A 72,089-nucleotide genomic window follows, 5' to 3' on the forward strand; every position below is an offset into this window, starting at 1 on the left:
TGTTTCCGCTGCCAAGAGATGGGACATATTGCTGCGAACTGTCCGGTCACTACTGAACCCATGCAGTGCGACGTCACAGACTCTAAAAAACGCATGTCTATGGTGGCACGGGTAGTGAGTGTGAATGCCGGTCAAAAGGATGTGGAAAAACATTTGTGTGATTTAACTGTTGATGGCAAAAATGTGGTGGCATTGTTAGACTCGGGAAGTGTGGTGACTCTGGTGAAGGCCAGTCTGGTGTCAGCCCCGCCTGGACCATCAGACAAATTTTCTGTAACGTGTGTGCATGGAGACACCTGTTCGTACCTCACCGCTGTCGTATGCATTACTACTTCCTATGGGTCTGTGCAACATAAAGTGGGACTCGTCCCGGCGTTATTGCATGATGTTATCCTGGGCCGGGATTTTCCCCACTTCTGGCAATTGTGGGAGAATCAGTTGATGCCCTCGGGTAATAGTGCACATGATTCTTCTCCCAGGGCGCGTGTGAGTCCCGAACCCCTGGAAGAGGTCTCCCCGGAAGACTCTGGAAAAGAGTCTGCGGGAAATGACCTGCCGTTCCCGCTTTCAGTCATGGCGGGTGATACGGAGGAGACCGGGGAAGAGGAGGAGGCTGACAGCCGTCCACCTCCCCGTTTGCCGGATTTAGAAGTTCAGAAAGATGACTTCCAAAGCGAGCAAATAAAGGATCCTACCCTTTCTCAGGCTAGGACAAATGTAAAAGTGATAAATGGGGTACCTGTAGAACCTGGCTCTAGGCTGGCATATCCTTACATGGTTCTGGAGAATGATTTACTCTATCAGATAGAGAAAAAGGGGGAAGATACGGTGCAACTATTAGTCGTGCCAAAACCCTACCGGCGGCAGGTGCTGGACCTGGCTCACGGACATGTGATGGGAGGTCACCTGGGAGTCCAGAAAACCACCGAAAGGATATTACACTGTTTTGTTTGGCCAGGCATGCATCACGATATTCGAGTATATTGTGAGTCTTGTCCTGACTGCCAAGCCTCTGCACCTAAGCCCCGGTTCTGTAGCCCTTTGGTACCCCTACCTATTATTGAAGTCCCGTTTGAGAGGATTGGGATGGATTTAGTTGGGCCCCTTCCACGGTCTGCACGTGGACACCAACATATCCTGGTCATCTTGGATTATGCCACTCGTTACCCGGAGGCCATCCCTTTGCGTAACACGGCCACCAAGACGATTGCCAAGGAACTGGTGCATGTGTTTAGTCGGGTCGGTATCCCAAAACAGATACTCACCGACCAGGGGACCCCCTTTGTGTCCAGGGTAATGAAGGAGCTCTGCCGATTGTTACAAATCGAACCGTTACGCACATCCGTGTATCACCCTCAAACAGACGGGTTGGTCGAACGGTTCAATAAAACTCTGAAGCAGATGCTGAGAAAGGTGATAGACAAGGATGGGAAGAACTGGGACTATTTACTTCCGTATTTGCTTTTTGCCATCAGGGAAGTACCCCAGTCTTCCACGGGATTCTCGCCTTTCGAGTTATTGTACGCCCGACGTCCTCGCGGACTGTTAGACGTTGCAAAAGAAACCTGGGAGGGTCAGGTCACTCCGTTTAAAACAGTGATAGATCACGTCACACAAATGCAGGACCGTATTGCGGCTGTTATGCCTATCGTCAAAGAACACATGATACAGGCTCAAGGAGCCCAAAAAAGAATCTATGATAGGGGCGCCAAGATCCGTACGTTTGCACCCGGAGATAGGGTGTTGATCCTGGTCCCCACGGTGGACAGTAAGTTCCTGGCAAAGTGGCAGGGCCCCTTTGAGATCAAGGAAAGAGTTGGTGAAGTAAACTACAAAGTATACCAGGCAGGTAAACGGAAACCTGAACAGATTTATCATGTAAATCTGATAAAGCCCTGGAAGGATCGGTCTGCCTTGTCAGCGGAGCTGGCCCGTCCTGTCTGCTCGCATACCGTACCGGAGGTACGGGTTGCAGAGACTCTCTCGGAGCGGCAAAAGACGGAAGTCAGGCAGTTTCTACTTCACAACCAAAAGTTTTTCTCAGAAAAACCCGGGCAGACTATGCTAATGAAACATGACATCGTAACGGAACCTGGTGTCACAGTTCACGTAAAGCCCTACCGAATCCCGGAAGCGCGCCGTGAAGCCGTTTCCAATGAGGTGAAGGCAATGTTAGAGTTAGGAGTCATTGAGGAATCGCACAGTGCGTGGTCCAGCCCGATTGCACCATCCGGTTCTGCAATGACTTCAGGAAACTGAATGCGGTCTCAAAATTTGATGCCTACCCTATGCCCCGGGTCGACGAGTTAATAGATCGGTTAGGAAAAGCCCGGTATATTACGACCCTAGACCTAACAAAGGGGTAATGGCAGATCCCTCTGGCGGAGGCTGCCAGAGAAAAGACGGCATTTGCTACGCCGGAAGGTTTATTTCAGTATGTGTATATGCCGTTTGGACTGCACGGGGCACCGGCGACCTTCCAGAGACTGATGGATCGAGTCTTGAGGCCACATAGGCGGTATGCTTCGGCCTATTTGGATGACATTGTCATTTACAGCTTGGACTGGGAGACTCATCTCCAGAAAGTACAAGCTGTGATTGACGACCTGTGGGAGGCAGGTCTAACCGCGAACCCCAAGAAATGTCACATCGGGCTAGAAGAAGCCCGGTATTTGGGGTATGTAATTGGGAGGGGTGTTGTTAAACCCCAGGTTGATAAGATTCAGGCGGTTCAGGACTGGCCACAACCTGTCAACAAGAAGCAGGTGCAAGCCTTCCTGGGGATCGCCGGTTATTATCGCCGGTTCATACCCAATTTTGCAGCCATCGCTACCCCCCTGACGGATCTTACAAAAGGGAAAGACTCCGTCATGATTAAATGGAGTTTAGCGGCTGAAGAAGCCTTCCATAGCCTAAAACGGGCACTTTGCTCTCAGCCCGTACTGGTGACTCCGGACTTCCGCAGCGAGTTTGTGGTACAAACGGATGCCTCTGATACCGGTATCGGGGCCGTACTCTCACAAGTGAGGGACGGAGTGGAACACCCAGTCCTCTATCTCAGCAGGAAGCTGAATAAACACGAGCAAAGGTATGCAGTCGTGGAAAAAGAGTGCCTCGCCATTAAGTGGGCTCTAGAGGCCCTCAAATATTACCTGGTGGGCTGAAAGTTCAGGCTGATCACTGACCATGCCCCTCTCAAGTGGATGCACTTGAACAAGGAACGGAATAGCCGGGTGACCCGGTGGTTCCTTGCTCTGCAGGCCTACACTTTTACGGTGGAGCACCGCCCAGGGGTACAGATGGGAAATGCAGATGCCCTGTCCCGAGTGCACTGTTTGGCGGGTGTCATTGCTCGACCGGAGTGGTCTGAGCAGAGGGGGGGGATATGTGAGAATCATGTGGGAATAGTGGATGAGGGCAGGTATATCTCGCCCAGATTCCTTTCCTATGTGGCCTAGTCTGGTCAGTATCGCACCTGCTTACTAATGGATAATGGGAGGTGGATATAAAAGGATGCCAGGTGGTTGTGTGAGGGTCTCAGCCTGGGAACACAGAGAGCCTGTCTGTGTGAGAGACACACACGTGAGTGGAAGCAGGGCCCACTGCAACTGTGGTTTTGGCTGGACGGGAGAAGCCCGCCAGTTGGTAGTTAGGTTGTACTTTGTTTAGTTAGTGCCGGACAGGCAAGGATTTGTTTTATGTTTTATTTCCTTTTGCATTGCTTTCACCTTGAATAAACCTGATCCAGTGTCAGTTATACCCGAATCCCAGCTCTGCGCCTTAGTTTCATACTGAATGCACGTGACCTTTGACCCCAGCAAAGGAGATCCCGGAGTGTTTTATCACACACCACTGTGGAAGTGATGTGGAGACATGTGATGCTCTATCACCACTGTGGATGTGATGTGAAGACATGTGAAGGTCTATCACCACTGTGGATGTGATGTGGAGACATGTGAAGCTCTGTCACCACTGTGGATGTGATGTGGAGACATGTGATGCTCTATCACCACTGTGGATGTGATGTGAAGACATGTGAAGGTCTATCACCACTGTGGATGTGATGTGGAGACATGTGAAGCTCTGTCACCACTGTGGATGTGATGTGGAGACATGTGAAGCTCTATCACCTGTTATGAATGAGTCACCATAGGAGGCAAAAACAGAAATGCTAGCTAAGTCCTGAAAACCAGAGAAGTTGGCAGCTATTGGATTGCAGACCCCTGAACCTATCAACAACAACTAGCAGTAGCCGTGGGGGGTTCCTACGATGCCATAGACCCCTCGATCACAGCCGGAGAGCTGCCTAGCCTAAAGACAGAAAGGGAAATCTAAACTGCCCCAGAGCAGACCCCAAAGCAATAGGCAGCCCCCAACATATAATGACGGTGAAGCAAGAAGAAAAAACACTAACACAGATAGAAAGATAGGCTGAGCAAATGATGGGGCCCAAGCTAACTAGATAGGACAGGATAGGAAAGCTGCTGTCTGCAATCCACAAAAAACCCTATAAAAATAATAGCCAACAGACTGACAGGAAAAAAGGCCCCGAAGACGCTAGGCTTCAAAAAGACTATGTCAGTACTCAGGTATTTTCTGAAGACAGAGCAAACCGACAAAAAAGGAATTCAGCTCACCCCAGCAGGGAATGGCAGAATCCAGAAAAGCAACGCAAACTAAAACAAAAACACAAATGCAAAAAGGCAAAGCAGAAAACTTAGCTTTTGAGGAGCAGGAATCAGACTGGTCTCCTAGAATTCCACAGAGAAATCACCAGCGAGGCAGAAGGGCGTCGGCTGCCTTATATCCAGTCAGAGATCCCCGTCGCCCAGTCATCCTCTCCCAGCTCAGGTGCTTGGTAATCAGGCTCACTACCTTCCTTCACCATAAGAGGGAGTTCATCAGACCTCAATGGTGAAGGGGAAAATGAACTCATAACAATCACCACTGTGGATGTGATGTGGAGACATGTGAGGCTCTATCACCACTGTGGATGTGATGTGGACCCATGTGACGCTCTATCACCACTGTGGATGTGATGTGGAGACATGTGACGCTCTATCACCACTGAGGATATGATGTGGAGACATGTGACGCTCTATCACCACTGTGGAAGTGATGTGGAGACATATGAAGCTCTATCACCACTGTGGATGTGATGTGGAGACGTGAGGCTCTATCACCACTGTGGAAGTGATGTGGAGACATGTGAGGCTCTATCACCACTGTGGATGTGATGTGGAGACATGTGAGGCTCTATCACCACTGTGGAAGTGATGTGGAGACATGTGAGGCTCTATCACCACTGTGGATGTGATGTGGACCCATGTGACGCTCTATCACCACTGTGGATGTGATGTGGAGACGTGAGGCTCTATCACCACTGTGGAAGTGATGTGGAGACATGTGACGCTCTATCACCACTGTGGAAGTGATGTGGAGACATGTGATGCTCTATCACCACTGTGGAAGTGATGTGGAGACATGTGAGGCTCTATCACCACTGTGGATGTGATGTGGAGACATGTGATGCTCTATCACCACTGTGGATGTGATGTGGAGACATGTGAGGCTCTATCACCACTGTGGATGTGATGTGGACCCATGTGAGGCTCTATCACCACTGTGGATGTGATGTGGACCCATGTGACGCTCTATCACCACTGTGGATGTGATGTGGAGACGTGAGGCTCTATCACCACTGTGGAAGTGATGTGGAGACATGTGACGCTCTATCACCACTGTGGAAGTGATGTGGAGACGTGAGGCTCTATCACCACTGTGGATGTGATGTGGAGTTAACTTATTTAAATGATATTCCTGCTGTCTCGTCATACATGTGGTTTTTCCTGAAGAAGATGTTATATACTTTGAAATGCGTTGAAATAAACCACCACCTTACTGCACCATACTGGGATATAAATCTCAATTCTGTCAGCAGCGCGGAATTTGTCTACTGTTTACAGTCTGATGGTCACTTGCTGACCCGTGGACCCGCTGCTGCTGATTTTCTACATTATATGAGTTTTTAACAGATTGAATAGGTGAGTTTAATCTGAGTGCAAAACTTACTGTTTTTCTTGGATAAGATCATATTTGCGCAGTTCTCTCTTACAGTTTCTTGGTTAGATCATAATACAGCACAGCACAATTTGGATTTCGGGGTTCGACAACTTCATTAAGGATGATTCGACTGTTGGATTTCAAGTATTGTAGTTATTCTTGTACATAGGGGCAGTATTATAGTAGTTATATTCTTGTACATAGGACCAGTATTATAGTAGTTATATTCTTGTACATAGGGGGCAGTATTATAGTAGTTATATTCTTGTACATAGGGAGCAGTATTATAGTAGTTATATTCTTGTACATAGGGGCAGTATTATAGTAGTTATATTCTTGTACATAGGACCAGTATTATAGTAGTTATATTCTTGTACATAGGGGTAGTATTATAGTAGTTATATTCTTGTACATAGGACCAGTATTATAGTAGTTATATTCTTGTACATAGGAGCAGTATTATAGTAGTTATATTCCTGTACATAGGGAGCAGTATTATAGTAGTTATATTCTTGTATATAGGAGCAGTATTATAGTAGTTATATTCCTGTACATAGGGAGCAGTATTATAGTAGTTATATTCTTGTATATAGGAGCAGTATTATAGTAGTTATATTCCTGTACATAGGGAGCAGTATTATAGTAGTTATATTCTTGTACATAGGAGCAGTATTATAGTAGTTATATTCCTGTACATAGGGAGCAGTATTATAGTAGTTATATTCTTGTATATAGGAGCAGTATTATAGTAGTTATATTCTTGTACATAGGACCAGTATTATAGTAGTTATATTCTTGTACATAGGACCAGTATTATAGTAGTTATATTCCTGTACATAGGGAGCAGTATTATAGTAGTTATATTCTTGTATATAGGAGCAGTATTATAGTAGTTATATTCCTGTACATAGGGAGCAGTATTATAGTAGTTATATTCTTGTACATAGGGGGCAGTATTATAGTAGTTATAATCTTGTATATAGGGGCAGTATTATAGTAGTTATATGCCTGTACATAGGAGCAGTATTATAGTAGTTATATTCTTGTACATAGGAACAGTATTATAGTAGTTATATTCTTGTACATAGGGGCAGTATTATAGTAGTTATATTCTTGTACATAGGAGCAGTATTATAGTAGTTATATTCTTGTACATAGGGGGCAGTATTATAGTAGTTATATTCTTGTACATAGGAGGGTATCCACATTAACATTGGATGAAGGGTTTAGGAGTTTCAGCTCCTTAACATGTGCCACCCTGTTTTTAAAGGGACCAAAAGTAATTGGACAATTGACTCCAAGGCTATTTCATGGACAGGTGTGGGCAATCCCTTCGTTATGTCATTTTCAATTAAGCAGATAAAAGGCCTGGAGTTGATTTGAGGTGCGGTGCTTGCATTTGGCAGGTTTTGCTGTGAAGGAAACAGCGGTCAAAGGAGCTCTCCATGCAGGTGACACAAGCCATCCTTAAGCTGCAAAAACAGAGAAAACCCATCAGAGAAATTGCTACAACATTAGGAGTGGCAAAATCTACAGTTTGGTAGATCCTGAGAAAGAAAGAAAGCACTGGTGAACTCATCAATGCAAAAAGACCTGGGCGCCCACGGAAGACAACAGTGGTGGATGATCGCAGAATAGTCTCCATGGTGAAGAGAAACCGCTTCACAACAGCCAACCAAGTGACCAACACTCTCCAGGAGGTAGGCGTATCAATATCCAAATCTACCATAAAGAGAAGACTGCATGACAGTAACTACAGAGGGGTCACTGCACGGTGCAAGCCACTCATAAGCATCAAGAGTCAAAAGGCTAGACTGGACTTTGCTAAAAAACATCTAAAAAAGCCAGCACAGTTCTGGAAGAACATTCTTTGGACAGATGAAACCAAGATCAACCTCTACCAGAATGATGGAAAGAGAAAGGTATGGCGAAGGCGTGGTACAGCTCATGATCCAAAGCATACCACATCACCTGTAAGACACGGTGGAGGCAGTGTGATGGCTTGGGCATGCATGGCTGCCAGTGGCACTGGGTCACTAGTGTTTATTGATGATGTGACACAGGACAGAAGCAGCCGAATGAATTCTGAGGTGTTCAGAGCCATACTGTGTGCTCAGATCCAGCCAAATGCAGCCAAACTGATTGGTCGTCGTTTCATACTACAGATGGACAATGACCCAAAACATAAAGCCAAAGCAACCCAGGAGTTTATTAAAGCAAAGAAGTGGAATATTCTTGAATGGCCAAGTCAGTCACCTGATCTCAACCCAATGGAGCATGCATTTCACTTGTTAAAGACTAAACTTCAGACAGAAAGGCCCACAAACAAACAGCAACTGAAAACCACCGCAGTGAAGGCCTGGCAGAGCATCAAAAAGGAGGAGACACATCGTCTGGTGATGTCCATGAGTTCAAGACTTCAGGCAGTCATTACCAACAAAGGGTTTTCAACCAAGTACTAGAAATGAACATTTTATTTACAATTATTTAATCTGTCCAATTACTTTTGGTCTCTTTAAAAACAGGGTGGCAAATGTTAAGGAGCTGAAACTCCTAAACCCTTCATCCAATGTTAATGTGGATACCCTCAAATGAAAGCTGAAAGTCTGAACTTCAACTGCATCTGAATTGTTTTGCTTAAAATTCATTGTGGTAATGTCTAGAACCAAAATTAGAAAAATGTTGTCTCTGTCCAAATATATATGGACCTAACTGTATTCTTGCACATAGGGGCAGTATTATAGTAGTTATATTCTTGCACATAGGAGCAGTATTATAGTAGTTATATTCTTGTACATAGGGGGCAGTATTATAGTAGTTATATTCTTGTACATAGGAGCAGTATTATAGTAGTTATATTCTTGTACATAGGGGGCAGTATTATAGTAGTTATATTCTTGTACATAGGAGCAGTATTATAGCAGCTATATTCTTGTACATAGGGGGCAGTATTGTAGTAGTTATATTCTTGTACATAGAAGAAGTATTATAGTAGTTATATTCTTGTACATAGGAGCAGTATTCTTGTACATAGGGGCAGTATTATAGTAGTTATATTTTTGTACATAGGGAGCAGTATTGTAGTAGTTATATTTTTGTACATAGGAGCAGCATTATAATAGTTATATTCTTGTACATAGGGGCAGTATTATAACAGTTATATTCTTGTACATAGGGGCAGTATTATAGTAGTTATATTCTTGTACATAGGGGCAGTATTATAGTAGTTATATTCTTGTACATAGAGGAAGTATTATAGTAGTTATATTCTTGTACATAGGAGCAGTATTATAGTAGTTATATTCTTGTACATAGGGAGCAGTATTATAGTAGTTATATTCTTGTACATAGGGGCAGTATTATAGTAGTTATATTCTTGTACATAGAGGAAGTATTATAGTAGTTATATTCTTGTACATAGGAGCAGTATTATAGTAGTTATATTCTTGTACATAGGGGCAGTATTATAGTAGTTATATTCTTGTACATAGGAGCAGTATTATAGTAGTTATATTCTTGTACATAGGGGCAGTATTATAATAGTTATATTCTTGTACATAGGGGCAGTATTATAGTAGTTACATTCTTGTACATAGAGGCAGTATTATAGTAGTTATATTCTTGTACATAGGGGCAGTATTATAGTAGTTATATTCTTGTACATAGGAGCAGTATTATAGTAGTTATATTCTTGTACATGGGGCAGTATTATAGTAATATTCTTGTACATAGGAGCAGTATTATAGTAGTTATATACTTGTACATAGGGGGCAGTATTATAGTAGTTATATTCTTGTACATAGGGGCATTATTATAGTAGTTATATTCTTGTACATAGGAGCAGTATTATAGTAGTTATATTCTTGTACATGGGGCAGTATTATTGTAGTTATATTCTTGTACATAGGAGCAGTATTATAGTAGTTATATTCTTGTACATAGATGCAGTATTATAGTAGTTATATTATTGTACATAGGAGCAGTATTATAGTAGCTATATTCTTGTACATAGGGGCAGTATTATAGTAGTTATATTCTTGTACATAGGAGCAGTATTATAGTAGTTATATTCTTGTACATAGGGGCAGTATTATAGTAGTTATATTCTTGTACATAGGGGCAGTATTATAGTAGTTATATTCTTGTACATAGGGACAGTATTATAGTAGTTATATTCTTGTACATAGATGCAGTATTATAGTAGTTATATTCTTGTACATAGGGGCAGTATTATAGTAGTTATATTCTTGTACATAGGGGCAGTATTATAGTAGTTATATTCTTGTACATAGGGGCAGTATTATAGTAGTTATATTCTTGTACATAGGGGCAGTATTATAGTAGTTATATTCTTGTACATAGGGGCAGTATTATAGTAGTTATATTCTTGTACATAGGGGCAGTATTATAGTAGTTATATTCTTGTACATAGGGGCAGTATTATAGTAGTTATATTCTTGTACATAGGGGCAGTATTATAGTAGTTATATTCTTGTACATAGGAGCAGTATTATAGTAGTTATATTCTTGTACATAGGGGAAGTATAGTAGTTATATTCTTGTACATAGGAGCAGTATTATAGTAGTTATATTCTTGTACATAGGGGCAGTATTATAGTAGTTATATTCTTGTACATAGGGGCAGTATTATAGTAGTTATATTCTTGTACATAGGGGCAGTATTATAGTAGTTATATTCTTGTACATAGGAGCAGTATTATAGTAGCTATATTCTTGTACATAGGGGCAGTATTATAGTAGTTATATTCTTGTACATAGGAGCAGTATTATAGTAGTTATATTCTTGTACATAGGGTCAGTATTATAGTAGTTATATTCTTGTACATAGGGGCAGTATTATAGTAGTTATATTCTTGTACATAGGAGCAGTATTATAGTAGTTATATTCTTGTACATAGATGCAGTATTATAGTAGTTATATTCTTGTACATAGGAGCAGTATTATAGTAGTTATATTCTTGTACATAGGGGCAGTATTATAGTAGTTATATTCTTGTACATGGGGAGCAGTATTATAGTAGTTATATTCTTGTACATAGGAGCAGTATTATAGTAGTTATATTCTTGTACATAGATGCAGTATTATAGTAGTTATATTCTTGTACATAGGAGCAGTATTATAGTAGTTATATTCTTGTACACAGGAGCAGTATTATAGTAGTTATATTCTTGTACATAGGAGCAGTATTATAGTAGTTATATTCTTGTACATAGGGGCAGTATTATAGTAGTTATATTCCTGTACATAGGGGGCAGTATTATAGTAGTTATATTCTTGTACATAGGGGCAGTATTATAGTAGTTATATTCTTGTACATAGGAGCAGTATTATAGTAGTTATATTCTTGTACACAGGAGCAGTATTATAGTAGTTATATTCTTGTACATAGGGACAGTATTATAGTAGTTATATTCTTGTGCATAGGGGGCAGTATTATAGTAGTTATATTCTTGTGCATAGGGGCAGTATTATAGTAGTTATATTCTTGTACATAGGGGCAGTATTATAGTAGTTATATTCTTGTACATAGGGGCAGTATTATAGTAGTTATATTCCTGTACATAGGGGGCAGTATTATAGTAGTTATATTCTTGTACATAGGGGCAGTATTATAGTAGTTATATTCTTGTGCATAGGGGGCAGTATTATAGTAGTTATATTCTTGTACATAGGAGCAGTATTATAGTAGTTATATTCTTGTGCATAGGGGGCAGTATTATAGTAGTTATATTCTTGTACATAGGGGCAGTATTATAGTAGTTATATTCTTGTGCATAGGGGCAGTATTATAGTAGTTATATTCTTGTACATAGGGGCAGTATTATAGTAGTTACATTCTTGTACATAGGGGCAGTATTATAGTAGTTATATTCCTGTACATAGGGGGCAGTATTATAGTAGTTATATTCTTGTACATAGGGGCAGTATTATAGTAGTTATATTCCTGTACATAGGGGGCAGTATTATAGTAGTTATATTCTTGTACATAGGAGCAGTATTATAGTAGTTATATTCTTGTACATAGGGGCAGTATTATAGTAGTTATATTCTTGTACGTAGGGGCAGTATTATAGTAGTTATATTCTTGTACATAGGGGCAGTACTATAGTAGTTATATTCTTGTACATAGGAGCAGTATTATAGTAGCTATATTCTTGTACATAGGGGCAGTATTATAGTAGTTATATTCTTGTACATAGGAGCAGTATTATAGTAGTTATATTCTTGTACATAGGGGCAGTATTATAGTAGTTATATTCTTGTACATAGGGGCAGTATTGTAGTAGTTATATTCTTGTGCATAGGAGCAGTATTATAGTAGTTATATTCTTGTACATAGATGCAGTATTATAGTAGTTATATTCTTGTACATAGGAGCAGTATTATAGTAGTTATATTCTTGTACATAGGGGCAGTATTATAGTAGTTATATTCTTGTACATAGGAGCAGTATTATAGTAGTTATATTCTTGTACATAGATGCAGTATTATAGTAGTTATATTCTTGTACATAGGAGCAGTATTATAGTAGTTATATTCTTGTACACAGGAGCAGTATTATAGTAGTTATATTCTTGTACATAGGAGCAGTATTATAGTAGTTATATTCTTGTACATAGGGGCAGTATTATAGTAGTTATATTCTTGTACATAGGGGGCAGTATTATAGTAGTTATATTCTTGTACATAGGGGCAGTATTATAGTAGTTATATTCTTGTACATAGGAGCAGTATTATAGTAGTTATATTCTTGTACACAGGAGCAGTATTATAGTAGTTATATTCTTGTACATAGGGACAGTATTATAGTAGTTATATTCTTGTGCATAGGGGGCAGTATTATAGTAGTTATATTCTTGTACATAGGGGCAGTATTATAGTAGTTATATTCTTGTACATAGGGGCAGTATTATAGTAGTTATATTCCTGTACATAGGGGGCAGTATTATAGTAGTTATATTCTTGTACATAGGGGCAGTATTATAGTAGTTATATTCTTGTGCATAGGGGGCAGTATTATAGTAGTTATATTCTTGTACATAGGAGCAGTATTATAGTAGTTATATTCTTGTGCATAGGGGGCAGTATTATAGTAGTTATATTCTTGTACATAGGGGCAGTATTATAGTAGTTATATTCTTGTGCATAGGGGGCAGTATTATAGTAGTTATATTCTTGTACATAGGGGCAGTATTATAGTAGTTATATTCTTGTACATAGGGGCAGTATTATAGCAGTTATATTCCTGTACATAGGGGGCAGTATTATAGTAGTTATATTCTTGTACATAGGGGCAGTATTATAGTAGTTATATTCCTGTACATAGGGGGCAGTATTATAGTAGTTATATTCTTGTACATAGGAGCAGTATTATAGTAGTTATATTCTTGTACATAGGAGCAGTATTATAGTAGTTATATTCTTGTACATAGGGGCAGTATTATAGTAGTTATATTCTTGTACGTAGGGGCAGTATTATAGTAGTTATATTCTTGTACATAGGGGCAGTACTATAGTAGTTATATTCTTGTACATAGGAGCAGTATTATAGTAGCTATATTCTTGTACATAGGGGCAGTATTATAGTAGTTATATTCTTGTACATAGGAGCAGTATTATAGTAGTTATATTCTTGTACATAGGGGCAGTATTATAGTAGTTATATTCTTGTACATAGGGGCAGTATTATAGTAGTTATATTCTTGTGCATAGGAGCAGTATTATAGTAGTTATATTCTTGTACATAGATGCAGTATTATAGTAGTTATATTCTTGTACATAGGAGCAGTATTATAGTAGTTATATTCTTGTACATAGGGGCAGTATTATAGTAGTTATATTCTTGTACATAGGAGCAGTATTATAGTAGTTATATTCTTGTACATAGATGCAGTATTATAGTAGTTATATTCTTGTACATAGGAGCAGTATTATAGTAGTTATATTCTTGTACACAGGAGCAGTATTATAGTAGTTATATTCTTGTACATAGGAGCAGTATTATAGTAGTTATATTCTTGTACATAGGGGCAGTATTATAGTAGTTATATTCTTGTACATAGGGGGCAGTATTATAGTAGTTATATTCTTGTACATAGGGGCAGTATTATAGTAGGTATATTCTTGTACATAGGAGCAGTATTATAGTAGTTATATTCTTGTACACAGGAGCAGTATTATAGTAGTTATATTCTTGTACATAGGGACAGTATTATAGTAGTTATATTCTTGTGCATAGGGGGCAGTATTATAGTAGTTATATTCTTGTACATAGGGGCAGTATTATAGTAGTTATATTCTTGTACATAGGGGCAGTATTATAGTAGTTATATTCCTGTACATAGGGGGCAGTATTATAGTAGTTATATTCTTGTACATAGGGGCAGTATTATAGTAGTTATATTCTTGTGCATAGGGGGCAGTATTATAGTAGTTATATTCTTGTACATAGGAGCAGTATTATAGTAGTTATATTCTTGTGCATAGGGGGCAGTATTATAGTAGTTATATTCTTGTACATAGGGGCAGTATTATAGTAGTTATATTCTTGTGCATAGGGGCAGTATTATAGTAGTTATATTCTTGTACATAGGGGCAGTATTATAGTAGTTATATTCTTGTACATAGGGGCAGTATTATAGCAGTTATATTCCTGTACATAGGGGGCAGTATTATAGTAGTTATATTCTTGTACATAGGGGCAGTATTATAGTAGTTATATTCCTGTACATAGGGGGCAGTATTATAGTAGTTATATTCTTGTACATAGGAGCAGTATTATAGTAGTTATATTCTTGTACATAGGAGCAGTATTATAGTAGTTATATTCTTGTACATAGGGGCAGTATTATAGTAGTTATATTCTTGTACATAGGGGCAGTATTATAGTAGTTATATTCTTGTACATAGGGGGCAGTATTATAGTAGTTATATTCTTGTACATAGGGGCAATATTATAGTAGTTATATTCTTGTACATAGGAGCAGTATTATAGTAGTTATATTCTTGTACACAGGAGCAGTATTATAGTAGTTATATTCTTGTACATAGGGACAGTATTATAGTAGTTATATTCTTGTGCATAGGGGGCAGTATTATAGTAGTTATATTCTTGTACATAGGGGCAGTATTATAGTAGTTATATTCTTGTACATAGGTGCAGTATTATAGTAGTTATATTCTTGTACATAGGGGCAGTATTATAGTAGTTATATTCTTGTACATAGGAGCAGTATTATAGTAGTTATATTCTTGTACATAGTGGCAGTATTATAGTAGTTATATTCTTGTACATAGGGGCAGTATTATAGTAGTTATATTCTTGTACATAGGAGCAGTTTTCTATTTTCATATTGGCTCAGTATTATAGTAGAGTTATGTGCTAACGCCATATATGTTTTCAGTTTGCTCGTCTTCTCTTGTATTTCACTGTCTGTTATTTCTATTACATTCCATGAATTCTCTGGGAGAGAAGATAATTCTCGGCAGGAAACATTGGGGATGTGAAGTGCGGATGCGATGTTAGGGCTTAATGGGGCAGTTTTCAAATTATAATAAAATTTGGTTGGTTAATAAAGTGTAAAGAGAGATCCCCATGATAAAAATCAGGACCAAGGGAGAGAGTCGTTAATACTTGGCCGGACCCTCCCTCATCCGGGCTCCTATCGCCCTTTTTACTGATTGGGGTAATCCGCCATTCCATTACCCCTCTGTAGAGCAGAGGCCTCACATCTTCTCTCTTTCCATTACTCCTATAGGTTTCAATGACCAGTTATCATGGCACATAGGATTCCTAATATTCCGGACATTTATCGATCCTACAACTATTAAGAATTTATAGATTATTGTGAGGATAGAACAAATCACACAAGTAATGTGCAGGACCGGCATGTGTGGTCGATATGATGTTATATATCTATGTAATAGAGGAAATATGTCCCCCCCATATTCTCTGCTCCACTTTGTTCTCCACTCGTCTCCTGAATTCTCTCTGCTCCTCTCTATTATCTCCTGTGCTCTGTTCTCTGCTTCTTCTGCTTTGCTCCCTGTTTCTAGCTCATCTTCCCACTCTCTGTTAATATCTATTCTTCTTTGTTTGTCCTTTTTCCTCTCTCCTCCTCTGTGTTCTCCTCTCCTTTTTCTGCTCTCTTCCTCTGTGCTTTCCTCTCCTTTTTTCTCTCGCCTCATCTCCTTTCTCCTCTCCTCTTTGCTCTCCTCTCCTTTTTCCTTTCCGCTCATCTGCGCTATCCTCTCTCCTTCTCTCTGCTCTCTTTTTCTCTCCTTTCTCTTTGCTCTCTTCTCCTCTTTGTTCTCCTCCTCTGTGCTCTCCTTTTTCCTGTCTTCTCCTCTCTGCTTTCCTCTCCCTTTTCCTCTCTCCTCCTCTCTGCTCTCTTCTTCTCTCCTTTCTCCTCCTTTTTCCTCTCTTCTCCTCTTTGCTCTCCTCTCCTCTTTCCTCTTTTCTCTGCTCTCCTCTCCTTTTCCCTCTCTCCTCCTCTGTGCTCTCCTCTCCTTTTCCCTCTCTCCTCCTCTGTGCTCTCCTCTCCTTTTTCCTCTCTCCTCTCTTCTTCTCTCCCCTTTGCTCTCCTCTCCTCTTTGATCTCCTCCTCTGTGCTCTCCTCTCCTTTTTCCTCTCTTTTCTCTGCTTTCCTCTCCTTTTTCCTCTCTTCCCCTCTCTGCTCTCCTCTCCTTTTTCCTGTCTCCTCCTCTCCTCTTGATCTCCTTTTTCCTCTTCTCTGACTGTGTTGACCTAAGGAAGGGGAGGAACCCCTTGGCGCATTTCCTCAGCCCCTCTTAACCACTACTAATCAGACACGGAGACCAAATGATGGGTGAAGGTCGGTCACAGCTTTATTTAAAAAATTTTTTTTAATTTTTCTTAACAACCATTTGAAAACAGGCACTTAGCTTTCTTAAACACGCGCTAGCCGCTAAATGCCCTGCTCCATAGTCGCAGGCAAGTCAGCCAGCAAGCCGTAGCTTGTGCCATAACTTCTCCACCACCACGGAGGATCCTGTCCTCAAACAGGACTCCGACCCCCACCCATCAAAAGCAATGCCTGCTCAATGCCATCTTGGAGACCAGAGAGGAAGATATCGAGCCCGATATCATTCAAGTGTACCCTGTCGGGTCTCTACAACGCAGCATTGTCCCCTTCCAGCTGCCTATGTCTAACAACCACCCCAAATCGCTCCCGAACGAACTTAGAAATACGAGCATTTATGTTCCTCCTGGTGCGCTCAACTGCAATACCATCCCTCGCTCCTTGCCACACCGCCCTTGGAACAATCTCTGACCAGACGAACACCAATTCCTGAAAAAATCCATGGAATCGTTCCATGTCAGCTCGCATCATCGTAAGAAGCTCTGCTATCTTGTATGAACATAAATCATTCCTCCCCGCGTGCAGCACCAAAATTGTCGGACCCCTGGCTCCTCTTGCAATCGACACCACTTCCGGGAGAACTTGCGGCCATTGCAAACCCCTGATGCCTCTCCACATGAAGGACACGTCACGGAAACCTAAATGCCTCCCACCAGGGCGGCACTCAGCTCGCTGCGCTGCCCAAAATATGTATGAGTGTCCTAGTAACCAGACCGTCGGTCTAACTGCGTCTGTAGGAAAAAAAAAATTGAAACGTTAGTACAATAAATCCGGACGAATATACCTAGCAAAACACGCTGAACGCCACCTCCCAATCGGCTGCACTTCAGCATCAGGTAAACCTTCCTTAGCAGCCTCCGTAGCAGCCCCAATGCGAAAAGAATGCGTGCCATAATCACACACCGACACTCCCACCCCCGTCAGACATTTATTGAACACAGCCTGAAACTGATACCTAGTCAAAGGTGAAGAATCTACGTGCGTGAAGAAAAATTCACCACCACATCTAACAGCCGCGTACGCAGTAAGCAAAGCGACCGGGCACGTTGGGGAGTCAGAAGCAGTCAGCAAAACCCAAGAACCACATCCCAATGGATCAGTTTTCGACTTCCGTATATGGACCCGAACAGCTGTTTCTAAGAAAACCACATCCCCCAAAAGCAAACCACACCCCGAACTGTGTTTCGCCCGTGGAACCAATTCCCCAACCCTTAAAGCACCAAAAAAATGCTAAACCAAACGCTGCGGATATGAGAGCCGATTCAAACGGAGAACTACAGACCTTTCCAGAAATTTCTATAAGTTGGCCCAGTAAAACTAGGGAAATAGGGCACCGGCACTCGCTAGTAGGGTGAATCCTCCTCCACCCTTTTATGGCCTGCCGTATAATAAAGGATTTTGTAACGTCCAACCAACCTAACAACTGAAAATGAAAAGCAACACCAGCCAACCGCTGCTGTGCTGATGTACCCGACAAACCCTTATCCCTCAATTGACATAGGTACTCTATCATAACTTGTAATCTCGCATCCCCGCAAACTTGAACCGGCCTGGAACCTGCCAGTAAGCACCATTCCGTCCACGCCTTACCATAGGCTTGCCACATAGACGAAGTCACCGACGAGCGAACCAGCGACATCAGCTGTTCGCGAGCACCTCCCACAGATGCAGCGGACATCGGAAAACCTCCGGGAGAGCATTGGGGCAAGTATCTGTGAGCACCTGTAAATCAGGATGAATAGAAAAATTAGACATGCAATGATCAATTTCTTGTACCATTTGAGCCCGAAGCCAGATATTAAATTTCAGACACGCCAATGCCAACCTGCGCAGCAGGCTCAACACCGGCTGTGACTTTGATGACATATGGTTGATACATCTAGCCACACGCAACTCAGCAGTCTGGAAATGAATTTCCTGGTTACAGAGCAAATCACCCCAAAGCTCAATTGAAACGACAATCGGAAAAATCTCACACAAGGTCCCATCCTGACCCAACTCTGAACTCAACCAAAAATCCGGCCACGGCTCCCTACACCTTCTGTTCTCGAAAACCGCCAAAAAACCATTAGCTGCATCTCCTGTGAAAAATAACCGCAAATCCCGTGCCGTGCGGCGAGGCAACATGAAACAAGTGTGACCATTAAAATTTTCCAAGAACAACCGCCACACTTCCAAATCTGACTTCATGGTCCTTGTGACCCGCACCCGGTGATGGGAGCTAGACGCACCTTTAGTAGCCAATGACAGCCGTCGTGAAAAGACCCTGCCCATAGGCATGACTCTACTGGCAAAAACCAAGAGACCTAACAGCGATTGCATCTGTAAGAGGGTAACCTTTTTGACTGACATGAAGCCCTCAATCAGCGACACCAATTTTTGAACCTTCTCACTGGGAAGACGATACACCATTGCGACCGTATCAATCTCAATACCTAGAAACGACAAAACTTGAACTGGGCCGACGGTCTTTTCTGGGGACAATGGCACACCAAATATCTCTGCAACCTTTGACATAAATCCGAGTCCTTCGGGCCGACAAAAAGGAAATTATCCAGATAGTGGTTAACGGACCTGCTCCCCGATTCCCATCTCACCACCCACTCCAAAAATGAAATAAAAAGCTCAAAATAATAACAAGAAATAGAACATCCCATGGGGAGACACATGTCATAGTAAAACTCTCCATCCACCTGACAACAATACAGATGAAAACAATCCAGGTGCACTGGCAGCAAACGAAAAGCCGAATCAATATCCGACTTTGCCAACCAAGCACCTTCGCCCACAGCTCTGATCAACGTTACAGCCCGATCGAACGAGGCATAAGACACCGATGCATTTTCAGGCGAAATCCGGTCGTTCACAGAAATCCCCTTCGGATGCGATAAATGGTGTATCAATCGAAAAGAACCCGGATCTTTTTTTGGAATAACCCCTAGAGGCGACACTCTAAACTCCTGAAATGGCGGTAACGAAAAGGAGCCAGCCATCCTACCAAGCCGAACCTCCTTCTGTATTTTCTCAACAAGAACCTCCGGATGCTCACGAGCCGATTTCAAATTTGCCGGGAAACCATGGTCGCTATGCAATTTGAACGGGATGAAAAAACCTTCAGAAAACCCGAAACGCAGCTGACCTGCTGCTTCCTTGCTAGGATACCGGTCTAACCACGGTCCCATCTCGACTACGCTCACCGGCGTCCTTCCTATCAGTTTGCTGCGGCTTAACTGGCAGCTTTCCTGCCGGTCGGGAACATTTACATGCTGGATGGGAACCGCCACATGCCGAACATTCATGCTTAAATTTACAGAGGCCGTAAAATCTGCAGTGTCCTTCATTGAATAACCAACAGGCATCGGGTCGGATGGAGAGCCAACCTCCTCCTGAATTCTTCATCATATCGCCATCATGGTGACCCATCATGAGCCTTATAAGAATTGTAAATCATATCTTGGTAGATAAAAAGCTCCGAGCAACGTCCCGGATGTCTCTGCCCCATAATGCATCCCAGCACTGCAAAAGCCTGTAACCAATTGTTCATGGTTTTCGCCACCTTCTGGCGCCCCCTGTCCGAAAATCTCTCAACCATTCTCCTTTCCTTATCCACCGTATGCTGATCCACTGAGATCAGTGACCAAATATCTATATAACCATTGTTCCAGATTTTTTGTTTTAGTTTCCTCGTCTATATGCGACCCAAGCGCACTAACCCCGCAAAACATGGTATCTTTATACACTCCCTCTGGTGCTAAGTCGATTTTAGCTTTTTCCTTTTCAACACCAGATGTTAAGGGCAATTGCCCAACCAACGCCTTCAGAGCCGAAATAATAGCGGCATTATCCACACTTTGCAGTCCCAACAGGGAACACTCACCCGGGTCCACTGATGGAGGAGGGACTCCCAGCGATGGAGGTACTCCGGCTCCTGGACACACCCCTTGGATGAACATGCTGCGACTTGTAGCCCCGGGAGATACGGCCGTCTCAACCAGGCTGGAAGTCCTGGACTGCGCCCTCGATGCCCGATGATCAGGAGAAGGGCCACGGGCATCCTCAGGACTCGCAGACGTGCTGGACATTTCCGTCACCGAAGATGGGGAGCCACGCCTCGAGGACCGACAATGATGACGTCCGCGAGATAGATCCTTACGTCCCACACGTCGAGACTTCTTCCGGCTCCTCCAAGATGTGCGACGCTCCCGCCGCGAATGAGGGGATGAAGAATAAGAGGACGAGGACCTCCGGCGCCTACGCCTGTCCACCCTCCTACCTGGGGAACCCCCACCCCTTGCAGCTGCCCCTGCAACTCCCTCTGCAGCGGCAACATTAGGAGCCTGGGCTACTTGGGACTGGGCACCATTATAAGGAGCCAGTGCTGCCACTATTCCCATATTACCCCCTGTGGCATTGCCAGCCGTGGGCAAGGGCGGCTGGACGGCTCCTGATGCAGGCGCCTGCAAAATGGGGGCCTGACTCTGACCCCCCCAGGAGCACCGTGACTTGCTCCCTATTCATCTCCTCCACCGACCCGGCAGAGGAGGTACTATGCCTACCCCCCATATTGGGGCCCGCCGCACTAACAAGCAGCTCAGCGCTGCACTGTTCCCACACCTCCCTCCCGATACCCGACTCTGAGAGGAGCGCACACGTGAGCTGAGGTGCTGGCATGATGCTGCTGGAGGCCGGGGTGACACACTCCTCGGTGCAGCCGCCGACTCATGCGCAGCGGCGCTGGACCGGAAGTGAGGGGGCGGTGACTTCCGCCTCGCTGCACGCCGCCTAGGAACCCCGACGGGCACCGGCGAGGCATCCCGGAGATGCAGAGGAGGGCGGGTTCGGCGCTCGGACCGCCTGCCTCCTCCCTGCCCCACCGACGACGACTGCACACACTGAGACACAGCAGCGGCGGCCGGGGCAACCACCGCTTGGACCGTGACAGGGGGCACGACCGCCGGAGGAGACAACGGAGCCGAGGAGAGGTGAGCGCTGATCCCTGCCACCAGAGCCCGAAACCAGGGCTCACCCTCCTGCTGAATGCGAGCTTGCAAGGCCTCTATTAGAGGGTTTGCCATCTTCCTACCAGACAGTGCTAAAAAAGCACCTCCAGGACCGCAGTAAAACGGGGAAGAGGAAGGGCTGCCTAAAGCCAGGAGCTTTATATACAGAGGAAGGGGTTGTGCTATCCCCTTCCTCATCCCATTGGCCCCCCATACATAAACCCCACCCCACTAACACGTGGGTAGGGCAGCTACAATGCCTGGACCAAACAGGGGTAAGGGGAGGGTAGGAAAGGCACATCCAGTCAATGGCACTTTCCTTAGTCAGATCAGTGCCCACCATTGTTCTCCTTTCTCCTCTCTTCTTTGCTATCCTCTCTTCTCATCTGTACTTTCCACTCCTTTTTCCTCTCTCTTCTATTCTTCTCTCCTTTCTACTCTCCTCTCCTCTGCTTTTTCCTCTTCTCCTCTTTGCTCTCCTCTTTTTCCTCTCCTCCTCTCTGCTCTACTTTCCTTTTTCCTCTCTCCTTCTCTTTGCTCTCCTCTCCTCTTTTCTCTCTTCTCTGTGCTCTCCTCTCATTCTTCCTCTCTCCTTCTCTCTGCTCTCCTCTCCTTTCTCCTCTCCTTGTTTTTCCTCTCCTCTCCTCTTGATCTCCTTTGCCTCTCCTCTTTGCTCTCCTTTCTCCTCTCTTCTTTGCTCTCCTCTCTCCTCATCTGTGCTTTCTTCTCCTTTTTCCTCTCTCCTCTTTGCTCTCGTCTCCTTTCTGCTCTCTCCTCTTTGCTCTCCTCTCATTCTTCCTCTCTTTTCTCTGCTCTCCTCTCCTCTTTTTTTTCTGCTCGCCTCCTCTCTGCTCTCTTCTATCCTTTTTCCGCTCCTCTCTTCTTCACACTTCCCTGTTGTTCCTTATAGTTTTTGTTTTACTAATTTGAACATAGAATTTGTAATTTGTGATGAATTCTGTGAGAACACGAGGGGAGGACAAACATTGCAGAACATAATTGTCCTATTATCTGCGACTCCAGACTCTACAGCTGGAAGCTTTTAGGCACATGGCGATGGCGCAGCCTGAAAATAAAAGGCAAATCAATTAGAAATCACTCAAAAGAGGTGTAAATTCTATGTGTCATTATGAGCGATGAGTGGATGGTTCGGGGGGGTGCGTGGGGTCCCAGTACTCGCTTCTCCATGTTCCACGTTACTCTGGTGATAGTTTAGAATTTCAAAATTCCATTTGTAGTATAAGAAACATCTGTAAAAATGACTGGAGGGGGAAAAGAGAAAGAAATGAGAGATAACTGTGTGCTCCTGATATAACTAACTGCTGTGAGATGACTGTGCTCCTGATATAATAATTTAGTGATGTGAGATAATAACTGTGCTCCTGATATAATAATTTAGTGATGTGAGATAATAACTGTGCTCCTGATATACTAATTTAGTGATGTGAGATAATAACTCTGCTCTGAAGGATAATAGCTGTGCACTGTGAGATGATCATTTTGCACAGAGATCTAATAACTCTGTGCTATGTGGTAGTGACTTGGTCTTTATAAAGTGACCAGGTTGATGCGGCCCCTGTGCAGGGCCGGCCGGAGAGATTACGGCGCCCTAGGCAAAACTATTTTGTTGCGCCCCTACTATTCTTGGCAGTAGATGAAAACTTGGGATATAAATTTAGGAGCAAAATAAACCACAACAACGATTAATTAACTCTCTCCTAACTCTTTAATCTTCTGAGAAGTTGTATAGGACAAATATATACAGAGTAATCAATAACACAAAACAAAAACGACCATAGGTAATTAAAATTTTTGTTTCCTTGCCTTTTTTTTTAAAAGGATGACACTAAGTCACCGAGATTAATTTGTTTAGCAACTTCAGATTCTATCGAAATTGTTGCCAACCCAACCAACCTCTCTTGCGTCATATTTGCCCTTAAATATGTACACTTTTCTTTCCATCCCTAAAACTTTTTGCCTTTTGAAAAGATTTTTTATAATTTTTTCTATTTTTTCTCTGGTGCCCCCTTTGGGTCGGCGCCCTAGGCGGCCGCCTAGTTTGCCTATACGTTCGGGCCGGCCCTGCCCCTGTGCCGAGTGACCTCCCCTTTAATAACTGAGTGAGACATTGACAAATCAATCACAAGCTGCTACTAACAATCTATCAGGACTGTTACATCATCAAGGAGATGCAGACTGGATACAAGTGTAACAAACCATCAGCTGTGAGAGGCAGCCAGTATTCTATGGACCTCCTCGATGTGCTGTCTGGACACTAGATCTGCGCAGTCAGCACCGCGCAGCTGGCGACATTAGTCCGCGCTCTGCATTTGCGCCATTTGTCAGTGCAGCGCTGACAGCTGGGGATGATTACACATACAAGGTGTCTGCACTCATAAAACCTGGAAAGTGCAGAGTGAGCCGACGCGTCGACTGACGTAAATTATCCTAACGCGCTCGCCGCAGGTTTTTTTATTGTTTACCATTAAATTTAAGATCAAATGCGCCATTAAATTTAATGGAGTCGAGCGAGTAAAATCCGGATGGAATTATCAACACAATTTAGTTTTGTGATCCTCGTAATGACAAACCCTCAAAAAGTATGGACGAATGTTTAACTGTTCGCGTGCTAGACGGACCTAAGATATCAGCGGTAATGTGCATGAGATCCAAAGGAAAAACAGATGTGATCTCAGCCTCACCCTCTGCTACTGACAACTACCCTGTATTGTGTGTGAGGTTGTCAGCCCCGCCCTTAGCGATGACATCACTGACATAATAACAAGAGACCACGCCCCTTATAATCCAGCACCGCCCCTCATCTATCACTGCTGACAACCCGCCTGAATATCCTGTGAGAGAGGTTGTCACAGAGGTAGAACATGGGGATAAGGGGATGTGTGGTTTCCCCAGGCACCTAATTCTAAGGGGTCTCCCAGCCTCCACTGCCACCTCTGGGAATGGTGCTGGGTGCAGGGGTGGCTGCCTGGTGAGTTAGAGAAGTAAAGTAACCCGGGCCTGCTTCAACATCTCAGTCAAGGCTGCAGGTTCCTGTGCAGAGCGCAGCAGGCAAGAGGAGGTTGTCATCCCCAGGAGCGCAGCAAACAAGAGGAGGTTGTCATCTCCAGGAGAGCAGCAGACAAGATGAGGTTGTCATCTCCAGGAGAGCAGCAGACAAGAGGAGGTTGTCATCCCCAGGAGCGCAGCAAACAAGAGGAGGTTGTCATCTCCAGGAGAGCAGCAGACAAGATGAGGTTGTCATCTCCAGGAGAGCAGCAGACAAGGGGAGGTTGTCATCTCCAGGAGCGCAGCAGAAAAGAGGAGGTTGTCATCTCCAGGAGCGCAGCAGACAAGAGGAGGTTGTCATCTCCAGGAGCGCAGCAGACAAGAGGAGGTTGTCATCTCCACAAGAGCAGCAGACAAGAGGAGGTTGTCATCTCCAGGAGCGCAGCAGAAAAGAGGAGCGCGCGAATTTTGACTCATCTTTCATCGTTTTTAAGAAATCTCAATATGGAAGAGGCCAGGAGCCATTTGGTGAGCTGCATTTCTTGCTACATGTTCACAGACTAAGGCTAGTTTCACACTTGCTTTTTTTTGCAGCGCGTTTTTCCCGCAAAAAAACGCATTGAAAAAACGCATACATAAGCATACAACTGCTGCGTTTTTTTCAAGCATTTTTATGAGCATGCATGAAAAAAACGCAGCGTTTTTATGCGTTTGTATGCGTTTTTAGCGCGTTTTTACCGCGTTTGCGTTTTTTTCCAACATTTTTAGGTGGCCCCTCACACTACCCAAACCATGACTTTACTAACCCTAACCCTGACCCTAACCCTAACCCTAACCCTGACCCTAACCCTAACCCTGACCCTAACCCTTAACCAAATCATACTTAACCCTAACCCAAACCCTAAACCCTAACTAACCCTAACCCTAACCCTAACCCTGACCCTAACCCTAACCCTAACCCTGACCCTAACCCTTAACCAAATCATACTTAACCCTAACCCAAACCCTAAACCCTAACTAACCCTAACCCTAACCCTAACCCTAACCCTGACCCTAACCCTAACCCTAACCCTAACCCTGACCCTAACCCTTAACAAAACCATACTTAACCCTAATCCTGACCCTAACCCTGACCCTAATCCTTAACAAAACCATACTTAACCCTAACCCTGACCCTAACCCTGACCCTAACCCTAACCCTAACCCTGACCCTAACCCTAACCCTAACCCTGACCCTAACCCTTAACAAAACCATACTTAACCCTAATCCTGACCCTAACCCTGACCCTAATCCTTAACAAAACCATACTTAACCCTAACCCTGACCCTAACCCTAACCCTGACCCTAACCCTAACCCTAACCCTGACCCTAACCCTAACCCTAACCCTAACCCTGACCCTAACCCTTAACAAAACCATACTTAACCCTAATCCTGACCCTAACCCTGACCCTAACCCTTAACCAAACCATACTAAACCCTAACCCTGACCCAAAACCCAACCCTAACCCTGACCCTGACGCTAACCCTAACCCTAAACCCCCTTAACTAACCCTAACTCTAACTCAAACCCCTAAATTCCATGGTTAAAAAAAAAAAACGCATATGCAAAAAAACGCTTACATGAGCATGCCAGTGCGCACATATGCGCATCCATAGGCTATAATGGCCCTTTTTAGCGCAAAACGTGCGCATATGTGCGCATGCGCTTTTTTGCAGGGCCAAAAAATGCAACTTGATGCGTCTGGAAAATCCAATCGCACACCCCAAAAAAACGCAGCGCATGAAAATCGCATACATGCGCTTACAAGCGCGCAAGTATGCGCACCCATGTTAAAGATAGGGGAAAAAACGCATGCGCAGGTTAGCGTTTTTTTCCAGCGCTAAAAAACGCAAATGTGAAACCAGCCTTACCAGTGGAAAAGCCAAACTTCACATGCCACAAATGCAAGCTTGTGTCCCTGTTGGAGGAAAAGTTGCAAAGTCTCGAAGAGAGGTTAGCTACGTTGAAGATTATTAAGGAAGGCGAAGAGTTCTTGGACAGAGGAGAATTATCTCTTCATGTTACAGAAAGAGAAGAAATTCGAAGTGCATCTGAAGAAACAGAGGAATGGAAACATGTAACCCAGAGAAGCAGGAGGATCGGGAGGCAGTCAGCACCCATACTGCTCAGGAACCAGTACCAGGCTCTCACGCAGGAAACCAATGAAGAAATACATCAGGATAAGACTTTGCCCACAAACAGCAACCTTGTACGCCTTCAGAGTCCTCCTGGATGGAGAAAGAAAAATGTTGTGAAGAAGAAACGGAGAGTGGTGGTCATGGGGGATTCCCTGTTGAGAGGAACAGAGGCCGCTATCTGCAGACCGGATATAACTTCAAGAGAAATGTGCTGTCTTCCAGGTGCAAAAATTAAAGATGTGTCTGACAGGATATCAGGACTCTTCAGACCTACAGATGACTACCCATTCCTGCTACTACATGTGGGGACAAATGACACCGCAAGAAACGACCTGGAAACCATCTGCAGAGACTTTGAAGACTTAGGCAAGAAAGTGAAAGAACTGGGAGCGCAGGTGGTCTTCTCTTCCATCCTCCCAGTGGATGGCCATGGAACAAGGAGGTGGAATAAGATTCTGCAGGTGAACAACTGGCTACGTCGATGGTGCCGTCAGCAACGATTTGGATTTCTGGATCACGGAGTGAGTTACCTTTACGATGGACTAGTTGCTAGAGATGGGGTGCACCTTACGAAGACAGGAAAGCATGTATTTGGAAGTTGCCTTGCTACACTTGTAAGGAGAGCTTTAAACTAGAACAACATGGGAAGGGAAGCAAAAGACCAGAAAAAGCCATACACCTGACAAATGCTATTGAGAACTCTGCTATTAGAAGTGGAAAGGAAGAACAAAGACAAAAGAATCTAATTAATAAAAATATTGGAGAAAGAGAAACCAATCACAAACTAAAATGTTTCTATACTAATGCACAAAGCATGGGCAACAAACAAGGAGAATTGGAACTACTAACACAGGAAAAGAAATATGATGTCATTGGAATCACTGAAACTTGGTGGGACAATACACATGATTGGAATACAAGACTAGAAGGATACAACTTATTTGCAAGAAAGAGACTTGATAAACGAGGAGGAGGTGTCGCATTGTATGTTAGAAACGCTTATATCTGCACAGAGATTGAAGCTTCAGAGACTGGGAGTTCTGTGGAAACTGTTTGGGTAAGAATACAAGGACAGAACAATGGAAAGGACACCATTGTAGGCATTTACTACAGGCCGCCTGTGCAACCTGAAGATATGGATGAACTCTTTATGCATCAAATGGCCAAGTTCTCCAAAAAATATGACATAGTTGTCATGGGAGATTTCAACTATCCAGACATTTGTTGGGAATCTCTCTCAGGCAAAACTAACAGGTCAAGGAAATTCTTATCCTCTCTGGCTGACAACTTTATCTTCCAAAAGGTAGGGGAGAAAACAAGGGGAACTGCTACCTTGGATCTAATCCTTATAAACAGGGAGGAAATGGTTGAGGAGGTAAAAGTGGCTGGGACCCTAGGAGGTAGCGACCATGCTATTTTAGAATTTTGGATAACTAGAGGCGGAAGACCTGTGAAGACTCAGACGTCAAGGTTAGATTTCAGAAAGGCAGATTTTAAGGGATTCAAAAAGAGAATTGGAGGGATCCAATGGCTGGATATCCTTAAAGACAAAAATGTCCAGGAAGGATGGGAAATCTTGAAAAATGAAATTCTCAAAGCACAATTGTTAACAATTCCGAAAAGAGGGAAGAATAGGAAGCATTTAAGGAAGCCAGGATGGATGAACACAGAACTTAAGCACATGCTAAAAAGGAAGAAAAAAATGTTTATAAAATGGAAAGAGGGAGGCATATCTAAAGAAGAATATAATGCTGTCTGCAGAACCTGCAGGGCACAAATCAGATTAGCTAAAGCTGACAATGAATTGAGGCTTGCAAGAGATGTCAAAAGCAATAATAAAGGATTTTGGGGATATGTCAAAAGTAAAAGAAAAGTCAAAGATGCTATAGGATTTTTACAGGATGAAAATGATGAAATGGTAAGACAGGATGTTGAGAAGGCCGAACTTTTAAATTCCTATTTTGCATCTGTTTTCTCTCAGAAAGGAAATGTGACATCAACTGTTCTTCACTGTCCTATTAAGGGAATAGAAGAATCCAGGATATCTATAAACAGAAAGATAGTGAGGAAACACTTAGCTAACCTAAATGAATTCAAGTCTCCAGGTCCAGATGAATTACACCCCAGAGTACTGAAGGAGATAGCAGAAGAAATTTTTGAACCCCTCTCCATAATCTTTGAAAATTCTTGGAAAACAGGAGAAGTCCCAGAAGACTGGAGAAGAGCAAATGTTGTTCCTATCTTCAAAAAGGGGAAGAAGGTGGACCCAGGCAACTATAGGCTGGTGAGTCTGACTTCTATACCAGGAAAGATCTTTGAACAAACTATTAAACAACATGTATGTCAGTACCTGGATAAGAATGAAGTGATTAAACAGAGTCAGCATGGGTTTGTAACTAGTAAGTCATGTCAGACTAACTTAATTTCCTTCTATGACGGAATCACTGATTGGGTGGATCAAGGAAATGCTGTAGATATAGTATATCTTGACTTCAGCAAAGCATTTGACAAAGTATCTCATACAATCCTTATTGAAAAAATTACTAAGTATGGAATGGACAAGGCAACTGTTAGGTGGATTCATAACTGGCTTAGTGATCGGACCCAAAGAGTGGTCGTAAATGGCTGCACATCCAGTTGGAAGAATGTCTCAAGTGGGGTACCACAGGGCTCTGTCCTGGGCCCTGTATTGTTCAACATCTTTATCAACGATTTAGATGAAGGAATTGAGGGTAAACTGATTAAATTTGCTGATGACACAAAGCTAGGAGGGATAGCTAATACTAGAGAAGAGAGAGAGAGGATTCAAAAAGATATAAATAAACTGGAGAAGTGGGCAGCAACTAACAGAATGGTTTTTAACAGGGAGAAATGCAAAGTACTACATCTGGGCAATAAAAATGAAAAAAGCATATACAGAATGGGAGGAATAGGCCTAAGCAACAGCACATGTGAAAAAGACTTGGGTATACTAATAGATCACAGACTGAATATGAGTCAACAGTGTGATGCAGCAGCAAAAAAAGCAAATGCAATTCTAGGATGTATTAACAGAAGCATACAGTCTAGATCACGTGAAGTCATTATTTCCCTCTACTCCTCTTTGGTCAGACCTCATCTGGAATATTGTGTCCAGTTTTGGGCACCACATTTTAAAAAAGACATCAACAAACTGGAGCAAGTTCAGAAAAGAGCAACCAGAATGGTGACCGGTCTGCAAACCCTGTCTTATGAGGAAAGGTTGCAGGATTTGGGATTGTTTAGTTTGCAAAAGAGAAGACTGAGAGGAGACTTAATAGCTGTCTACAAATATCTAAAGGGCTGTCACATTGTAGAAGGATCAACTTTATTCTCATTTGCACAAGGAAAGACTAGAAGCAATGGGATGAAACTGAATGGGAGGAGACACAGATTAGATATTAGAAAAAACTTTTTGACAGTTAGAGTGATCAATGAGTGGAACAAGCTGCCATGAGAAGTGGTGAGTTCTCCTTCAAAGGATGTCTTCAAACAGAGGCTGGACAGACATCTGACTGGGATGATTTAGCGAATCCTGCTTTGAGCAGGGGGTTGGACCAGATGGCCCAGGAGGTCCCTTCCAACTTCCCTTCCGATTCTACGATTCTACGATTCTAGGTTGTCATCTCCAGGAGCGCAGCAGAAAAGAGGAGGTTGTCATCTCCAGGAGCGCAGCAGAAAAGAGGAGGTTGTCATCTCCAGGACCGCAGCAGAAAAGAGGAGGTTGTCATCTCCAGGAGCGCAGTAGACAAGAGGAGGTTGTCATCTCCAGGAGCGCTGCAGACAAGAGGAGGTTGTCATCTCCAGGAGAGCAGCAGACAAGGGGAGGTTGTCATCTCCAGGAGAGCAGCAGACAAGAGGCGGTTGTCATCTCCAGGAGCGCAGCAGACAAAAGGAGGTTGTCATCTCCACAAGAGCAGCAGACAAGAGGAGGTTGTCATCTCCAGGAGCGCTGCAGACAAGAGGAGGTTGTCATCTCCAGGAGAGCAGCAGACAAGGGGAGGTTGTCATCTCCAGGAGAGCAGCAGACAAGGGGAGGTTGTCATCTCCAGGAGCGCAGCAGACAAGAGGAGGTTGTCATCCCCAGGAGCGCAGCAAACAAGAGGAGGTTGTCATCTCCAGGAGAGCAGCAGACAAGAGGAGGTTGTCATCTCCAGGAGAGCAGCAGACAAGGGGAGGTTGTCATCTCCAGGAGCGCAGCAGACAAGAGGAGGTTGTCATCTCCAGGAGCGCAGCAGACAAGGGGAGGTTGTCATCTCCAGGAGAGCAGCAGACAAGAGGAGGTTGTCATCTCCAGGAGAGCAGCAGACAAGAGGAGGTTGTCATCTCCACAAGAGCAGCAGACAAGAGGAGGTTGTCATCTCCAGGAGCGCAGCAGACAAGAGGAGGTTGTCATCTCCAGGAGAGCAGCAGACAAGGCGAGGTTGTCATCTCCAGGAGAGCAGCAGACAAGGGGAGGTTGTCATCTCCAGGAGCGCTACAGACAAGAGGAGGTTGTCATCTCCAGGAGAGCAGCAGACAAGAGGAGGTTGTCATCTCCAGGAGAGCAGCAGACAAGAGGAGGTTATCATCTCCAGGAGCGCAGCAGACAAGAGGAGGTTGTCATCTCCAGGAGAGCAGCAGACAAGAGGAGGTTGTCATCTCCAGGAGCGCTGCAGACAAGAGGAGGTTGTCATCTCCAGGAGCGCTGCAGACAAGAGGAGGTTGTCATCTCCACAAGAGCAGCAGACAAGAGGAGGTTGTCATCTCCAGGAGCGCAGCAGACAAGAGGAGGTTGTCATCTCCAGGAGCGCTGCAGACAAGAGGAGGTTGTCATCTCCAGGAGAGCAGCAGACAAGAGGAGGTTATCATCTCCAGGAGCGCAGCAGACAAGAGGAGGTTGTCATCTCCAGGAGCGCTGCAGACAAGAGGAGGTTGTCATCTCCACAAGAGCAGCAGACAAGAGGAGGTTGTCATCTCCAGGAGCGCAGCAGACAAGAGGAGGTTGTCATCTCCAGGAGCGCTGCAGACAAGAGGAGGTTGTCATCTCCGCGAGAGAAGCAGACAAGAGGAGGTTGTCATCTCCAGGAGCGCAGCAGACAAGGGAAGGTTGTCATCTCCAGGAGAGCAGCAGGCAAGAGGAGGTTGTCATCTCCACAAGAGCAGCAGACAAGAGGAGGTTGTCATCTCCAGGAGCGCAGCAGACAAGAGGAGGTTGTCATCTCCAGGAGCGCTGCAGACAAGAGGAGGTTGTCATCTCCAGGAGAGCAGCAGACAAGAGGAGGTTGTCATCTCCAGGAGAGCAGCAGACAAGAGGAGGTTATCATCTCCAGGAGCGCAGCAGACAAGAGGAGGTTGTCATCTCCAGGAGCGCTGCAGACAAGAGGAGGTTGTCATCTCCAGGAGAGCAGCAGACAAGAGGAGGTTGTCATCTCCAGGAGCGCAGCAGACAAGGGGAGGTTGTCATCTCCAGGAGCGCAGCAGACAAGAGGAGGTTGTCATCTCCAGGAGCGCAGCAGACAAGGGGAGGTTGTCATCTCCAGGAGAGCAGCAGACAAGATGAGGTTGTCATCTCCAGGAGCGCTGCAAACAAGAGGAGGTTGTCATCTCCAGGAGAGCAGCAGACAAGAGGAGGTTGTCATCTCCAGGAGTGCAGCAGACAAGAGGAGGTTGTCATCTCCAGGAGTGCAGCAGACAAGAGGAGGTTGTCATCTCCAGGTGCGCAGCAGACAAGGGGACGTTGTCATCTCCACAAGAGCAGCAGACAAGAGGAGGTTGTCATCTCCAGGAGCGCAGCAGAAAAGAGGAGGTTGTCATCTCCAGGAAAGCAGCAGACAAGGGGACTTTGTCATCTCCAGGAGAGCAGCAGACAAGGGGAAGTTGTCAACTCCAGGAGTGCAGCAGGCAAGAGGAGGTTGTCATCCCCAGGAGCACAGCAGATAAAAGGAGCTTGTCATCTCCAGGAGAGCAGCAGAAAAGTGGAGGCTGTCATCTCCAGGAGAGCAACAGACAAGAGGAGGTTGTCATCTCCAGCAGCGCAGCAGAAAAGAGGAGGTTGTCATCTCCAGGAGAGCAGCAGACAAGAGGAGGTTGTCATCTCCAGCAGCGCAGCAGAAAAGAGGAAGTTGTCATCTCCAGGAGAGCAGCAGACAAGAGGAGGTTGTTATCTCCAGCAGCGCAGCAGAAAAGAGGAGGTTGTCATCTCCAGGAGAGCAACAGACAAGAGGAGGTTGTCATCTCCAGCAGTGCAGCAGAAAAGAGGAGCTTGTCATCTCCAGGAGAGCAGCAGACAAGAGGAGGTTGTCATCTCCAGCAGCGCAGCAGAAAAGAGGAGGTTGTCATCTCCAGGAGAGCAGCAGACAAGAGGAGGTTGTCATCTCCAGCAGCGCAGCAGAAAAGAGGAGGTTGTCATCTCCAAGAGAGCAACAGACAAGAGGAGGTTGTCATCTCCAGCAGTGCAGCAGAAAAGAGGAGCTTGTCATCCCCAGGAGCGCAGCAGAAAAGAGGAGGTTGTCATCTCCAGGAGCGCAGCAGGCAAGAGGAGGTTGTGATCTCCAGGAGCGCAGCAGACAAGTGGAGCTTGTCATCTCCAGGAGCACAGCAGAAAAGAGGAGGTTGTCATCTCCACCAGAGCAGCAGACAAGGGGAGGTTGTCATCTCCAGGAGCACAGCAGAAAAGAGGAGGTTGTCATCTCCACGAGAGCAGCAGACAAGATGAGGTTGTCATCTCCAGGAGAGCAGCAGAAAAGAGGAGGTTGTCATCTCCAGGAGAGCAGCAGAAAAGAGGAGGTTGTGCTCTCCAGGAGCGCAGCAGACAAGGGGAGGTTGTCATCTCCAGGAGAGCAGCAGACAAGGGGAGGTTGTCATCTCCAGGAGCGCAGCAGACAAGGGGAGGTTGTCATCTCCAGGAGCGCAGCAGACAAGAGGAGGTTGTCATCTCCAGGAGAGCAGCAGACAAGAGGAGGTTGTCATCTCCAGGAGAGCAGCAGACAAGAGGAGGTTGTCATCTCCAGGAGGGCAGCAGACAAGAGGAGGTTGTCATCTCCAGGAGCGCAGCAGACAAGAGGAGGTTGTCATCTCCACGAGAGCAGCAGACAAGAGGAGGTTGTCATCTCCAGGAGAGCAGCAGACAAGAGGAGGTTGTCATCTCCAGGAGCGCAGCAGAAAAGAGGAGGTTGTCATCTCCAGGAGAGCAGCAGACAAGAGGAGGTTGTCTTCTCCAGGAGGGCAGCAGACAAGAGGAGGTTGTCATCTCCAGGAGCGCAGCAGACAAGGGGAGGTTGTCATCTCCAGGAGCGCAGCAGACAAGGGGAGGTTGTCATCTCCAGGAGAGCAGCAGCCGATGGTGAAGGCCGCACTATATTTTCCCCCAATTCTCTGCTCTCTGCTCCCAAATGTAAAATGGTATCGCATGTGAAAAAAAACAACAAACTGCCAGGTTTATATTAATCTTTTTAGCTTAGTTTTTATATACTTTTTCTAACCCTAACCAGGATGAGGACCAGAACTAGGTTTAGGGCTTGATAAAAAAAAATCCATAAAACAACCCTAACACGCTCCGGTGGCTGTCACATTGTGACGCGGTTCCTGCTGTCATGTGTCCTGGATCATCCTGATACTTTCCTCCCTGACGGTTTTCTCCGGTTTTGCGCCGCTCCCTCGTTTTTGCTCCTCGTTACCCATAATCCTCTATGTTCCCGGAGGCCTCGACGCTCGAGTCCTTGAATCTAAGTGAAGTTTGGGAGAAGCTATTGTTTCCTTATATCTTCATTTAAAAGTCGCTGTTCGTTTGCGCAGCGCGAGGTCCCCGGTCTCGTCGTCTCCGATTAATAATTTCCTTGTTTCCGGTGGTTAATATTCGCGGCTGTCGCTGATACTTCTTGTTAGGAAATCGTACAAGAGCCGCAAACACTTTCAACTCCGACAAAAAGTTGCCTTGGGAATATTCCTCGCTGGCTGCCGCGCTCGCTGTCGCCCCGGGGCAGTCGCTGTACCTTCCGTGTCATTGCTTACCATAAGGCAATCATTTCTCCAGTTGGGCCCATAGGTGCATATAAATCTACAACCGAGAGTGGCGACGACCGGGACGTCAGAGCGTGAGATAACACAGACGTCTGGGTAAGGAGAATTGTAGAAATGCATCCTATCTGCTCAAGGGAAAGCTGGGTGACAACCTGCATCCTGTCTGCTAAAGGGAAAGCTGGGTGACAACCTGCATCCTGTCTGCTAAAGGGAAAGCTGGGTGACAACCTGCATGCTGTCTGATAAAGGGAAAGCTGGGTGACAACCTGCATCCTGTCTGCTAAAGGGAAAGCTGGGTGACAACCTGCATCCTGTCTGCTAAAGGGAAAGCTGGGTGACAACCTGCATCGTGTCTGCTAAAGGGAAAGCTGGGTGACAACCTGCATCCTGTCTGCTAAAGGGAAAGCTGGGTGACAACCTGCATCCTGTCTGCTAAAGGGAAAGTTGGGTGACAACCTGCATCCCATTATTATATCTGTTCCTTTGTCCTCCTGCTCTTTGGGGTCTAGAAATGCTGACTGACAACTTGGCTGCTGCTGAAGTTTTCATGAAGACTGACACCCTGCTTACAAACACCCTGAATGGCATACTGCCAAGATATTCCCTGTATGAGCATTAATTGCACCGAGCTTTTCCATGGAGCAGATAACCTGCATCCAGTCGTTCTATCACCCAGCTTTCCTGGGAACGGATATAGAGCCGGGATGCAAGTTGTCACTCGGCTTTCCCAGTAGGAGACATGATGAAAGGATGGAGGTTGTCACTCGGCTTTCCCAGGAGCATATATAATGACGGAATGCATGTTGTCACCCGGCTTTCCCAGGAGCAGATATGATGGGATGAAGGTTTCTCAGGAGCAGATATAGTGATGGTGTAAGGGGGTACAGAGACGAGTTCATGCCCCACTCTTCTTACATACGTCCCTGCAGAACTGGTATGATTTGTATGTCTGATATATTTTGTGTAATGTCTTGTATATATCTATATATTGTATATTACCTTATATGTCTTATAATGCTGCTATAATGTATAATGCAATGTACATATGTTAATGTGTAGGGATAGTGTAGGATTTAGATTAGCCCACTAGGGGGCACAATAGAATACAATCAAGTAAGATAGGAACAAGTTAGACCAAAGGGATCTTGTTAGGAGGGGCCAACAGGGAGTAAGTCTGGGAGCTTCCTGGAGTTAAGGCCCCGTCTCACTAAGCGATCTCGGTAGCGAGATCGCTGCTGAGTCACAACTTTTGTGACGTAACAGCGATCTCACCAGCGAGATCGCTGTGTGTGACAGCGATCAGCGACCGGCCCCCCTGCCGGTATCGCTGATCGCTCTGGGAAATCTCTGGACATTTCTTTGGTCGCTGGTCTCCCGCTGGCCAGCACGCATCGCTGTGTGTGACAGGCGGGAGACCAGCGATCAGGTGTAAAAAATAATAAAAAAAAATAAAAAATATTGTTATTCTCACCTTCCGATGTCCCGCGCAGCCATCCCGCCTCTCTCCACGCTCCGGTCCCAGTGATCCTTTGCACGAATGACCGCGAGACGTCGCTGCCGCGAGACCGTGACATTCTCGCTGTCATTCTCGCAAAGGATCACTGCGACCGGAGCGTGGAGAGAGGCCGGAAGACTGTGCGGGACATTGGAAGGTGAGAATAACAATATTTTTTATTTTACACTGTGTTCCAAATTATTATGCAAATTGGATTTAAGTGTCATAAAGATGTAATTTTTTGTTTTTCAAATAAACTCATAGATGGTGTTGTGTATCAGGGCTCTTTGGATCACTGAAATCAATCTCAAATTCCTGTGATAATTAGTTTACCAGGTGAGCCCAATTAAAGGAAAACTACTTAAGAATGATGTTCCACATTATTAAGCAGGGCACAGGTTTCAAGGAATTTAGGAAATAAAAAGGATCTCTCTGCTGCTGAAAAGCATCAAATAGTGCAATGCCTTGGTCAAGAGATGAAAACATTAGATATTTCCCAAAAATTTAAACATGACCATCGTACTGTTAAGAGATTTGTGGCTGATTCTGAGCACAGACATGTTTGTGCTGATAAAGGCAGAATGAGGAAGGTTTCTGCCAGGCAAGTTCATCGGATTAAGAGAGCAGCTGCTAAAAAGCTATTACAAACCAGCAAACAGGTATTTAAAGCTGCTGGTGCCTCTGGAGTCCCGCGAGCCTCAAGGTGTAGGATCCTTCAGAGGCTTGCTGTGGTGCATAAACCTACTATTCGGCCACCCCTAAACAGTGTTCACATGCAGAAATGGTAGCAGTGGGCCCAGACATACATGAAGACTAATTTTCAAACAGTCTTGTTTACTGATGAGTGTCGAGCAACCCTGGATGATCCAGATGGATGGAGTAGTGGATGGTTGGTGGATGGCCACTATGTCCCAACAAGGCTGCGATGTCAGTAAGGAGGTGGAGGAGTCATGTTTTGGGCCGGAATCATGGGGAAACAGCTGGTAGGGCTCTTTAAGGTTCCTGAAGGTGTGAAAATGACCTCTGCAAAGTATATAGAGTTTCTGACTGACAGCTGTCTTCCATGGTATAAAAAGCAGAAATGTGCCTTCAGGAGCAAAATCCTCTTCATGCACGACAATGCCCCATCTCATGCTGCAAAGAATACCTGTGAGTCATTGGCTGCTATAGGCATAAAAGGAGATAAACTCATGGTGTGGCCACCATCTTCCCCGACCTCAACCCTGTAGAGAACCTTTGGAGTATCATCAAGCAAAAGATCTATGAGGGTGGGAGGCAGCTCACATCAAAACAGCAGCTCCGGGAGGCTATTCCGACTTCATGCAAAGAAATACAAGCAGAAACTCTCCAAAAACTCACAATTTCAATGGATGCAAGAATTGTGAAGGTGATATCACAGAAGGGTTCCTATGATAGCATGTAACTTGGCCTGTTAAGCTATTTAACTCCAAAATATCCTTTTTGTTCAGTGAATGTGACCTCCTAATGCTGCAAATTCCACAAATGAGCATTTTCAGTTCTTTAAAACAGATCAAATGTTTAGAAATTCTACTGTGCCTAATAATTTGGAACAGTGCAATTTGAGTTTTTATTCATTTTGGAGATTATACTGTTATTATTGGGAGGTTTCTTCAATAAAATTTGATGTATACTCTAACGGGTGATGACTTTTATTAGACTGACTGTCATTTGTACCGACTATTTAGGAAAATCAAAGAAAAATATCATTTGCATAATAATTTGGAACACAGTGTAATTCTATTTTTTACAGGGGTGGCCAGCGATGCCGCACGCTCGGCATCGCTGTGCTGATCGCTGGTGAAGCTGTCTGTGTGACAGCTCACCAGCGATCACATAGCGACTTACTAGCGATCCTGACACCTTGATATCGGTGTCGGGATCGCTGGTAAGTCGCTTAGTGTGACGGGGCCTTTAGTTGGTACTGGGAGCCAGGACAGGACAGTTGTGTCCCGCAACGTTTAAGCTGGGAGTCCAGTTGTCCAGGACCTATGGGCTGATAGTCACATGGTGGTGGAGGAGTACAGGGCAGCATCAAGATGGTAGCAGCCAACTTCGTGGGAACAATCCCAAATGTCCGAGGCGAAACGGACAGGGAACTCCTGAAGTGGGTTGGTCTGACCAGTCACAAAGCTGTGGTACTGAAAGCGACGGTACGACCCTGTGATATTCCTGGAGAGGTGAGGGACAGCACAGGGAAAGGAAAGGTTATACTCTGTGAAGAATCTTGTGATGTTTCTGTGACTAAACTGGACGAGCTGTATAAAGAACTGAGTAAAGTTATTTTGTTTGAACTGGATCTGGACTCTGACTGTCATTGCGCAGTGCTGAAGGAAGAAGGCCCAGCAGACTGGCGAGGACCCTGATGTACAAGTGGACCACCAAGTGCACAACTGAAGGGACACTTTGTTAAGGTGACGGAGGGCCGGGGTGCAACAGAGCAGCCACCGGTAGCCACAACTACCCCCTGGCCTCCGATTCAATGGGATGAAGGCTTTCCCAAGAGTGATGTGCCATGGAGCAGAAAGTAGCTGTGTGACGGCCGCCATCATTGTTAGACCTATTGTCTCTCATGGACCCTCTGATAGTTCTCCCTGGCAGGCATGTGTAGATGACTGATGGGGGCAGGAAGTAGCTAACATCTCGCAATCCACAGAAATCTCGATGACTGTCGCCTGGGACACAATGGAAGAATTATGACACAAGCAGCAGTTTTATTACCTGTCTGATCCTCCTGCACGATGGAAACGTTTTTCCTTCAATCCTTAGCGCAGGATTTATCCTATCAATGTGATCGCTCCCCGGCGTCAGATACGACATAACGAGGCGTTCTCCTCGCCGCCATAAATTTACATAACCAGTCGCAAGCAGCGCAGAAATAAAAAACACTGGACCCAGCAGAGCGACAAACTCGAGACGGGAGGAGACGGCTGGCACACGGTCCAGGGCAGCGCCACCTGGGCACCCAGCTTTCCCAGACTCCAGAATGGCAAATCAGCTGTGAAACTTGGCGTCCTGTAATCCATAGCGCGGCAGTCGGGGGGGGGGGCAGGTGAAAGCCGCCACACTGGCCATATTGGTTGTCGCAGGGAAGGATTTCTACGTCTCCGCGCTCATTTTCTCCTAATTTTCCCGTCATGTTACAATCAGGTGATTACGTTTCCATCTAACGAGATGTTTGAAGTTTCCATCTTTGCTATTTCTCAGTTTGGATTAAGGAGTCTTTGATGTGCTGAGCGTCCAATTCCTCGAAAAATGGATTCCTCCGGCTCCGCACGACTCACAACAGCGCAGATTATAAAGTGTTTGCTTGGCCGCGGTTATAATCGCCGGTGCCGACATTCCCACAACGGCAGCACTGAACCGTAATCACATCATCTCTACGTATCTGATCACATAAAGGAAGGCTCCGCGTATATAAGCGTCCTGTTACCTGGTCAGTACAGGTACTACTGACAACCAGCAAGTAAATCATGGGTGAAGTTGTCGGCACCACCCTCTGGTGATGACGTCATTGATATAATGACACAGTGTAGGTATCTACAGTGGCTTGCAAAAGTATTCAACCCCCTTGACTTTTTACCTATTTTGTTACATTAAAACCTGTGCGTAAATGTTTTTGTGATCGGATTTGTGTGTGACGCATCAGCACTGAATAGTCTAAGTTGGTGAAGTGAAGTGAGAAACATATCGGCATAAATTACATTTATGGGATCAATTAACTAAAAATTGCCATGTTCATATGTATTCACCCCTTTTCCTAAGAAGCCCCCAAAATATTCTGGTGCAAGCAATTCCCTTCATAAGTCCCATGGTTAGTGACAGGACGTCCCCCTGTGTGCAATCTAAGTGTCACGTGTCTGTCAGTATATACACTTTAGGCCTCATACTCACTGGCGATAAAATGGGACAATTGCAATCCGATTTTAAATCGGATTGCACTCTGACCAATGTTAGTCAATGGGTGACATCTCGCGATTTTTTTCTCATCCAAAATCGGACTGAGAAAAAAATCGCAGCATGCTGCGATTTGCGCCAATGCAAGTCAATGGGTGCGATTAAAAACAGACCAAAATCGGACCATCCGTTTTAAACGGATACATTACCATTCTGTGGCCTAGAACACTGTAAATGGTCCTGTAAATGACTGTAGAAAAATAGTTGCTGCAAAAAAAAAAACGGATTGCAAACGGATGTAAAACGGATGCAAAACGGATAGAAAACGTATGGAAAGATCACATAGAAATCCAAGAAGATCTCCAACCACCACCATGAAGACCAAGGAGATCTCCAAAAACCACCATGAATTCCAAGGAGATCTCTAAACACCACCATGAGGGCCAAGAAGATCTCCAACCACCACCATGAAAACCAAGGAGATCTCCAAACACCACGATCAATACCAAGAAGATCTCTAAATACCACCATGAAGGCCAAGAAGATCTCCAAGCACCACCATGACGACCAAGGAGTTGTCCGGACAACACTATGAAGACCAAGGAGATCTCCAAACACCACCAAGAAAACCAAGGAGATCTCCAAACACCACCATGAAGGCCAAGAAGATCTCCAAGCACCACCATGAAGACCAAGGAGAAAAGCAAACACCACGAAGACCAAGGAGATCTCCAAACACCATCACAAAGACCAAGGAGATCTCCAAACACCACCATGAAGCCCAGCAAGATCTCCAAAAAACACTATGAAGACCAAGGGGATCTTCAAACAACACTATGAAGACCAAGGAGATATGCAAATACTACAAAGATCAAGTAGATCTCCAAATAACACCATAAAGACCAAGATCTCCAAATAACACCATAAAGACCAAGAAGATCTCCAAATAACACTATGAAGACCAAGTAGATCTCCAAATAACTGCATGAAGACCAAAGAGATCTCAAAGTAACAGTGTGGGGAAACGGGGGGGGGTCAGTGGGCGACCTGGTCCACTAGCTGGAACCGCATGGACCAGGGATCGTCCCGCCTAAGGCATGCTCTCCTTTTAACGTGTAGTAGAATGAAACTTGGCACTCAACAGATGTGTGGGCAAAGTATTTAATGTGTTCCAAACATAGTACAACAATGCAAGCGTTTTGGTCGAGACACGACCTTCATCAGTGTACTACAATGAAAAGAAATACAGTGTAACAATAACTCAGTCAGAGGCCGAGGTGCAGAGAATGGGTCGTTGGAAATCCGCATGCTTCGCCAGACCTGATTTATTGAATTAAGATACGTTATCTCTTTCTGGAGTTGAAGTTTGGGTTGTAGGACATTCCTATGTCTATTGGGCGGAAAAAAGGGCCAAACTGCGTTCGGGAGGAAGGAATCTTTACCTCCCGGGCCTAGAGGTTAACTGGAGGGGAATCAGAGGCCTCCAATGGAAACAGATGTTCAAAGAGATGGTTGAAATTTCAAGGAGGGCAAAGCGCCCGGTGATAATGGTGTTACACGCAGGTGGCAATGATCTTGGCAAGCAAAAGGTGGCTGATCTGTATAAATGGATGACAACGGATATAGAACGGCTCCCCTGTTTATTCACAAATATGGTACTGGTGTGGTTAGAGATGATACCACGGGCAGTCTGGCGAGGCGCAAGAGATAAAAAAAAGCCATAGAGCGCACAAGGAGGAAATTCAATGCCCGGATGGAAAAATTTGTGAGAGGAAAAAGCAGTATCGTAATTCGTCACCACCATCTGCAACGGGATAACACAAGACTGTTAAGAGGGTAGCTATTTAGGGAGGGCTAAATTAACCCTTCACGGTTGAGCCAGTGATTTCCAAATTAATCCACAGAGTGTTGCTAGCAACTCAAATGACCACACGGAGACGGAGGTCTCTGTACGGGAGGATCGAGACAGATCACTAAGCTCCTTTATTTTAGTCACTTCTTTTATAACATTTTTCTTAATTATGCAAAGTTCTCAACTACCAATAACATCATTTCACTTTATAAGCCAATAATTTTGCAAGAAAACCGGAAACTGCATATATATCCGTATCCAAATAGCATAGAAAGCAATATAATGGCATATTCTTCAGAGTTCTACACCCCCGCCTTCCTTATCTTGCACCTGATGGGAACAGTCTGGTTTCATGACAGTTTGAACTTTTACCTAATTACAAAATTTATCTTACAGCAACAAAAACGGAGAAACGAAACCTTCAGGAAAAATGGAGAAGTGAAACTTCAGCTCTGATTTTAGTATTAACCCTTCACATTCCCCCTAGATAAATTTTGTTAACACATATGCAGCATCAGAGGTGCTATCCCAAGCTAACAGCTTGAGGGGTACTGGTCTTCACATGACTGATGCCGTGTTATCAGTCATGGCTGTCGCGGTGCACCCGTTCCCCCTGTATACTGCAGTTCACGAATAACAATTTTTGATGACGGTGGTGGAGATCTTTTGTAGGTAGCCATGTGCTTGGCTTCAACATCTTCATCAAGTAGCCTTTTGAGATCGGTGCAGCGAAGAGCAGGGGTGACAGCGTCTTTGGTATCATCATAAGCTGTCTTAGTGCAGAATTTCCTAATACATACAGAAATACACCAAAGAACAAGTTTTAGTATCACATATACAGCAAGGATACAGACTGCAATGTGTAACAAGCTTTGTAAGATCCCAGCTATCCAGCCCCCAATTCCCTTAAACCAATTGGCTGGATTAAGAAAGGAGAAGGTGTCTGACCACCAACTGTCCTTATTACAATCATTGTCCTTGTCGTATTGATCTCTGAGTCATTGAATATCTTCTAACTTTAACTTTTAACTTCTTCCAATAATAATATGAAAAATGCGAAAAACAAAAACATTATGTCCCCTTCATTTGCTATTGGCTTGTTGAGTGATGAGGAGGACTTGATAGGGACCGTCATACAAGGGTTCTAGTCCGTGCTTCCTGACATGCCTTTTCACGACTACCAAATCACCTGGATTCAGGTTATAACAGGTGTCGGTTTATGCTAAATCTGGAAAAGAAGAAGAAACTAGAGCATGGGTGTTAGCAAGATTTTTACTAAGCTGAATAACATATTGAACAACACGGTCAGTTTCTTCTGATAACTGCTGAGGCTGGAAATTCGCAACTGGGGGCCTAGCACCAAACAATATCTTATATGGGGACAGGACATATTTTACAATAGGGGTAGCACGGATATGGTATAGTACAATGGGTAGGAGCTCTGGCCATGGAGCCGTAGTCTCCTGCATCATTTTGGTCAATTGTCCCCTCAGTGTGCTGTTCAGCCTCTCAACTTCCCCACTGGATTGTGGGTGGTACGGAGTATGGAGGGCTACAGTGGATCCAAGCATTGTCAGAACTTCTTGGTACACATAAGAAGAAAAGGCCGGACCTTGATCACTTTCAACAACTTCTGGAACCCCATATCTGCATATAACTTCCATCACCAGTTTCTTCGCTGTGGTCTTCGCAGTCATGTTGGTAACAGGGAATGCTTCCGGCCAACTGGAGAACATGTCAACAACAACCAAACAGTATTCATACCTTCTAGATTTAGGCAACGTGATATGGTCCACCTGGAACCTTTGGAAAGGATAGTCGGGCTTAGCAAGATGCTTCGGGGGTACACGTTGAAGTTGACCGGGATTACAAGTCTGACAGATATTACAGGCACGGATGAGCGCTGTCAAAACTGTGGAAATTCCTGGGGCCCAGTAGAATTTTTGCACCAGTGCGAGGCCTGATTCTTTCCTCGATGTGTAGGTCCATGTGCCCATGTGGCAATAGCAGGGTACATCCGCTTAGGGAGACACACGAGTTGGTCCTTTTTCCAGAGACCATTATCCATTTGTGCCCCATCAGTCTTCCATTGCTTCACCTCTTCCTTTAGAGACATTCTCTGCATCGTCATTAAGCGGTCTCGCGGGGTCCGACAGAAAACTTCAGTCTGTTGTAGATCATCAGGTTCTTGTAGGGTCAGTGCTTCTTGTAACTGTTTACGCTGAGAGCGTGTGGTCATCATAGTTGGTATGGTTGGTTCAACTTGTAAAAGAGCGGCGGCTCGTATGTTGCCAACAGTCTGTGGGCTGTTCCTAGAACCGTGCGCCTTAACTTTGATAATGGCCACCTGAGTAGGTAATTTGATCGAGTCCATGAGGGTTTTAACAGCTTCAGCATTTTTCACTGGAGTTCCGGCAGTAGTAATAAACCCTTGATTGGCCCATAGTGCCCCAAAATCGTGAGCAATACCAAATGCATACCGTGAGTCCGTGTATATATTAGCCCGTCTGTTCTTGGCCAAAGTACATGCAGTAGACAGAGCCTGGAGTTCTGCTTCTCGTGCTGACTGTGTGGGCAGGAGTGCAGCTGCGTTCAGTACAGTGTCCTCTGTGGTAACAGCGTATCCCGTGTGGAATCTACCAAACTCGTCAGCATATCTTGAACCATCCGTGTATAACACCAGATCAGGATTTGGGAGTGGATTCTCACTGACATTTGGTGGAGTAGCTGTTTCTTCAGTCAGAAGTTGGGAACAATCATGTTGGAGGTAATCCTCATCACTGCCATCTTACCTTATAGTTCATTATACCGTCTTTCAAGGCGTTGTAAAGGGGTTGCATTATGCGGGATGCATCCGGTATCCACTGACAACAATAAGTGCATAAGAAAACGCTGGAGTTCAGTTTCATCTTTTGGGAAAGGAAGGGAGCTGACAGCTATTTTTCTTTCTTCTGTGAGGTGTCTGGCACCCTGAAGGAGACAGTGACCCAAGAATATCACTTGACCAAGGCAAAACTGAAGTCTCGAGGCCGAAACCTGACAGTTCAGTGCTGCCATATGCTTGAGGAGGCTAACAATGGCAGAAATGGCTAAAGACACCTGCTCATATTTTTTTTTTTTTTGCAAACTAGTTGGGACAGTTTTGGGCCCGTTGTGGCATCTGAGGGAAAGGCATGAAAAATACAGATTTCCTCACTGTCTTCATCTACATAGGGATTATATAACGTAAGAGCCATCTGACCATCATCTTGGAATTGTATTCCGGAGCGGAACTGCGATAATAAATCTGCCCCTAGTAAATTTACTGGACATGTGGGAGAGATTACAAACTGATTAGTAACCTCGGGGAAGGGTTTTATGGGGTTTATACAGTCATATGTTAAAGTTTGGGCACCCCTATTAATGTTAACCTTTTTTCTAACAATTTTGTTTTTTGCAACAGCTATTTTAGTTTCATATATCTAATAACTGATGGACTCAGTTATATTTCTGGATTCGAATGAGGTTTATTGTACTAACAGAAAATGTGCAATCTGCATTTAAACAAAATTTGACCGATGCAAAAGTATGGGCACCTCAACATAAAAGTGACATTAATATTTCGTAGATCCTCCTTTTGCAAAAATAACAGCCTCCAGTCGCTTCTTGTAGCTATTAATGAGTTCCTGGATGAAGGTATTTGTGACCATTCCTGTTTACAAAACAATTCCAGTTCAGTTAAGTTTGATGGACGCCGAGCATGGACAGCCCGCTTCAAATCATCCCACAGATGATCAATGATGTTCAGGTCTGGGGACTGGGATGGCCATTCCAGAACATTGTAATTGTTCCTCTGCATCAATGCCTGAGTAGATTTGGAGCGGTGTTTTGGATCATTGTCTTGCTGAAATATCCATCCCCTGCGTAACTTCAACTTCGTCACTGATTCTTGCACATTATTGTGAAGAATCTGCTGATACTGAGTTGAATCCATGCGACCCACAACTTTATAAGATTCCCGGTGCCGGATTTACTCACGCCTTATTATCATTATCCTTGTGTGCATCTCTACACACTTCACCCTGTGCTGCACCAGATACATGGTTTATACATATTCACAGCCAGCGCTTTGAATCTAATGACACATGTTTTCGTGTTTACCATGTACCTACAATGATAATTGTTTAGATCCTTTTTGCACAAGCGCTTTATTTATTTTAATTATATATTTTGTTCATTTATACTGTGTAGAATTTGTTCTTACAATTTTTACCAATATTTGGTTGTGCTTATTACCCTGGCATTTGTCTTACCCAGGTTTACTGTTTTTTTACTCTTCTGGATGTGCGTCCTTTTGTTTGTATGTAATTTTATCTAATTATTATCATTGATGTTTTTTTCTGTTATTGTACCTGTTTAATATAATAAACTATATATATATTTTTTCATCATAATATACGGGACTACATGGTCGGCTTTCTTCTGCGGTTCTAGCTTTTAAGTACAAGTCAGAGTTGGGTTATAAAAAATCTTCCAATCTCTGATTTCCCAGAGCACCATAAAATCCATCATCAAATGAAAAGAGCATGGTACCGCAACAAACCTGCCAAGAGAGGGCGGCCACCAAAACTCAGCCCGGGCAAGGCGGACATTAATCAGACAGGCAGCACAGAGACCAAAGGTAACCCAGAAGGAGCTGCAGAGTCCAGGCAGAGCAAAGTATCTGTCTATACGAACACAATAAGCCGTACACTCCATAGAGGTGGTCTCTATGGAAGAGTGGTCAGAAAAAAGCCTTCACTTACACACAAAAATTGTAGGGCTCGTTTTGAGTTTGCCATCTCTGCGTACATTTATGTATCTGTGTATGTGCAGTGTATGTATCTCTGTGTACAGTTGAGCTCAAATGTTTATATACCCCGGCAGAAATTTTGCTTTTTTGGCCTTTTTTTCAGAGAATATGAATAACACCAACATTTTTTCTCCACTCATGGTTAGTGGTTGGGTGAAGCCATTTATTGTCAAACTACTGTGTTTTCTCTTTTTAAATCATAATGACAACCCAGAACATTTAAATGACCCTGATCAAAAGTTCACACACCCTGGTGATTTTGGCTTAATAACATGCACAGAAGTTGACACAAATGGGTTTGAATGGCTACTAAAAGTAACATCCTCACCTGTGACCTGTTTGCTTGTAATCAGTGTGTGTGCATAAAAGCTGAGTGAGTTTCTGGGATCCAGACAGACTGATGTATCTTTCATCTAGCCACTGACGTTTCTGGATTGTGAGTCATGGGGAAAGCAGAAGAATTATCTTCGTATATACGGGAAAAGGTAGTTGAACTGTATAAAACACGAAAGGGATACAAAAAGATATCCAAGGAACTGATAATGCCAGTCAGCAAAATAAGAAAGCACTTGAAGAAAAATGGGCTACATGGTCGAGTCGCCAGGATATAGCCATTACTGCGTAAATGCTACAAAGTATTTCGCCTACAATACTCAAAACAGCACAAAGACAAGCCTCAAAACTTCTGGAACAAGGTAATTTGGAGTGATAAGACCAAAATTGAACTTCTTGGCCACAACCATAAATGTTACATTTGGAGAGAGGTCAGCAAAGCCTATGAAGAAAGGAATCCCGTTCCTACTGTAAAGCATAGAGGTGGATCACTGATGTTTTTAGGATGTGTGAACTACAAAGGCACAGGAAACTTGATCAGTTTTAGGAAAGATGAATGTAGCACGTTATCAGCAAATACTGGAGGCAAATTTGCTATTATCAGCCCGGAAGCTGCGCATGGGACATACTTGGACATTCCAACATGTCAACAATCCAAAATACAAGGCCAAGTTGATCTGTCATTGGCTACAGCAGAACAAAGTGGAGGTTCTGGAGTGGCCATCTCAGTCTCTTGACCTCAATATCATTGAGCCACTCTGGGGAGATCTCAAGTGCGCAGTTCATGCTAGGCAGCTCAGGAATTTATAGGAACTGGAGGCGTTTTGCCAAGAAGAGTGGGCAGCTTTACCATCTGAGAAAATAAAGAACCTCATCCACAACTACCACAAAAGACTTCAAGCTGTCATTGGTGTTAGAGGGGGCAATACATGGTATTAAGAAATCGGGTATGTGAACTTTTGATCAGGGTCATTTGGGTGTTTTGGGTTGTCATTATGATTTAAAAAGAGAAAACACAGTAGTTTGACAATAAAGGAGATGGATTCAGAGTGGCGTGCTCCCACTTGGAGTGAAACCCACCGTTGCTCTCTTGATCACATTGTGAGCTAACAGTGTCTTGTCAAGGACGATGACTTTAATGAGTCTTTCCAATCTAACTGGCCTTAACTCTAACTTCAGAACCAGTCCCGAATCAATAAAGTTAGCAGCAGACCCACAGTCAATGAATGCCAATGTTGTTAACACCTGGTTCTCGAAGGAAAACATTGTATTTATCAGTACTTTATCAGAGGAAAAAGGTACCGGGGAGTCTGGGTGACCTCCTTGGCTGTCACCCAGACTCAGACGTTCTCCCGATGGTTTTGAGGCTTGAGGACGAGTTGGGCAATTCTTAAGAAAATGGCCAGAGAGACCACAGTATAGACAGAGTCTGAGATCTTGTCTCCATCTTCTATCCGCAACTCGAAGACTGGCAACTCTAACCTCGGGTAAATGAACCTGCTCCGGGGAAGTATAACATGCGGCCTGCTGTTCAGCATGTCTCTCACGGATTCTGCGGTCCATTCGTATGGCCTGAGTCATGGCCTCCATCAGCTTCTGGGGCCAGGGTGTTATCTAAACTTGATCTTAGAGGGGCTTACAATTTGATACATATCCGGAAGGGTGATGAGTGGAAAACGGAATTTTTAACATCTGCGGGTCTGTTTGAAAACCTTGTCATGTCTTTCTGATTATCTAATGCACCTGCTGTGGTTCAAAATTTTATGAATGATATTTTCTCTGATTGCACTGGAACATTTGTTGTAATATACATCGATGACAACCATCTTGTGAGGTTTGTGCTTTCCTGTGCCTTGTGTTCGGTTTGCTTGATCTGTTGAATGACTTTGGACTTTGTACTGACTATCTGCCTGTTTAACCCCTTCAGCTCTGATCCGTTATCCTCCCGGTACTCTGACCTCAGAACGTTACCTGACTGCGCTTTTGTCTCTTCCTTCTGTTTATGACGTACCCTCCTGGCTTCTGACCTTGGACTCCTTGATCACTCTGACTCAGCTTGGCCATGTGAAATGACTAATATCACATTATGTCTGGCAGTGGTCTGGGAGAAGTGGCTCAGTTAAGTAGGCATGGCAGTTACCTGGGATAGTGAACACCTGAGACAGTCGACGCCTCCCAGTCACAGAATGACTAGTTGAGCTGTCAATAAACAGACTGACAGCTCAGCACGGCCCTGTATCGCATTGGGCGGCAGAGTTGTCAGTAACTGCATCTCAGACACCCTGAGGGCTGGAACCATGACAGTTTGTATCTCTGTGTGTATGTGCAGTGTATGTATCTCTGTATGTGTAGTGCATATATCTATACGTGCAATGTATATACTGTATCTCTGTACGTGCGGTGTATCTGTATTTACACATTGTATGTTTCTCGCTGTATGTGCGGTGTATATATCTCTGTGCATGTGCAGTGTATGTATCTCTATTTACACATTGTATGTTTCTTTCTGCATGTGCGGTGTATGTATGTATCACTGTGTATATATCTGTATTTACACATTGTATGTCTCTCTGTGTCTGTGCCGTGTAGTTATCTGTATTTACACATTGTATCTCTCTGTATGTGCGGTGTATGCATCACTGTATGTGCGGTGTATGTATCTGTGCGGTGTATCTCTGTAGTGTATCTGTGTCTTTGCGGTGTATGTATCTGTGTTTACACATTGTATCTCTCTGTGTATGTGGGTGTATCTCTGTATCTGTGCGGTGTAGCTGTGTCTTTGCGGTGAATGTATCTGTATTTACACATTGTATCTCTCTCTGTATGTGTGGTGTATCTCTATATCTGTGTCTTTGCGGTAAATGTATCTGTATTTACACATTAGATCTCTCTCTGTATGTGCGGTGTATGTACAGTGGGGCAAAAAAGTATTTAGTCAGTCAGCAATAGTGCAAGTTCCACCACTTAAAAAGATGAGAGGCGTCTGTAATTTACATCATAGGTAGACCTCAACTATGGGAGACAAACTGAGAAAAAAAATCCAGAAAATCACATTGTCTGTTTTTTTTTTCATTTTATTTGCATATTATGGTGGAAAATAAGTATTTGGTCAGAAACAAGCAATCAAGATTTCTGGCTCTCACAGACCCGTAACTTCTTTAAGAGTCTCCTCTTTCCTCCACTCATTACCTGTAGTAATGGCACCTGTTTAAACTTGTTATCAGTATAAAAAGACACCTGTGCACACCCTCAAACAGTCTGACTCCAAACTCCACTATGGTGAAGACCAAAGAGCTGTCAAAGGACACCAGAAACAAAATTGTAGCCCTGCACCAGGCTGGGAAGACTGAATCTGCAATAGCCAACCAGCTTGGAGTGAAGAAATCAACTGTGGGAGCAATAATTAGAAAATGGAAGACATACAAGACCACTGATAATCTCCCTCGATCTGGTGCTCCACGCAAAATCCCACCCCGTGGGGTCAGAATGATCACAAGAACGGTGAGCAAAAATCCCAGAACCACGCGGGGGGACCTAGTGAATGAACTGCAGAGAGCTGGGACCAATGTAACAAGGCCTACCATAAGTAACACACTACGCCACCATGGACTCAGATCCTGCAGTGCCAGACGTGTCCCACTGCTTAAGCCTGTACATGTCCGGGCCCGTCTGAAGTTTGCTAGAGAGCATTTGGATGATCCAGAGGAGTTTTGGGAGAATGTCCTATGGTCTGATGAAACCAAACTGGAACTGTTTGGTAGAAACACAACTTGTCGTGTTTGGAGGAAAAAGAATACTGAGTTGCATCCATCAAACACCATACCTACTGTAAAGCATGGTGGTGGAAACATCATGCTTTGGGGCTGTTTCTCTGCAAAGGGGCCAGGACGACTGATCCGGGTACATGAAAGAATGAATGGGGCCATGTATCGTGAGATTTTGAGTGCAAACCTCCTTCCATCAGCAAGGGCATTGAAGATGAAACGTGGCTGGGTCTTTCAACATGACAATGATTCAAAGCACACCGCCAGGGCAACGAAGGAGTGGCTTCGTAAGAAGCATTTCAAGGTCCTGGAGTGGCCTAGCCAGTCTCCAGATCTCAACCCTATAGAAAACCTTTGGAGGGAGTTGAAAGTCCGTGTTGCCAAGCGAAAAGCCAAAAACATCACTGCTCTAGAGGAAATCTGCATGGAGGAATGGGCCAACATACCAACAACAGTGTGTGGCAACATTGTGAAGACTTACAGAAAACGTTTGACCTCTGTCATTGCCAACAAAGGATATATCACAAAGTATTGAGATGAAATTTTGTTTCTGACCAAATACTTATTTTCCACCATAATATGCAAATAAAATGAAAAAAAAACAGACAATGTGATTTTCTGGATTTTTTTTTCTCAGTTTGTCTCCCATAGTTGAGGTCTACCTATGATGTAAATTACAGACGCCTCTCATCTTTTTAAGTGGTGGAACTTGCACTATTGCTGACTGACTAAATACTTTTTTGCCCCACTGTATCTGTATTTACACATTGTATCCCTCTGTGTATGTGGGTGTATCTCTGTATCTGTGCGGTGTATCTGTGTCTTTGTGGTGTATGTATCTGTATTTACACATTGTATCTCTCTCTGTATGTGCGGTGTATGTATCACTGTCTGTATCTATATTTACACATTGTAGCCTTCGTGCTGTGACAGTTGCAGAGTTATATTACATATTAATTTCGTTCTCTCCGTATTTCGCTGCATAAATAGATTTGTATAAATGTGAAACCTGAGAATATGGAAATTGCATTTAGTTTATGAATAAATATTTAGCTCGGCGACGTGAAGTGACACGCCGATTACATTCCATTATGCAGATAGGACAGGAGTGATTGTCACACGGCGAGATCTCACAGCGGCAGGCGGGGAACGAGCACAAGAATGATTGTGGCTCCTCAGGTTCCTCTGATCTGATGAAACTTTGTGTCCAAACCTGAATCCATAACATGATATCACAGGTGACGTCTGGTCCACGTGGGACGGTGACACCTACGATGTATGTGATACAAATGACACAACGATGTCCGGACCGTACACAGGTCACAGCTGTAACACAACCGACAGCAGAAAGCGGCTGTATGAACAGGACACAGGAGATGGAACCTGCAGGGTGACACGACGATCCACGTATCACACGTGTATGAATCACAGACGCTGTATAAGGCCTATAAGGACACGACGATCCACGTATCACACGTGTGTGAATCACAGACGCTGTATAAGGCCTATAAGGACACGGGGATCCACGTATCACACGTGTATGAATCACAGACGCTGTATAAGGCCTATAAGGACACGGGGATCCACGTATCACACGTGTATGAATCACAGACGCTGTATAAGGTCTATAAGGATGCGAGGATCCACGTATCACACGTGTATGAATCAAAGATGCTGTATAAGGCCTATAAGGTCACGGGGATCCACGTATCACTCGTGTATGAATCACAGATGCTGTATAAGGCCTATAAGGACACGGGGATCCACGTATCACACGTGTATGAATCACAGACGCTGTATAAGGCCTAGAAGGATGCGAGGATCCACGTATCACACGTGTATGAATGACAGACGCTGTATAAGGCCTATAAGGACACGACGATCCACGTATCACACGTGTATGAATCACAGATGCTGTATAAGGCCTATAAGGACACGGGGATCCACGTATCACACGTGTATGAATCACAGACGCTGTATAAGGCCTATAAGGACACGGGGATCCACGTATCACACGTGTATGAATCACAGACGCTGTATAAGGCCTATAAGGACACAGGGATCTACGTATCACACGTGTATGAATCACAGACGCGGTATAAGGCCTATAAGGACACTAGGATCCACGTATCACACGTGTATGAATCACAGACGCTGTATAAGGCCTATAAGGACACTAGGATCCACGTATCACACGTGTATGAATCATAGACGCTGTATAAGGCCTATAAGGACACAAGGATCCACGTATCACACGTGTATGAATCACAGACGCTGTATAAGGCCTATAAGGACACTAGGATCCATGTATCACACGTGTATGAATCACAGACGCTGTATAAGGCCTATAAGGGCACTAGGATCCACGTATCACACGTGTATGAATCACAGACGCTGTATAAGGCCTATAAGGACACTAGGATCCGCGTATCACACGTGTATGAATCACAGACGCTGTATAAGGCCTATAAGGACACTAGGATCCACGTATCACACGTGTATGAATCACAGACGCTGTATAAGGACTATAAGGACACAAGGATCCACGTATCACACGTGTATGAATCACAGACGCTGTATAAGGCCTATAAGGACACTAGGATCCGCGTATCACACGTGTATGAATCACAGACGCTGTATAAGGCCTATAAGGACACTAGGAACCACGTATCACACGTGTATGAATCACAGACGCTGTATAAGGCCTATAAGGACACTAGGATCCACGTATCACACGTGTATGAATCACAGATGCTGTATAAGGACTATTAGGACACAAGGATCCACGTATCACACGTGTATGAATCACAGATGCTGTATAAGGCCTATAAGGATGCGAGGATCCACGTATCAACCGTGTATGAATCACAGACGCTGTGTATGTCCAATAAGGACACGACGATCCACGTATCACACGTGTATGAATCACAGACGCTGTATAAGGCCTATAAGGACACGACGATCCACGTATCACACGTGTGTGAATCACAGACGCTGTATAAGGCCTATAAGGACACGGGGATCCACATATCACACGTGTATGAATCACAGACGCTGTATAAGGCCTATAAGGACACGGGGATCCACGTATCACACGTGTATGAATCACAGACGCTGTATAAGGTCTATAAGGATGCGAGGATCCACGTATCACACGTGTATGAATCAAAGATGCTGTATAAGGCCTATAAGGTCACGGGGATCCACGTATCACTCGTGTATGAATCACAGATGCTGTATAAGGCCTATAAGGACACGGGGATCCACGTATCACACGTGTATGAATCACAGACGCTGTATAAGGCCTAGAAGGATGCGAGGATCCACGTATCACACGTGTATGAATCACAGACGCTGTATAAGGCCTATAAGGACACTAGGATCCACGTATCACACGTGTATGAATCATAGACGCTGTATAAGGCCTATAAGGACACAAGGATCCACGTATCACACGTGTATGAATCACAGACGCTGTATAAGGCCTATAAGGACACTAGGATCCATGTATCACACGTGTATGAATCACAGACGCTGTATAAGGCCTATAAGGACACTAGGATCCGCGTATCACACGTGTATGAATCACAGACGCTGTATAAGGCCTATAAGGACACTAGGATCCGCGTATCACACGTGTATGAATCACAGACGCTGTATAAGGCCTATAAGGACACTAGGATCCACGTATCACACGTGTATGAATCACAGACGCTGTATAAGGACTATAAGGACACAAGGATCCACGTATCACACGTGTATGAATCACAGACGCTGTATAAGGCCTATAAGGACACTAGGATCCGCGTATCACACGTGTATGAATCACAGACGCTGTATAAGGCCTATAAGGACACTAGGAACCACGTATCACACGTGTATGAATCACAGACGCTGTATAAGGCCTATAAGGACACTAGGATCCACGTATCACACGTGTATGAATCACAGATGCTGTATAAGGACTATTAGGACACAAGGATCCACGTATCACACGTGTATGAATCACAGATGCTGTATAAGGCCTATAAGGATGCGAGGATCCACGTATCAACCGTGTATGAATCACAGACGCTGTGTATGTCCAATAAGGACACGACGATCCACGTATCACACGTGTATGAATCACAGACGCTGTATAAGGCCTATAAGGACACGGGGATCCACGTATCACACGTGTATGAATCACAGACGCTGTATAAGGCCTATAAGGACACTAGGATCCACGTATCACACGTGTATGAATCACAGACGCTGTATAAGGCCTATAAGGACACTAGGATCCACGTACCACATGTGTATGAATCACAGACGCTGTATAAGGCCTATAAGGACACTAGGATCCACGTATCACACGTGTATGAACAACAGACGCTGTGTAAGGCCTATAAGGACACGGGGATCCAAGTATCACACGTGTATGAATCACAGACGCTGTATAAGGCCTATAAGGACACTAGGATCCACGTATCACACGTGTATGAATCACAGACGCTGTATAAGGCCTATAAGGACACTAGGATCCACGTATCACACGTGTATGAATCACAAACGCTGTATAAGGCCTATAAGGACAAGGGGAACCACGTATCACACGTGTATGAATCATAGACGCTGTATAAGGCCTATAAGGACACGACGATCCACTTATCACACGTGTATGAATCACAGACGCTGTATAAGGCCTATAAGGACACGGGGAACCACGTATCACACGTGTATGAATCACAGACGCTGTATAAGGCCTATAAGGACACGACGATCCACGTATCACACGTGTATGAATCACAGACCCTATATAAGGCCTATAAGGGGACGGGGATCTAAGTATCACACGTGTATGAATCACAGATGCTGTATAAGGCCTATAAGGACACGGTGATTCACGTATCACACGTGTATGAATCACAGATGCTGTATAAGGCCTATAAGGACACGGGGATCCACGTATCACACGTGTATGAATCACTGATGCTGTATAAGGCCTATAAGGACACGGTGATTCCCGTATCACACGTGTATGAATCACAGATGCTGTATAAGGCCTATAAGGACACGGTGATTCACGTATCACACGTGTATGAATCACAGATGCTGTATAAGGCCTATAAGGACACTAGGATCCACGTATCACACGTGTATGAATCACAGACGCTGTATAAGGCCTTTAAGGACACGGGGATCCACGTATCACACATGTATAAATCACAGATGCTGTATAAGGCCTATAAGGACACGACGATCCACGTATCACACGTGTAAGAATCACAGATGCTGTATAAGGCCTATAAGGAAATTAGGATCCACGTATCAAACGTGTATGAATCACAGACGCTGTATAAGGCCTATAAGGACATTAGGATCCACGTATCACACGTGTATGAATCACAGATGCTGTATAAGGCCTATAAGGACATTAGGATCCACGTATCACACGTGTATGAATCACAGATGCTGTATAAGGCCTATAAGGACACGACAATCCACGTATCACACGTGTATGAATCACAGACGCTGTATAAGGCCTATAAGGACACTAGAATCCACATATCAAACGTGTATGAATCACAGACGCTGTATAAGGCCTATAAGGACACGGGGATCCACGTATCACACGTGTATGAATCACAGATGCTGTATAAGGACATGAGGATCCACGTATCACATGTGTATGAATCACAGACGCTGTAAAAGGCCTATAAGGACACGAGGATCAACGTATCACACGTGTATGAATCACTGACGCTGTATAAGGCCTGTAAGGACACTAGGATCCACGTATCACACGTGTATAAATCAGAGATGCTGTATAAGGCCTATAAGGACACGACGATCCACGTATCACACGTGTTTGAATCACAGATGCTGTATAAGGCCTTTAAGGAAATTAGGATCCACGTATCAAACGTGTATTAATCACAGACGCTGTATAAGGCCTATATGGACATTAGGATCCACGTATCACACGTGTATGAATCACAGATGCTGTATAAGGCCTATAAGGACACGACAATCCACGTATCACACGTGTGTAAATCACAGATGCTGTATAAGGCCAATAAGGACACTAGGATCCACGTATCAAACGTGTATGAATCACAGATGCTGTATAAGGCCTATAAGGACACGACAATCCACGTATCACACGTGTATTAATCACAGACGCTGTATAAGGCCTATAAGGACACTAGGATCCACGTATCAAACGTGTATGAATCACAGACGCTGTATAAGGCCAATAAGGACACGGGGATCCACGTATCACACGTGTATGAATCACAGATGCTGTATAAGGACATGAGGATCCACGTATCACATGTGTATGAATCACAGACGCTGTAAAAGGCCTATAAGGACACGAGGATCCACGTATCACACGTGTATGAATCACTGACGCTGTATAAGGCCTTTAAGGACACGGGGATCCACGTATCACACATGTATAAATCACAGATGCTGTATAAGGCCTATAAGGACACGGGGATCCACGTATCAAACATGTATGAATCACAGATGCTGTATAAGGCCTATATGGACATTAGGATCCACGTATCACACGTGTTTGAATCACAGATGCTGTATAAGGCCAATAAGGACACTAGGATCCACGTATCAAACGTGTATGAATCACAGATGCTGTATAAGGCCTGTAAGGACATGAGGTTCCACGTATCACATGTGTATGAATCACAGACGCTGTAAAAGGCCTATAAGGACACGAGGATCCACGTATCACACGTGTATGAATCACTGACGCTGTATAAGGCCTGTAAGGACACAAGGATCAACGTATCACACGTGTGTGAATCACAGAAGCTGTATAAGGCCTATAAGGACACGGGGATCCACGTATCACACGTGTATGAATCACAGATGCTGTATAAGGACACGAGGATCCACGTATCACACGTGTATGAATCACAGACGCTGTATAAGGCCTATAAGGACATTAGGAGCCACGTATCACACGTGTTTGAATCACAGACACTGTTTAAGGCCTATAAGGACATTAGGATCCACGTATCACACGTGTATGAATCACAGATGCTGTATAAGGCCTATAAGGACACGACAATCCACGTATCACACGTGTGTGAATCACAGATGCTGTATAAGGCCTATAAGGACACTAGGATCCACGTATCAAACGTGTATGAATCACAGATGCTGTATAAGGACATTAGGATCCACGTATCACATGTGTATGAATCACTGACGCTGTATAAGGCCTATAAGGACATTAGGAGCCACGTATCACACGTGTTTGAATCACAGACACTGTTTAAGGCCTATAAGGACATTAGGATCCACGTATCACACGTGTATGAATCACAGATGCTGTATAAGGCCTATAAGGACACGACAATCCACGTATCACACGTGTGTGAATCACAGATGCTGTATAAGGCCTATAAGGACACTAGGATCCACGTATCAAACGTGTATGAATCACAGACACTGTATAAGGCCTATAAGGACACTAGGATCCACGTATCACACGTGTATGAATCACAGATGCTGAATAAGGACACTAGGATCCACGTATCACACGTGTATGAATCACAGACGCTGTATAAGGCCTACAGTTGTGGCCAAAAGTATTGACACCCCTGCAATTTTGTCAGATAATACTCAGTTTCTTCCTGAAAATGATTGCAAACACAAATTATTTGATATTATTATCTTCATTTAATTTGTCTTAAATGAAAAAAAAACTAAAAGAATTGTCCTAAAGCCAAATTGGATATAATTCCACACCAAACATAAAAAAGAGGGTGGACAAAAGTATTGGCACTGTTCGAAAAATCCTGTGATGCTTCTCTAATTTGTGCAATTAACAGCACCTGTAACTTACCTGTGGCACCTAACAGGTGTTGGCAATAACTAAATCACACTTGCAGCCAGTTGACATGGATTAAAGTTGACTCAACCTCTGTCCTGTGTCCTTGTGTGTACCACATTGAGCATGGAGAAAAGAAAGAAGACCAAAGAACTGTCTGAGGACTTGAGAAACCAAATTGTGAGGTAGCATGAGCAATCTCAAGGCTACAAGTCCATCTCCAAAGACCTGAATGTTCCTGTGTCTACCGTGCGCAGTGTCATCAAGAAGTTTAAAGCCCATGGCACTGTGGCTAACCTCCCTAGATGTGGACGGAAAAGAAAAATTGACAAGAGATTTCAACGCAAGATTGTGCGGATGTTGGATAAAGAACCTCGACTAACATCCAAGCAAGTTCAAGCTGCCCTGCTGTCCGAGGGTACAACAGTGTCAACCCGTACTATCCGTCGGCGTCTGAATGAAAAGGGACTGTATGGTAGGAGACCCAGGAAGACCCCACTTCTTACCCCGAGACATAAAAAAGCCAGGCTGGAGTTTGCCAAAACTTACCTGAAAAAGCCTAAAACGTTTTGGAAGAATTTTCTCTGGTCAGATGAGACAAAAGTAGAGCTTTTTGGGCAAAGGCATCAACATAGAGTTTACAGGAGAAAAAAAGAGGCATTCAAAGAAAAGAACACGGTCCCTACAGTCAAACATGGCGGAGGTTCCCTGATGTTTTGGGGTTGCTTTGCTGCCTCTGGCACTGGACTGCTTGACCATGTGCATGGCATATGAAGTCAGAAGACTACCAACAAATTTTGCAGCATAATGTAGGGCCCAGTGTGAGAAAGCTGGGTCTCCCTCAGAGGTCATGGGTCTTCCAGCAGGACAATGACCCAAAACACACTTCAAAAAGCACTAGAAAATGGTTTGAGAAAAAGCACTGGAGACTTCTAAGGTGGCCAGCAGTGAGTCCAGACCTGAATCCCATAGAACACCTGTGGAGAGATCTAAAAATGGCAGTTTGGAGAAGGCACCCTTCAAATATCAGGAACCTGGAACAGTTTGTCAAGAAGAATGGTCTAAAATTCCAGCAGAGCATTGTAAGAAACTCATTGATGGTTACCGGAAGCGGTTGGTCGCAGTTATTTTGGCTAAAGGTTGTGCAACCAAGTATTAGGCTGCGGGTGCCAATACTTTTGTCTGGCCCATTTTTGGAGTTTTGTTTGAAATGATCAATGTTTTGCTTTTTGCTTCATTCTCTTTTGTGTTTTTTCATTTAAGACAAATTAAATGAAGATAATAATACCAAAGAATTTGTGTTTGCAATCATTTTCAGGAAGAAACTGAGTATTATCTTACAGAATTGCAGGGGTGTCAATACTTTTGGCCACAACTGTATAAGGACACACATATCACACGTGTGTGAATCACAGATGCTGTATAAGGACATGAGGATCCACATATCACACGTGTGTGAATCACAGATGCTGTATAAGGACACGAGGATCCACATATCACACGTGTGTGAATCACAGATGCTGTATAAGGACATGAGGATCCACATATCACACGTGTATGAATCACAGATGCTGTATAAGGACACGAGGATCCACATATCACACGTGTGTGAATCACAGACGCTGTATAAGGACACGAGGATCCACATATCACACGTGTATGAATCACAGACGCTGTATAAGGACACGAGGATCCACGTACCACACGTGTGTGAATCACAGATGCTGTATAAGGACACGAGGATCCACATATCACACGTGTATGAATCACAGACGCTGTATAAGGACACGAGGATCCACATATCACACGTGTGTGAATCACAGATGCTGTATAAGGACACGAGGATCCACATATCACACGTGTATGAATCACAGATGCTGTATAAGGACACGAGGATCCACATATCACACGTGTATGAATCACAGATGCTGTATAAGGACACGAGGATCCACATATCACACGTGTGTGAATCACAGATGCTGTATAAGGCCTATAAGGACACGGGGATCCACGTATCACACGTGTGTGAATCACAGATGCTGTATAAGGCCTATAAGGACATGAGGATCCACGTATCACACGTGTATGAATCACAGACGCTGTATAAGGACATGAGGATCCACGTACCACACGTGTGTGAATCACAGATGCTGTATAAGGCCTATAAGGACACGAGGATCCACGTACCACACGTGTATGAATCACAGATGCTGTATAAGGCCTATAAGGACACGGGGATCCACGTATCACACGTGTGTGAATCACAGATGCTGTATAAGGCCTATAAGGATAAGAGGATCCACGTATCACACATGTATGAATCACAGACGCTGTATAAGGACATGAGGATCCACGTACCACACGTGTGTGAATCACAGATGCTGTATAAGGCCTATAAGGACACGAGGATCCACGTATCAGACGTGTATGAATCACAGATGCTGTATAAGGCCTATAAGGACAAGGGGATCCACGTACCACACGTGTGTGAATCACAGATGCTGTATAAGGCCTATAAGGACACTAGGATCCACGTATCACACGTGTGTGAATCACAGATGCTGTATAAGGCCTATAAGGACACGAGGATCCACGTATCAGACGTGTATGAATCACAGATGCTGTATAAGGCCTATAAGGACAAGGGGATCCACGTACCACACGTGTGTGAATCACAGATGCTGTATAAGGCCTATAAGGACACTAGGATCCACGTATCACACGTGTGTGAATCACAGACGCTGTATAAGGCCTATAAGGACACGAGGATCCACGTATCACACGTGTGTGAATCACAGACGCTGTATAAGGCCTATAAGGACACGGGGATCCACGTATCACACGTGTATGAATCACAGACGCTGTATAAGGCCTATAAGGACACGAGGATCCACGTATCACACGTGTATGAATCACAGACGCTGTATAAGGACATGAGGATCCACGTACCACACGTGTGTGAATCACAGATGCTGTATAAGGCCTATAAGGACACGAGGATCCACGTATCACACGTGTATGAATCACAGACGCTGTATAAGGACATGAGGATCCACGTACCACACGTGTATGAATCACAGACGCTGTTTAAGGCCTATAAGGACACTAGGATCCACGTATCACACGTGTATGAATCACAGATGCTGTATAAGGCCTATAAGGACACGGGGATCCACGTATCACACGTGTATGAATAACAGATGCTGTATAAGGCCTATAAGGACACTAGGATCCACGTATCACACGTGTATGAATCACAGATGCTGTATAAGGCCTATAAGGACACGAGGATCCACGTATCACACGTGTATGAATAACAGACGCTGTATAAGGCCTATAAGGACACTAGGATCCACGTATCACACGTGTATGAATCACAGATGCTGTATAAGGCCTATAAGGACACGGGGATCCACGTATCACACGTGTATGAATAACAGACGCTGTATAAGGCCTATAAGGACACTAGGATCCACGTATCACACGTGTATGAATCACAGACGCTGTATAAGTCCTATAAGGACACGAGGATCCACGTATCACACGTGTATGAATCACAGACGCTGTATAAGGCCTATAAGGACACGGTGATCCACGTATCACACGTGTATGAATCACAGACGCTGTATAAGGCCTATAAGGACACGAGGATCCACGTATCACACGTGTATGAATCACAGACGCTGTATAAGGCCTATAAGGACACAAGGATCCACGTATCACACGTGTATGAATCACAGACGCTGTATAAGGACATGAGGATCCACGTACCACACGTGTGTGAATCACAGATGCTGTATAAGGCCTATAAGGACACGAGGATCCACGTATCACACGTGTATGAATCACAGACGCTGTATAAGGACATGAGAATCCACGTACCACACGTGTATGAATCACAGACGCTGTATAAGGCCTATAAGGACACTAGGATCCACGTATCACACGTGTATGAATCACAGATGCTGTATAAGGCCTATAAGGACACGGGGATCCACGTATCACACGTGTATGAATAACAGACGCTGTATAAGGCCTATAAGGACACTAGGATCCACGTATCACACGTGTATGAATCACAGATGCTGTATAAGGCCTATAAGGACACGAGGATCCACGTATCACACGTGTATGAATAACAGACGCTGTATAAGGCCTATAAGGACACTAGGATCCACGTATCACACGTGTATGAATCACAGATGCTGTATAAGGCCTATAAGGACACGGGGATCCACGTATCACACGTGTATAAATAACAGACGCTGTATAAGGCCTATAAGGACACGAGGATCCACGTATCACACGTGTATGAATCACAGACGCTGTATAAGGACATGAGGATCCACGTACCACACGTGTATGAATCACAGACGCTGTATAAGGCCTATAAGGACACTAGGATCCACGTATCACACGTGTATGAATCACAGATGCTGTATAAGGCCTATAAGGACACGGGGATCCACGTATCACACGTGTATGAATAACAGACGCTGTATAAGGCCTATAAGGACACTAGGATCCACGTATCAAACGTGTATGAATCACAGATGCTGTATAAGGCCTATAAGGACACGGGGATCCACGTATCACACGTGTATGAATCACAGATGCTGTATAAGGCCTATAAGGACACTAGGATCCACGTATCACACGTGTATGAATCACAGATGCTGTATAAGGCCTATAAGGACACGGGGATCCACGTATCACAGCAGACACCAGAGCATCTGGTAGAAGACATGGGAGATGTACGAGGGATGTAGAAGAACATATGGATCCTGTAAGATACATTGTAATATTAGACATTTGATGAGGGATGACGTGGGTGAGAATGTATGAATCCCATAATATATTGCATCCTGCCTATTAGAAGACATGGGGGGATGTGTGACATATGTATGATCCCATAAAGCCGTACTCTAGCTTAATGGTAATGTACGGATCATATGCCTATCAAAGACATGGAATCGTGTGGTAGATGTATGAATCACACGAGATGATCTACGATTATGTATGAAACACCTTAGACATTGTATATTATAGAAACCATTGGATTAAGTATGAGAGACATATATAATGTAAAAATTCTACAAGGTGCAGTAAAATGACTATGAGAAGACGCTGGCTAATGTACGACTTCCATACACTCACACTACGCTGTACCTACGGCGAGGTATGATTAACACTAGACATTGTGCAATGGCTATCGGAATATATGTGATGATGTATGTGTGATTAGTGATGAGGGAGCATGCGCGGGTGGTAGTAGAGTATCTTCAATGTGCTGGAATATTATGTCCGAGTCCCCACGGCTGCATGTCTCCCTGCCTACAGGCAATTCCTGTATGTGTTGCAGCTGTCGAACAGCCGTGAGACATGAAGCCGTGAGGACTCGAACATAGTATTCAAGTGCATAGAAGATACTCTGCTACCACCCGAGCGTGCTCTGATAGCATCTTATCCAAGCACTTTCACTCAACACTAGTGATCATGTATTAGTCCCATAATGCACTGCATACTGCCTATTAGAAGGCCTGGAGTGATGTATGAAACATGTAGGATAATGTACGAGTCTGAGCTGGAGATTCCATGCCAAAAGGAACTCAGATGAGTGGAGATGTTTGGCTCCGCCTTCTCCCCACATGGTTAGCCTAAGACCATTTAAGCAAGTGTAAGTGTTGATTTCTGCTTTTAAACCTGTTTATTTTATATTTGCATTGTACATATCTAATGTCTCAACTTTGTAAGATCTTTTTATCTCTGTAAACACTGCCCGTCTTTTGGGAATAAATTATAACTTTATTAGTCTGTCTTCAGGTTCTAAAACCAAATTTACGTGCCTTTAAGATTATTACGCTACTGATTTGGGTTGGCTTCGAACCCCTCTATTAAGTTTAAAAATTAATCAGATAAATCTGGAGCTGGAGGCAGTGAAGTGTGGTCTGGGTCCCGGGTACTGCTGACTGTGACGGAAAGGGATTTTATAAGCTAAATGGGTGGCTGCGGCCAGAGCATTTTATAATTCCCTCACTGCAGCGTGCCGGGTGGCCAGTCCTCATTGAAGCAGCTGGCCGGCAACCAATTAACCAATTATCCCAGGTGTTGTTCCCTGACTGACCCGAGGGTAAGGGGGGCGCCGTAGAGCTGCAAGTTCCAAAGTGGAACTGAAAAGTGGGATATACATAAATCCCCGCAGTTCGTGAAATATTGTTAGCAGTGGTGGGGCATTCAAAATAACCCCCCTGCGATAAATTGTTAGGGCAAGACTAGCTTGCTGTTTTTATCACATTGTGGCAGCGGTGGGATACTTAAGATAAGCCCTCACTGTGCCTGTCATAGCCGTGTGTCGGCAGTGCGTCGCGTCCCTCCGTCTGTGACATACCGGTGTCAGCGGTGGGATTGTGACATTGGGCCTAAGACACATGGAATAACAAATAGAAGACACGGAATACATGTGCAAGAATGTATGAATCCTGTAAGGCCTGTTTCACACATCCGTTTGTCACCATCAGTCAAAATTCGCCGTTTTGCAAAAAAAAAAACGGAGCCGCCATTTTGGCGGATGTTTTTTTCCCTATTGACTTGCATTATCAGCGGATTTTGACTGATGGTTGTCCGTTGCATCCGTATTTCTGCGGATCCGCCAAAATTTTGGCGTCCGCTGACATCTCCGGACAGACAATGCAACGTTTTTTAAGTTGGATCCGCATTTTTGCCTATTGCTACACAGATAAACAGATTAACCCTAAATCCAATCTGGCTGCTGGAGAATTCTCTCTCTCGTCCCAGCTCTCCTCTCGTCCCGGCTCTCCTCTGCTACATCGGCGGTATTTTTTTTTCAGCACGGCTCCTTTAACTTTCCCAGATCGGCGGATCCCGGCGCACCAACGGTACAGTGGCTCCCGTTTGTATTTCGACGCCTACGGATCCGTTCTCCGCCATTTTGGCGGATTACAACTGACAAGAAAAACGTAAGTGTGAAACAGGCCTAAGACTCCATATACTGAGGACACTTAATCTAAAGAGTAAATTAACTACATAGAAATAAGGACACCATAAAAGGATGTTAATCAATAGTACAAAATTTATTAGAAAAATACTAACTGTTAGAGTTGAGCGACTTTGGTCGGATCGGGTTTCACGAAACAAAATTTGTTTCAGATGAAACTGGTCCGACTAGGGCAAAAAAAAGTCGGAGTTTGGTCCGAAACCCGACCCCAATGCAAGTCAATGGGAAATAAAAGTCGGCATTGAGCGGATGACTTATTCCCCGTTGACTTGCATTGGGGTCGGGTTTCGGACCAAACTCCGACTTTTTTGCCCTAGTCGGACCAGTTTCATCAGAAACAAATTTTGTTTCATGAAACTCGATCCGACCAAAGTCGCTCAACTCTACTAACAGTATATTTAAAATAGATCATTACAATAATTGTGAGAGCTGATACATAATATGAGACAACATAACAGAAACTGGGACTACAAAATAGGAGCATGAACCTACTGGGGTTCAATAGAAAGACAGTGCAATATGACTGGTTTGCTAATACACAATTCCATATAATAAAACAACCAGATCAAACCCCCCAGACACCAATGCTATCCTAAAAGAATTTTATGATGCCAGAAAAATACAGCAAATCAGATAGAGTCAGGTTAAATGGTAATATGGTTACCACAAAGATTTTATGTGAGACAATTAGCATATTCTCATTTAATAAGTGGTAACCAATGCTATAATGCAAAAAAATCATTTAGAAAAGGGGAAAAGGTATACCTGAAGTCATGGTGTTAGCAGGTGAAGGTCGGTGCCCCTACTGGAGTCCCACTCAGCAGCCTCTACGTACGTTTCGCCAAAAGCAGCTTCGTCAGGAGAAAACCAGTCATATTGCACTGTCTTCCTATTGAACCCCAGTAGGTTCATGCTCCTATTTTGTAGTCCCAGTTGTTTCTGTTATGTTGTCTCATATTATGTATCAGCTCTCACAATTATTGTAATAATCTATTATTAAATATACTGTTAGTATTTTTCTAATAAATTTTGTACTATTGATTAACATCCTTTTATGGTGACCTTATTTCTACGTAGTTAATTTACTCTTTAGATTGAGTGTTCACATCTTGGCTGCTTGATTAAAGGTACTGTCACACTTAGCGATGTACCAGCGATCCCGACCAGCGATATGACACGGTCAGGATCGCTGGTACATCGCTAAGTGGTCGCTAGTGAGCTGCCACACAGGCAGATCTCACTAGCGACATCGCTGGGGACGGGGATCGCTACTTACCTGTCAGACGAGGCGATCCTGCGTCCTCCCGCCCGGCTCCACGCGTCGCTCGTCCTCACAGCAGGAAGCGCCACAGGAAGCTGACGACGAGAAACAGTCCAGCCTGTTCTCGCGCGATCAGCGATAACCAGCGGGGGAGCCGGTCGTACGTAAGTATCAGACACAAAGATATCGCTAGCAATATCGCTATAACGTCACTAGTTATAGCGATATTGCTAGCGATATCTCTTAGTGTGACAGGCCCTTTACACTCCTGTAGTGTCCTTGAAGATATAGCTTCAGATTTAGAGGATTAGCTTTGTTGGTGTATTAAGACTCCATATACTGTTTGATACAAGGCATGGAATGAGGTATGACATGTATGATGTTGCATGAATCCCGTTAGATGCCATATACTGCCGGATACAAGGCATGGAATGAGGTATGACATGTATGATGTTGCATGAATCCCGTTAGATGCCATATACTGCTGGATATAACGCATGGAATGAGGTATGACATGTATGATGGTGTATAAATCCCGTATGATGCCATATACTGTCTGATATAAGGCATGGAATGAGGTATGACATGTATGATGGTGTATGAATCCCGTTAGATGCCATATACTGCTGGATATAAGGCATGGAATGAGGTATGACATGTATGATGGTGTATGAATCCCGTTAGATGCCATATACTGCCGGATACAAGGCATGGAATGAGGTATGACATGTATGATGTTGCATGAATCCCGTTAGATGCCATATACTGCTGGATATAAGGCATGGAATGAGGTATGACATGTATGATGGTGTATAAATCCCGTATGATGCCATATACTGTCTGATATAAGGCATGGAATGAGGTATGACATGTATGATGGTGTATAAATCCCGTTAGATGCCATATACTGCTGGATATAAGGCATGGAATGAGGTATGACATGTATGATGGTGTATGAATCCCGTTAGATGCCATATACTGCTGGATATAAGGCATGGAATGAGGTATGACATGTATGATGGTGTATGAATCCCGTTAGATGCCATATACTGCTGGATACAAGGCATGGGATGAGGTATGACATGTATGATGGTGTATGAATCCCATTAGATGCCATATACTGCCTGATACAAGGCATGGGATGAGGTATGACATGTATGATGGTGTATGAATCCCGTTAGATGCCATATACTGCTGGATATAAGGCATGGAATGAGGTATGACATGTATGATGGTGTATGAATCCCGTTAGATGCCATATACTGCTGGATACAAGGCATGGAATGAGGTATGACATGTATGATGGTGTATGAATCCCGTATGATGCCATATACTGCCTGATACAAGGCATGGGATGAGGTATGACATGTATGATGGTGTATGAATCCCGTTAGATGCCATATACTGCCTGATACAAGGCATGGAATGAGGTATGACATGTATGATGGTGTATAAATCCCGTATGATGCCATATACTGCCTGATACAAGGCATGGAATGAGGTATGACATGTATGATGGTGTATAAATCCCGTATGATGCCATATACTGGCTGATACAAGGCATGGAATGAGGTATGACATGTATGATGGTGTATGAATCCCGTATGATGCCATATACTGCCTGATACAAGGCATGGAATGAGGTATGACATGTATGATGGTGTATAAATCCCGTATGATGCCATATACTGCCTGATACAAGGCATGGGATGAGGTATGACATGTATGATGGTGTATGAATCCCATTAGATGCCATATACTGCCGGATACAAGGCATGGAATGAGGTATGACATGTATGATGTTGCATGAATCCCGTTAGATGCCATATACTGCTGGATATAAGGCATGGAATGAGGTATGACATGTATGATGGTGTATGAATCCCGTATGATGCCATATACTGCCTGATACAAGGCATGGAATGAGGTATGACATGTATGATGGTGTATGAATCCCGTATGATGCCATATACTGCCTGATACAAGGCATGGAATGAGGTATGACATGTATGATGGTGTATAAATCCCGTATGATGCCATATACTGCCTGATACAAGGCATGGAATGAGGTATCACATGTATGATGGTGTATGAATCCCGTTAGATGCCATATACTGCCTGATACAAGGCATGGGATGAGGTATGACATGTATGATGGTGTATGAATCCCGTATGATGCCATATACTGCCTGATATAAGGCATGGAATGAGGTATGACATGTATGATGGTGTATGAATCCCGTTAGATGCCATATACTGCCTGATACAAGGCATGGAATGAGGTATGACATGTATGATGGTGTATGAATCCCGTATGATGCCATATACTGCCTGATACAAGGCATGGGATGAGGTATGACATGTATGATGTTGTATGAATCCCGTATGATGCCATATACTGCCTGATACAAGGCATGGAATGAGGTATGACATGTATGATGGTGTATGAATCCCGTTAGATGCCATATACTGCCTGATACAAGGCATGGGATGAGGTATGACATGTATGATGGTGTATGAATCCCGTATGATGCCATATACTGCCTGATACAAGGCATGGAATGAGGTATGACATGTATGATGGTGTATGAATCCCGTATGATGCCATATACTGTCTGATATAAGGCATGGGATGAGGTATGACATGTATGATGGTGTATGAATCCCGTTAGATGCCATATACTGCCTGATACAAGGCATGGGATGAGGTATGACATGTATGATGGTGTATGAATCCCGTATGATGCCATATACTGCCTGATATAAGGCATGGGATGAGGTATGACATGTATGATGGTGTATGAATCCCGTTAGATGCCATATACTGCCTGACACAAGGCATGGGATGAGGTATGACATGTATGTTGTATGAATCCCGTATGATGCCATATACTGCTGGATACAAGGCATGGAATGAGGTATGACATGTATGATGGTGTATGAATCCCGTATGATGCCATATACTGCCTGATATAAGGCATGGGATGAGGTATGACATGTATGATGGTGTATGAATCACGTTAGATGCCATATACTGCCTGATACAAGGCATGGGATGAGGTATGACATGTATGATGGTGTATGAATCCCGTATGATGCCATATACTGCCTGATATAAGGCATGGGATGAGGTATGACATGTATGATGGTGTATGAATCCCGTATGATGCCATATACTGCCTGACACAAGGCATGGAATGAGGTATGACATGTATGTTGTATGAATCCCGTATGATGCCATATACTGCTGGATATAAGGCATGGAATGAGGTATGACATGTATGATGGTGTATGAATCCCGTATGATGCCATATACTGCCTGATATAAGGCATGGGATGAGGTATGACATGTATGATGGTGTATGAATCCCGTTAGATGCCATATACTGCCTGATACAAGGCATGGGATGAGGTATGACATGTATGATGGTGTATGAATCCCGTATGATGCCATATACTGCCTGATATAAGGCATGGGATGAGGTATGACATGTATGATGGTGTATGAATCCCGTTAGATGCCATATACTGCCTGACACAAGGCATGGGATGAGGTATGACATGTATGTTGTATGAATCCCGTATGATGCCATATACTGCTGGATACAAGGCATGGGATGAGGTATGACATGTATGTTGTATGAATCCCGTATGATGCCATATACTGCCAGATACAAGGCATGGAATGAGGTATGACATGTATGATGGTGTATGAATCCCGTTAGATGCCATATACTGCTGGATATAAGGCATGGAATGAGGTATGCCATGTATGATGGTGTATGAAACCCGTTAGATGCCATATACTGCTGGATATAAGGCATGGGATGAGGTATGACATGTATGATGGTGTATGAATCCCGTATGATGCCATATACTGCCTGATATAAGGCATGGAATGAGGTATGACATGTATGATGGTGTATGAATCCCGTTAGATGCCATATACTGCCTGATACAAGGCATGGAATGAGGTATGACATGTATGATGGTGTATGAATCCCGTATGATGCCATATACTGCCTGATACAAGGCATGGGATGAGGTATGACATGTATGATGTTGTATGAATCCCGTATGATGCCATATACTGTCTGATATAAGGCATGGGATGAGGTATGACATGTATGATGGTGTATGAATCCCGTTAGATGCCATATACTGCCTGATACAAGGCATGGGATGAGGTATGACATGTATGATGGTGTATGAATCCCGTATGATGCCATATACTGCCTGATATAAGGCATGGAATGAGGTATGACATGTATGATGGTGTATGAATCCCGTTAGATGCCATATACTGCCTGACACAAGGCATGGGATGAGGTATGACATGTATGTTGTATGAATCCCGTATGATGCCATATACTGCTGGATACAAGGCATGGAATGAGGTATGACATGTATGATGGTGTATGAATCCCGTATGATGCCATATACTGCCTGACACAAGGCATGGAATGAGGTATGACATGTATGTTGTATGAATCCCGTATGATGCCATATACTGCTGGATATAAGGCATGGAATGAGGTATGACATGTATGATGGTGTATGAATCCCGTATGATGCCATATACTGCCTGATATAAGGCATGGGATGAGGTA

This window comes from Dendrobates tinctorius, unplaced genomic scaffold (assembly GCF_039654945.1).
Source record: "Dendrobates tinctorius isolate UK_male_01 unplaced genomic scaffold, ASM3965494v1 ptg000232l, whole genome shotgun sequence".
Classification (NCBI taxonomy): domain Eukaryota; kingdom Metazoa; phylum Chordata; class Amphibia; order Anura; family Dendrobatidae; genus Dendrobates; species Dendrobates tinctorius.